Here is a 72,089-nt window from a genome sequence, read left to right on the forward strand (position 1 = left end):
TTTCTACATACAGACTAACTCCACAACAGTTATATAAATTTTCATCAACTACTTTGCTCTTAGCCACAATACATTAATTTTTATAACAGTAAAAAATCTGTCACAGAGTTATGTTGAGCCAAACATTGCCATTACTTTCACAGACTCATGATGAAGACAAGGAGGCTAATGCTGTGGAAAGTAGATCTATTAATTTCATTTGCAAATTGTGAGGAATGTCATCTACAGAAGTAGAAAAAGATCTCAAAGCAATTCGAAACTTGGGATAGATTTAGTATCTCCATAAACCACTTAAGTTCCTCTTTTATTGTACTAATTAGAGAAACATAGTCCTTGTCATTTTTTCATGGTCAGAAGATGGAATAGGTAGATGTGCTGCAGCCTTTGATGAAGGCTGTCTTTGCCACACTGCAGGCTTTCTTGTGACAGTATCAATTACTCCTCACCAATCTCTAAATATGGTCCAGGGATTAATTTTTGACAGGGACGTCATCCTGTAAACTGATGAGGAACTCCCAGCTAATCTGGAGTGGTGTGGTGTTCATTTTATTCGACTTGTGGAGGAGGCTTGCAAAGACAACTGCACCAGTGTTGGCTCCCTTATTCTGCCTTCTGAGAGGGATACCCTCCCAGAGAAGATGTGACATGAAGCCATATGTCCCTCCATGTATGCGGTGCTTTCAGTGCTTGCATTTTGGGCATATGTCTTCTTCCTGCCATACAGGGGACCCTTTGTGTGGTGACTATGGCCATCCAGTCCATGAAGGAATCTCTTGTATTCCAACACCTGTGTGTGTCAGTTGAGCTGACCACCACTCCCCTAGCTTGCCGGATTGCCAGTTTACAAAAGAGAAAAGAAGATCCAAGAATACTTGTCCCTGAATCACCTGTCATATGCTGAGGCCCGCCGAAAGTATGAGAGACTCCACCCATTGCCACTATCTTCAACTTTTGCCTCTGTTACTTCCTTTCCTCCTCCTCCCTTGTCCTTACCCCTTCTCCTTCCCGGTTTCCCCAAACCCCCCACCCCTTGCAGTTCCCACAGCCTCCCATCAGGGAGTGGCTCCCCCTGCCCAGTCAAAGAAGTGCCCAGTGCTCCATTCTTCAGCATCAGCTGATGATTGGGCTCCCTTCTGGGATTCCTCTCCCCAGTGTCTCTCAGGCCAGAAGACTCTGACCACCACTCAGCCACGAAGTGCACCATTTGTGCACCCCAAGGTCACCCATTCTCTTTCAGTTCCAGATCTTGCAGAAACCATTACACCCCCTGTGTCCTGCCCTTCTCCACCTCAGAAAAAGAAGAAGAAGAAACATAAATCCCAAGACAAGGCACCAACAGTGCCCCTGGAGGTGCCATCTTGCCTCTCGCAACATGAGTCTGACATCTTATTCATGGTTATCACCCCATCCTTGCAGGTGATGACTAGTGACTGACCTCCTCCCCAGCTTCTGCATGTCTACCTTGATAGTATCCCTTGCAATTCCACTGGATGATCATGTGGGAATAGTACATCACCTACCAGAAATGCAACATCTTGTCTCCTCCTATTCTGCATTCTGTCTTGTTCTTCAAGAAACACATTTCTGTGAGGGAGTGTGATCAACATTTCGTGGTTACCTGGTGTTCTGTTGGAACCATGCTGGCTCTGGGGTAGCATGTGGTGGGTTCTGCACATTGGTTCTCTCCGATCTCATTAGTGACTGCCAGATTTGTTTGCACTCAAACCACTATCGCTTCCAAGTTGGTACATAGGGGATCCAATCACCATTTTCAATGTCTACCTCCATCCAGGTAGGCCAATTCCTTATGTCTACCTTAATCCAGCAACTCCAACCACCATTTCTCCTCCTTGGGGACTTCAGTGCCCACCATCCACTGTGGGGGAGTGTTACTTCAATGGGTAGGGGTATCCTAATTGACCAACTTATCACGGACCTCGATTTGTGTCTCCTCAATGATGGTTCCTCTACTGACTTCAATGCCACCCATGGCACCTTCTCTGCTATCAATCTCACGATCTCCTCCCTTGCCCTGGTGGCTTCCCTACATTGGTCATCCCATGGTGACCTTTGTGATAGTGACCACTTTCTGGTGATTCTATGGTTCCTCTGCTGATACCAGGCAGACAGGCCCCCATGTTGTGCATTCCACTGGGCCAATTAGCCTTTATTTATGTTTGCTGTGAACCCCCCTCTCAAATACCTTTGATGCAGTCGTGCAAGGCGTCCCTGCCACTGTTTTCTGCTGACACTGCTGTTAAACCACATTTGGCTCACTTGTGCTTTTCTGTCACAATGGCAAGACAGTATAGTTAGCCCTGTCCTTAAGCCCAGGAAAAACCTAGTGTCTCTAGTCAGACTAATTGGGTGGTAGCTGTCCAATGTACTTTGTAAACTGATCAAAAGAATGATCAGCTTCAGATTATGTTGGGTACTTGAATCTCAGGACCTTTTGTCCTTGTATCAGTGTGGCTTTTGGACAGAGCGACCTCCGAATGGTCATTTATCCAGATTGGAATCAGCCATTTCACAGACTTTTACTCACCGCTGGCACCTTACTGCCATCTTCTTTGAACTATATAAGGCATATGACATGGCTTGGCGCCATCACATTTTAGTTACCCTCCATAACTGGGGCTACCGTAGTCCCCTTCCAATTTTTATCCATAAGTTTTTATTTTACCAGCTCTTCTGGCTTTTGGTTGGCATTTCACTTAGTGCCCCCCAGATTCAGTAGAATGGTATCCCACAGGGTTCTGTGCTAAGTGTCACACTGTTCCTCATTGCCATCAATGTGCTTGTGACCTCTGTTGGGCTTCTGGTTACACCGGCATTGTACATCGACAATTTTTGTATCTGGTGCAGCTTCCACTTGGCACCTTGGAGCTGGCGCTTAGCAGATGCTTCCATCCGATGGGCCTCTGCATGGGCCACCACCCGTGGCTTCCAGTTTTCTTCCTCCAAAATGTGCATTGTGCATTTTAGTCATAGACCCACATTACACCCCGATCCAGAACTTTATTAATGTAACCAGTTCCTTGATGTTACAGCACAGTCCCATTTCTTGGACCTTATTTCTGATAACAAGCTGGCATGGCTGCCCCACACTCACCACCTAAAGACTACATGTATGTGGAAGCTTAATGTTCTCCACCTCCTGGCCCACACATGTTGGGGTGCTGACCATTCCACTCTTCTCCATCTTTACCATAATCTAGTCTGGACATGAGCAGAGCATGGTAGTCAGGCTTATGGCTCAGCAGCTGCTTCCACTTTAACTCCTTGACCCTGTCAATCATTGTGTGGTGCATATGGCTATTGGTGCCTTTTGCACTAATCCTGTTGATAGTCTCCTCACAGAAGTGGGGAGTTCCCTTCTACACATCCAAAGGTGCCAAACCCTTTTTCTTACACAATCACAGTTTGCCAATTCCCTGACCATCCTCTGTAACCTGGGCTCTTCGTCAATGAGGGATGTCTCCCTCCTGTCTTCTACTGGCTTCAAACACCATCTATTTCTGAGATCATGTAGTGTGTTCACAGCAGGGCATCTAGCTATTCAGAGAGCCCTCCCTTCTTTCTCAGGCCTCTTTTCACAGTGTTTTAATTTGTTCAGACTCCATGAGCAGCCTGCAGGCTATTGATCAATGTTACTCTTGTCAGCATTTGGTCTCTACTATTCATGACCTTCTCTCTGACCTTGAGTGTGCTGCCTCTTAAGTTTTCTTTCTCTGGATCCTAAGTCATGTGGGCATCCCAGGTAGTGAACTGGCTGACTGATTAGAGAAGCAGATACTTACCCCCATTTCATTTCCCGATTCCAGCTGTGGATATGTGGATCTACATTAAATCTCTCTTTCCTCAAAAGAGGAATGCCCTCTGGAGTGCTACTGCTATGAGTAAAAAGCTCTGTACGATCAAGGAGTCTACTGCAGTACGGCTCTCTTCCTTCCACTCCTCTCAGAAGGAGTCCACTGTTTTATGCCCTTTACACATTGGTTGTACAAGGCTCACCCATTGTTTCCTCCTACATAATGACCCTTCCCCCACAATGTGGTTGTCGAACCAGACTGACTGTACTTAACACGAAGGGCCAAGAGATGGGGGGGACATTCCAACAATATGTGAGATACTGTCTTCCAGATTCCTTAAATGTAATATTAGCAGACGATCCATGGATGGTTGAACTGGTCCTCAGTTTCTTCCATGGAAGTGGTTTTTATTTCCAGATTTAAGGTTCTACTTTAGTCTTGGTGCTGGGGCAGGTTGGTTGTGGTTGGGACTTCTTTTACAGTCTTCTCGGTCTGTGACCCCACACAGTGCCCCCCCCCCCCCTCCTTCCCCTCCTTCCCCTTTTCCAAGTTTTTTGGTTTGATCTTACCTTTTATGTTTTAATGTATGTGTTTGATAATCATTATTTTATAATTTGATTCCCCTAACTGGATCCGTCCACTTTTAGCAGGCCCTCTTTCTTCTGTGACTCACTTTGGAATCACAGACTGATGACCTTGCCGTTTGATTGATTGATAAACTGAGAGGGGTTATGGGACCAATGTATTAATCTGGTGGAGATGCCACAATAGAAAAGTACTAAGGAGTGGGTCACACTAGTTTTATGTACTCAGTTTACCCATGAAGAAGACTATTTTTTGAAAATTCTCCCAATAAAAAACTGACCCTTCATCTCAACACACTATACAACTCTGACACTATAAAGTTAAAATTTTTTATTTTTTGACAACTTTTATTTTAGTCATCAGTTTCTTCCGCCATTGGCTATCTCCTTATCTCCAAATGCCAAAATAAAGAAAAGAACAACTTACATTGAGACCTGAACAAGTGCAAATATTTTCACTAGGTCTACTGTAGAGTTCCTAAAATGGTACCAACATACACATGATTCATAATAATGGGAGGCATTTGGTGAATGGGTGCATTGTCAACTAAGCAGCTTTATGTATGAAATTCCCTGATTTCCAATATTCTGAGTGTGCTTTTGCTTCCCTACATTTTGCACTAGATGTGCAGGTGCTTTATTACTTTCACTGTTAGTGAATAACTGCTTGAAATGTTGTTACAATATTTGTCTATTATAGAATTTTTACAGTCGAATATTGCTTTATACTGGACATGCATATCTTGTGCAATGAGTCATAAAAGCAGAAAACACCTGTTCACCAAACGCCACCCATAAATATAACCATATGCATTTAATACCAATTCACTAAGATTGAAAGTAGACCTAGGGAAAATATTTATACTTGTTTCTAGTTTTAATTTTGACTGGTTTCAGCCTGGAATGGCGATCTTAAGATGCTACATTAGAGGAGAGGAAAGTTGATATTATTTCATAAAGTGATTCTTTGAAACAAAAAAACAAATGTTAACAGTAAGTCGCGCCTCAAACAGATGTTTTGTTCAGAAACTCACAGTATTTTGACAAGTGCAGTGGGTAAACCTTCGTAAGACACAAACTAGAAGCGGTTTTGCATTGCAGGTGTCAGCAGGGGCCGTACTTTGCACCTGTGATGGTTTCCTGAGATGACTGAGACAGCAAGGTAGCACATCTGGAAGTGGTCAATGTCATCCCATACATTCTGTTGACATGGTGCACAGCAGTAGTCCCAGTTCAATCTCTGCATATCTTTGGCATCCTACCAGCATGGTGTGTCGATGGCTGTTTGGCTATTCCTTTGCAAGGGTGGCCCATAATGGCTCTTCTGAGCACCCCCACCCTTTGCAAGCAGAGCATTGACCAAGGTGTATTGTCAGATTGTCATGTGGCCAAACATAGTGAGAAACCCCACTTATGTGTAGTGGATTTGGTGCATCAGTTGAAACCTATCTTGGGCTGCCAATCCCCCAACTGGGTTGACTTCAAATGCCTCCAAGAACTGACAGATGTGCATCTTCATCTTGTTAAAAGCACAGGTGGCAGTTGCGCTCCTGCACCACCTATAATGGTTTGAAGTCGTACCGCTGGCTTATCGCCCATCAGCCCACCTACCTAAGCGTGCTCCTCGGGGATTTCTCCGAACTGCAGTGTTGCCTCCATTGTGTGCACTGTGCCAGTGACTGGTGGGTGCATTTGTGTGGCTAACAGTTCACCACTGGAATGGAGGAACCTCTGCACCGTCCTACTGACAGCTTTGCTCACAGCTGGCAGTCGAGCAGGTAGATTCTGCATACCTGGGTGTAATCTTCAGCCCCTTGAACTGTAGACAGACAATCTCTCTTGAGCATCAGCTGAACTCGTAGAAATTCTCCACATAACTGTACAGTTATAATGCGCACTACACAATATTCCTTACTGTTTTATAAAAAAGGAGAGGACAACATGTCTAATCTTGACATAGTTCGCACAACAATGGATCGCCCAGTGTTTATTCAGTGTGGGATTTAGAAATAAGAAAGTAATTCTCAAGTAAGAGTACATCAAACAACAAAGTATCAAATAAACTCACTTCACCAGTGTCATGTGGCTCAAAATGAAACAAAGTATCCTGTAGTAATTTGAAATTTATATACATGCAATTGGTGATAAGTGTTTAATATCTGACATAAGAATGATTATTTCTCTCACAAGAAGGGATAAGGACAGCACAGGGCTAGTATTCATGTCATTTACATGTGTGTGTTTCACCACTAACCTATGCTTTTAACAAGATAAAGACTTAACAAGATCAAGTTTTCACTCTGCAATGGAGATTAATTTTGGTAATGGTTTCCCCATGATACTCTTTTTCTCAGGAGTGCTCGTTCAGAAATTAATGCATGAGAATGTCTGAAGTTGTGGAAGGTACATTGAGGTGCTGGAAAAAGAAAAGCTGTGAGGACAGGCTGTGAGTCATAACCAGAAAACACAGTTGCTATGATCTGTTCTCAAAAAAAAAAAAAAAAAAAGAGGAAAAGAAAAGGCGCAGTTCTAGGTTAGAGTTCCATTATAACAAACAGTCTGAATCTGCCACCAAGTTCAGAAATAGCATGCACATTGCACTGTAGTGAAAATTTCATTCTGTAAATGTATGTAAATTAATCTATACATGTATTGACATCTCTGCTTAGAAATTACACAATCACCATTTGCCAGTTCCCTGACCATCCTGTGAATGGTGTCCTCTTTGCAAGTGAGGGCTGTCTCCCTGGTGGCAACCTCCCACAGGTGGGATTGCTGGTTGGCATGTGTCTCACTTCCCTTTGTCGTTCGTTGGGATCTCCATATCCACTCACTGGAATGGACCTTGTGCATTTCACTTATCTCCCCTCCCCCTTCCCTTTCAGCCCCCCCCCCCCCCTTCCTATGATCCTTAGATGGTACCTAGACCACATATTAGGAGCAACCTGTTTCAGGGTCCTAAGGTCTCTGCTGCACCTATGGTTTCCTAGAATCTTTTAGGTGCCATCCATGCAGTTACAGGGTGCCTTAACCTTTTACACTGATGGTTCTAAGACAGTTGACAAGGTGGGATACACTTCCACATCTTGTACTGCCATTGAACAATATTTATTGCCAGGATCATGTGGTGTGTTCACAGCAGAGCTTTTAGCTATTCACAGGGCCCTCCTTTCCATTTCTCAGGCTTCCCTCCACAGTGTTTTAATTTGTTCAGACACAATGAGCAGCCTGCAGCCTATCAACTGTTGCTACTTTTGTCACCCTTTGATCTCTGCTATCCATGACCTTCTCACTGTCCTTGGCCATGCCACATGCTCAGTTTGCTTTTCTAACCAGACACTCAGCCAGTTAATTCCCTGGGATGCCCACATGACTTGGGACCCAGAGAAAGATGATACTTAACCCCATTCCTTTTCATGATTTCAGCTGCAGATATTTGGATCTAGATCAAAGCTCTTTGCCCGGAGCCGGCCGAAGTGGCCGTGCGGTTAAAGGCGCTGCAGTCTGGAACCGCAAGACCGCTACGGTCACAGGTTCGAATCCTGCCTCGGGCATGGATGTTTGTGATGTCCTTAGGTTAGTTAGGTTTAACTAGTTTCAAGTTCTAGGGGACTAATGACTTCAGCAGTTGTGTCCCATAGTGCTCAGAGCCATTTGAACCATCTTTGCCCGGAAGTGGAATGACATCCGGTGTGCTACTGCTCCTGGTAATAAACTCCGCAAGGGCAAGGAATCTGCTGCAGTTTGGCTCTTTTCCTTGCACTCCTCTAGAAAGGAATCAACTGTTTTATACCCTCTATTCAATGGTCATAGTAGGATTACCCATTGTGGGGGTGATTCATTACTTAGGAAGAAACAATGTTGTTGGGGAGTCAGACTGAATGTCCCCCCTGCGGGTCCGGGGATTAGAATAGGCCCGAGGTATTCCTGCCTGTCGTAAGAGGTGACTAAAAGGAGTCCATCCCCCTCACGGGGGTAGTTAGCGCCTGCGTCCGGAGACGGACGGTTCCACGACCTATAATTGTGGTCTTTTTGGTTTTTCACTTCCCGTTTCTTCCTTCCTTTGGTTGGTTCCTTTCTTTGCTCTTCTCCACCTCACTGTCTTCCTTACTCTTTCCCTTGACTTCTTGTCCTTGCCTCCTCATTGCCTTCTTCTCCTTGCCTCCTCATTGCCTTCTTCTCCTTGCCTTCTCATTGCCTTCTTCTCCTTGCCTTCTCTGGTCTAGGCCTCGGCGTTTGAGACAGTCTGTCCTCTTTCTCCCTCTCTCTCTTCTTTTTCCTCTTCTTCCTTCCTACCTGTGCGTGCCCGAAGGCTGACCCACGCGTTCGCACGCGTAGCCGGTGACGGGGTAACGCGTAATTCCCCGCCCTGGGTAGACATGTAAGGCACGCACGTACCCCCTGGTAAAGGCCAGGCCCAGGGAGGGGTGATTGCCTGAGCTGATACCTTCTGACCATGCCGATTGGTCCCTCCATCTGTTTCTCGGGAGGTGTGACCTGAGGTGTAAACATTCACCTAAGGCGGGAGAGCCCTCTGAGAGGGTCCCCACAAGGAAGGAGCGCGCCATCGGAGACGCTGGCAATCATGGGGGATTTCTCCGCAATGGATTCTACTCCATCTCTTTCGACTTCTGCCCAAAAACGGAAACGTGACCAGCCACCAGTGACAAAAGTACTACAGCCTGCCCCACAGTTCCTCGTCGTTTCTCGATCTGAGGATGGAAAGGATTTTTCTGCTGTCAACCCTTTCATTATCCAGAAGGGCGTAGATGCCATAGCCGGATCTGTCAAATCTTGTACCAGGTTGCGTAACGGTACCTTATTACTAGAAACTGAGAGCGCCTTTCAGGCACAAAAACTGCTTCGGGCCACACTCCTGTACACGTTCCCTGTCCAGGTGGAGGCTCACCGAACTTTGAATTCGTCTCGTAGTGTGGTCTATACTAGATCCCTCGACGGATTGACTGACGAGGAGATTCAATCTTTCCTCGCTGAGCAGGGCATGACGGCTGTCCATAGGGTCATGAAAAAGGTCAACAATGACCTTGTACCGACCCGGACACTTTTCTTGACTTTTGATAGTGTTAAGCTGCCATCGCGCATCAAGGCGGGCTACGAGGTTATTTCTGTTCGCCCCTATGTCCCGACACCTACGCGCTGCTACCAGTGTCAGCGTTTCAATAACACTCGACAGTCTTGTTCCAATGCGGCTAAATGTGTCACTTGTGGCAGGGATGCCCATGAGGGTGACTGTCCACCTCCGTCTCCTCGTTGTGTGAACTGTCAGGGTGACCATGCCGCATCCTCCCGCGACTGTCTTGTCTATAAGGAAGAACGCTGTATCCAAGAAATTCGGGTCAAAGAAAAAGTGTCCACCTCGGCTGCTCGCAAGCTATTGGCTAGTAGGAAGCCCACGCTGCTCCCAGTGGGGAAATACAGTACTGTCCTCACCTCTCCTCGGACTACCAGGGAGGTGGCAACCCAGACATGCGATCTGACCTTCAGCACCACGGTCGTCCATTCGGCCAGTGCTAAGATCGCGCGGTCGACGTCACTTCTTCCTCCCATCACCCCTCAGACACCAGCCCCTTCATCAGCTTCTGCTAAGACGAAGACCCCGAAGTCAGATGCACGGGCCTTCAAGAAGGAACCATCCCGTGCAGACTTCCTACGTCCCTAGACCTCCCAGCCTTCGACCGGTACCTCCACCAAACGACCTTCCAAGAAGGCTCATAGGAAGCACAGTTCTCCTTCTCCGCCACGTCGCATTTCTTCTCCTGCGCCACCCAGCCGTTGCCGCCCCAGGCCGTCATCCGTTTCGCCTGCCCGCACCACTGGTAGCTGAACATCTGGCCGTTCACTGGCGGCGGAAGCTTCCCCTCCCGGCCATGTTGCCGAGATGGCGGATGAACTTATGGACCCAATGGACGATGACTGTCCGCCTACTGATAGCGGTGGCAGTGCTCGCTCGAAGTCAGGCCCTCAGCGACCTTCGAGGTGACCCCTTCTTTCCTCTTCCTTTTCTTCTTACGATGGCACTTATTCACTGGAATATTCGCAGCATTCGCTCCAATCGAGAGGACTTGAAGTTGCTGCTCCGCTTGCACCGTCCGCTCGACGTAGCCCTCCAGGAAACGAAGCTACACCCATGCGATCAAATTGCCTTGGCACACTACACCTCTGTGCGTTTTGACCTACCCCCTGTGGTAGGTATCCCGGCTCATGGAGGGGTTATTTTGCTGGTCCAGGATGATATTTACTACGATCCCATCCCGTTGCACACCGGCCTGCAGGCAGTTGCCATCCGCATTACTCTCCCCACTTTTACATTTTCCATTTGTTCTGTTTACACTCCATCGTCGTCTGCCGTTACCAGGGCAGACATGATGCAACTTATTGCTCAGCTACCTGCACCATTTTTGTTAACTGGAGACTTCAATGCCCACCATCCCCTTTGGGGCTCTCCAGCATCCTGCCCGAGGGGCTCTCTGTTAGCAGACCTTTTCAACCAGCTCAATCTTGTCTGCCTCAATACTGGCGCCCCTACTTTTCTTTCGGACACATCTCACACCTATTCCCATTTAGACCTCTCTATATGTACTCCCCAACTTGCACGCCGGTTTGAGTGGTATGCACTTTCTGATACATATTCTAGCGACCACTTCCCGTGTGTTATCCATCTCCTGCAGCATACCCCCTCTCTGTGCTCATCTAGTTGGACCATCTCCGAAGCAGACTGGGGGCTCTTCTCTTCCAGGGCGACCTTCCAGAATCACACCTTCACAAGCTGCGATAGTCAGGTCACACACCTCACGGAAGTCATTCTCACTGCTGCTGAATATTCCATCCCTCACACTACTTCTTCTCCACGTCGCGTACCGGTCCCCTGGTGGACCGCAGCATGTAGAGGCACTTTACGTGCTCATCGACGTGCTTTACGCACCTTTAAACGCCACCCTACAATGGCGAATTGTATCAGTTATAAACGATTACATGCACAGTGTCGTAGTATTATTAAAGAAAGCAAGAAAGCCAGCTTGGCTGCATTTACAAGCACCTTCAACAGTTTTACTCCTTCTTCTGTTGTCTGAGATAGCCTGTGCTGGCTATCTGGCACTAAGGTCCACTCACCAGTTTCTGGCTTGACGGTCACGAATGATGTCCTTGTGGCCCCTGAGGATGTCTCCAATGCCTTCAGCCGCTTTTTCACAGAGGTTTTGAGCTCCACTCATTACCACCCTGCCTTCCTCCCCCTAAAACAGGCAGAGGAGGCTAGGCCACCTAACTTCTGCTCCTCGAATCGTGAAAGTTATAATGCCCCATTCACCATGCCAGGAGAATAGGGTGCCACAGGGCTCAGTTTTGAGCGTCACTCTCTTCGCCATAGCGATCAATCCAATAATGGATTGCCTCCCAGCTGATGTATCAGGCTCCCTTTTCGTGGACGATTTTACCATCTATTGCAGCACGCAGCGTACATGTTTCCTGGAGCGCTGTCTTCAGCGTTCTCTTGACCGTCTTTACTCCTGGAGTGTCGCCAGTGGCTTCCGTTTTTCTGCCGAAAAGACTGTCTGTATTAACTACTGGCGCTACAAAGAGTTTCCCCCACCCTCCCTATGACTCGGTCCCGTTGCTCTCCCATTCGTGGAGACAACAAAATTTTTAGGTCTTACATTTGACAGGAAACTTAGCTGGTCTCCACATGTGTCATATTTGGCTGCCCGTTGTACCCGTTCTCTAAATGTCCTCCGTGTTCCTAGTGGTATGCCGTGGGGAGCGGATTGAACCATCCTACTTCGTCTATATCGGTCGATCGTCTGCTCCAAACTGGATTATGGGGGCTTCGTATACTTCTCGGCACGGCCGTCCATCTTACGCCGCCTCAACTCCATACAACATCGGGGTTTACGTCTTGCGATCGGAGCATTTTATACTACTCCCATTGAGAGTCTTCATGCTGAAGCCAGTGAATTGCCACTCACCTACCAGCGCGATACACTGCTTTGTCGTATGCCTGTCGGCTACTGTCAATGCCCGACCACCCGTCTTATCGTACCTTTTTTGACGACTCTCTCGACCATCAATATGGGTTGTATGTCTCTGCCCTGCTACCCCCTGGCGTCCGCTTTCGTCGCCTCCTTCACCACCTTGATTTTTCACTCCCTGCAACCTTTAGAGTCGGCGACAGCCACACGCCACCATGGCTCCAGGCTCGGGTTCACGTTCACCTTGACCTCAGCTCGCTCCCAAAGGAGGCTACCCCCGGTTCGGTACACCACACCCGTTTTCTCGAACTTCATTCGAAGTTCATTAATATGACCTTCATTTACACAGATGGCTCTAAGACCAATGACGGAGTCGGGTGTTCTTTTATTGTCGGGGCACTAAGTTTCAAATACCAGCTCCATGGCCATTGTTTGGTCTTCACAGCTGAACTCATTGCCCTCTACCAAGCTGTTCTTTACATCTGCTGCCACCGACATTCTGCTTATGTCATCTGCTCCAATTCCCTGAGGGCCATCCAGAGCCTCAGTGATCCGTATCCGGTTCACCCTTTCGTGTACCGGATACAATGCTCTCTTCAGCAGCTGGTGGACGACGGTTCTCCGGTTAGCTTTATGTGGGTTCCTGGCCATGTCGGTATCCCTGGGATGGAAGCTGCAGATGCCGCGGCCAAGGCTGCAGTCCTCCAGCCTCGGACAGCTTCTTGTTGTGTCCCTTCATCAGATTGCAGCAGGGTCATTTGTCGGCGCATTTTATCGCTGTGGCATGCCGATTGGGCTGCACTTACGGACAACAAGCTTCGGGCCTTGAAACCTCTTCCCGCGGCTTGGACGTCCTCCTCCCACCCTTCTCGGTGGGAGGAGGTCGTTTTGGCTCAGTTACGAATTGGACACTGCTGATTCAGCCATCGCCATCTGCTGACGGCTGCGCCGGCACCGTTCTGCCCATGTGGGCAGTTACTTTGCGTCTTGATCTTGGCCTGCCATGTACTCTGGATGCCATTTTAGCAGATGACCCAGGAGCAGCTGCTCGCATTCTTTGTTTTATCAACTTGACAAACCTGTCCAAGGACATTTGATTATGCTGTTTCTTTTAATCCTATGGCTGTTACTACGTCCTATATAGTGTTGTCCCTTTTAGTTGCTGTTTTAACCTTGTGCCTCGCGGAGCATTCCTAACTTAGTATTGGCGCTAATGACCATTGTAGTTGTGTGCCCTAAAACGACAAAAAAACAGAAGAGGTGCAGTTCATATAATAGCCCGTCCATAGTAACTCTGAAGTAGGTCTATTCCAGTTTCTGTTGATCTGCCTCAGCCAGACAGAGATCATCCATCTGATAACAACTTTCCTGTCATTTCTCTTTGTAGCTTCCTCAATCTAGCACCCATCCTCTTTTGTACATGTCTACAACACTCAAGTTTCTTTACCAAGGTATCACCATAAACATTGAACTCATTAATTTTATTGAAAGCTTTAGAGTCCCCATTGCCTAGGTACTTCATCTATATAACATTATAAATGGGAATCGACCTCAGAAATATTTTAAGAGCTCCACCACACTCCTCCATACCTCCTGTGTAATCATCATAATTCTTAGAACACTGATGGTCAATATGTCCTCCAGTGTTACCATGGCAGGTATGGCAGTACTTAGATAAGCACTCAACATCAACAACTTTTCCATTCTCTAGAGAAGTACCACTTGTCCTCTATGTTTTCATGTTCTGTCAAATGCAACAATAATGTCCCTGGTTCCAATAATATTTGCAGTTTCTTCCACTGCACATTTCATAGATGCTTTTGACACAACAGTCAAGGCACCTAAAAGTGTTTTATGTACTTGTTGTTCCTAGTGCGAGGAGGGGGAAGGTCCATCAAACTACAAAACACTTGATAGCCTTTTTCCCTTTTCGTATTGCACACATGCATACACCAACTTCAAAATCACATTGAATTACACACAATGTTTGAAGTCATTTTCGAGATTTATTGCAGGATCTACACAGAAAAACTACTTTTGATGCTAAACCCTTCCTGCTAGTTTGTTGTTCAGTTATTTCCAGACAGCCTATACCATCACATTGCTTACATTTCACCACTTCCTTTATCAAAGCAGATAAGGTGCCCACATCAACAACAACAAATCCACTACAAACAGTGTCACTGTTAACACAAAAATTTGAATCAGCAGTAGGATTGGCAGGAGATGATACGTGCGTTACTTTCAATAGTGTGGCTTCCTTTGCTTGTGAACTGGTTACCATGGAATTTCCTTTTATTGAATTTCTTGATGCATGGCATAGTTTGCATTTATTGCACACTAAATGATATATACTTCCACAAATATATGTAGTACTTGGGCAACAAACATTCAGTAACACATGAACAAATTGCTTCAGCAAAACAAAAGTAAATACTAGCAAAGATAATCATTTATGGACACTAGAAACCTGCACTGTTACAACATATACAATGTATCATCACTGGAAACAGAAAGTTATCAGTTCTTTTCGAAATAATACTGGTTTCTGCAACAGAAATAAAGTAGGCATGACTTCATACATTATTGTAACTTTGAAATTTGCTATATATCGGTAATTTTTCATTTTAAACCCTATATATATATTGTATATATTGTGGAAAAATCGAAATTTTTTAAGTACCCTTTATCCTTAATGTGTTCACTTCAATTTTTTTAAAGCAGTGGCAATACGCAAATTGTTAACAGGAAATACTGAAAATGCATGGAGGTAGATTTCTGTAAAAGCTCCCGTCCTCCTCACCAAAATAGATGTTGCGACCATAATCCAGCATACTTGGACTTCCATGAAAGGCATTAAAATGTATTTATCAATCTATTTTTACCTCCCTCTATAAATCTTCTTTCACTTCAGTGACAGGTTTGCACTTGGTAGTGTTCGTTGGGACTTGTGACCCATTTCCAACAACTTCAGTTTCGGAGCAGCCCGTTTCCAAAACTTCATTTAGTTTACTGAATCACAACTTCTCATGTGATGCCTTGTTCTTAAAGTTTAGTTTTGTGCAAAACAACGGGATTAAAAATCAAAAATTCCAACATATGCCAGAGACAGAGTGCAAAAACAATGGCCAGAATTTCCACAGGCACATGGTTTAAAATTCTTCACCTTTGGAGTAATTTTTGATTACACAAATGACCCATATATGTGCTTAACATTTCATGTGTCTAACACATGTGTATATTTTGCCCTATTTGTTTAATGTCTCTGAAATAGATGTTTGAACTGTTTGAACCCAACCAAGGCATACATCCTGTGCCCTCTTTTGATTGTCATGAAAGTTCCATTATCTACAATTATTTGAGGTGCATTATCAATGTTAGTCTGTACTTCAGTTAATGCTGCATTAATCTCATGCAGTAGAAACTCTTTATTTATTCCATTTGATGCTTCATCGCAGTGAGTGAATTGCCGGTGGATTTCAGTTCACACTAACACTCACCCACAACCTCTACTGACCTTTGCCACGTGCTCTTGCACATTGATGCTGTAAGGGATATTAGATTTGAAGATGTATAGGTACTTTTCCCTTCATTAGGTACAGTGGTACTTTGTAACGACGACAGCACTTCCTAGCTACTTTACCCTTGCACGTAGCTGAAGTCATACAAATAACGGAGATCATTTTTGGACAACCATGTTGATAATGTGCTTAAACAGTATCTTTCCTAGAATTTGGCCTTTGGTGCAACTAATGCTTCAATGTTCAGTTGACGTGTTTTATTACTTGGTCCCACTTCTGTAGATCTTTGGCCCTGGTAAAGAGCTCTTGATGTGATGATGAGTCATTCGTTCCCTGACTGGTATGTACTTCTCATGTAGTTGGGAGATTAGCCACTTGTGTTTCTTTTTTAGTGCCACTCAGGGATCACATGTAGGGTCCTTTGAGGTTGACATGTGTGCTTGTGAAGCTGCATTGACCCCTGAAATAGTAACAAGTAACTGAAAAAAGGTTAATAAAAATATATTTTACGTTGGATAACTTGTTTATAAACATATTGTACAACATATTGATTCAAGGTAAAGTCAGGACATTTAGTTTTTAAAAGAGATTTACTATTCCATAAGAGTTTGAGCTCAGTGGCAAGGAGATCAAAAATGTTTACAGCAGCATACATAGCATCTCTCTGCAGCAGAGACAGTGTATGTAATTCTTTTTTCTAGTGGCACACCTGTGAATTTTTGAGTTCTGTCACCAAGGATCCAGTCTCCAGGAACACGATACATTAGAGAAAATCAGTGTTGAGAAGCAGTAGTCAGTTATCTCAGCTGGCTAAATTACTTGCAATGGGAGGTTGATGGACTCATTCTATATATGATTATTTTCACTGCTCAGTAGGGAGATGATAGGTGATAGAAATATGTCCTGGGGGAACTCTTCCTTAATCAAACTGATTATGTGCTGGTTATTCAGTGTCACTGAGTGTTTGTCTGGCTTTTCATGACTTTATGTAAATTACATAAAATTTATTGTGTTTAGCTTGGCAGGAAGGGAGTTAACAAACCTGCTACAGAATTTTGGTGAAATGTCATTGGAGATTGTGTTAGACAGATATTCTGTTACAATGGTGGTGTCATCTGTAAACATGGTATATTTCCACTGGGCACCATTGACTACTGCAGGCAGATCTTAGCATAAACCAGAGACACTGAAGGACTCAGAAGGACAGAAGGTGTTACTTTACCCAAACACTGTTCTGGGTATATTACTAAGTGACTAATCGGGTTCATGACAAACAGTGCCCGTTGCATGTAGCCTATATAAGTGCTTTCTTTAATTTTCAATATTTCGTACAGATGTGGGGTGAATTTAAATTCCTGCCATGATTTAGTACATGTAAAATGTTCCAATGTGTTTGAAATCTTGTAGGACTTAACTGCTAAGTCATCAGTCCCTAAGCTTACACACTACTTAACCTAAATTATCCTAAGGACAAACACACACCCATGCCCGAGGGAGGACTCGAACCTCCGCCGGGACCAGCCGCACAGTGCATGACTGCAGCGCCTTAGACCGCTCGGCTAATCCCACGGGGCTTAGCACTTATAACAAAAGCTTAACCCTGTAGGATGAGTATTACAGTCAGAAACAGTGCATATATGTCTTGCAGCAGTGTAGCTCAAGTTGCACAAATTATACCCACTGCATATATCCCATGTTTCATAATGAGAGCACTATGTGATTTCCAAAAAACTTCAAACATAATTTCAAACCTCTCGTAAATGCTTAATGTCATAACATAGTTGTGCATTTCTAAAGCAGTCAGAAGTATGAAGTTGTTTTATACCTTGTAGTTTGAGTCTTTAAACATACTGAATATGATTTGTACGGAAGATATTTATTATGCATCATAATTTGAGCGTATTTTTATAATAATGTGGCTCATCACTCACGCTAGAAATTCTCTTATGCAGATGTAACAATAATATACACACTAAATGATTACAAAGTATTATTAAAAATTTCAGTTATAGGTTACTCTTCTAAATGTACTTCACAGATAAGTAATGGATACATGTGTTTGCTGAAATGTATTCTGCCATTGTCCTAATAATCTGAATATTAGTTGTCTGTTACACTGTTACATGCATTAGAACTTGAAGAAGCAGTTCATGGACAGTATTTTCTTTTACAAAATGATTATCATATATGGAGGCTGTGGATCTGCATATAATCAAATGTGGCTACAATAACTGCTGGTCAAGAAGGAATAACTGCAGATGTGAATTTGTTAATGACATTGTAAATATGTGATTGTCATTACTTTTTAAATCTTATGCTAAAGTATGTTTTTTATGAATAAATAATTTACAAACACACAGAGGAATTTATGGCAAGTTATATTCACTTTGTGTTAGGTAACCTGTGTGTACAGGGAATTACGATATTTTGCCATGGTTAAATTGTTACCTGCGCACATTTATATCATTACCACAATAGCAATATGTTTACCCAAAATTGTAGTATCTCTCAACTTTGATATTTCTATATGATGATTTTCTACATAATGACAGTCTGCATTTGTAACACAATGTAGGAGGGGCATTCAGTAAGTAATGCAACATATTTCTATTCTCGGCCAATGTCACTTCGAAAAATTCTGCATTTAACATCTTCGGATATGATAAAGCTATAGGGGCTGAAGAAGGAATATTCCACAAAGTTGCAATAAGTGGCAGCACTATTTGTGCCTTAAAAATGGCGTCTATAACAGAGGTGTATTGCAAGCAGGGACCTGTTGAGTTTTCAGTGCAAAAGCAGACCATCACAGATATTCATAGGCACTTGCAGAATATCTAGAGAGACCTGGTTGTGGAAAAAAGAAGTATGCCATTTGCACACAGTTGTGATTCTGCAATGTTGGAACATGCGAACACTCTGATTGTGATCTGGCAATCGTGAAGGATGGAACACCTTGCTGCTCAGCTGGACGTCTCTGTTGTTAGTGCAGACACACTCATCCACCAGTTAGGGTACTCAAAGGTGTGCCCCGCCAAACTGGAGACTGTAAAGACCAACAAATGACCACCTGTGCCAAACTGTCTGCACATTACAAGGGTTAAAGTGATAATTTTTGTCAAACATTGTCAGACGGTGAAACACTCTGAACTGAGAAACAAGACAGCAATCCACAGTGTGGCACCACATCACCTGCTCTGAAGAAAAAGTTCAAAGCTGCATCCTCAACCAGTGAAGTCATGGTGGTGGTCTTCTGGAATTTTGAAGTTGTTATTCTGTGTGATTACCTCCATCATGGTGTAGTGTTTTGCACTACCATCATGAAGTTGAAGAAACAACTTCAGCATGTACGTCACCACAAAAATGGAAATGAACTCTTCTTCTCCGTGACATTGCAAGACCTCACCAAATCTGCACACCTGAGAGGAGCACACATACTTCATTGGGACAAAGAGACAAAATCCAGATGGTGTGATGTCCAGACTGTTGGGTAGACAAGGAAGAACTGTCCATTCTGCACTCTGCAGAAAGCAGTGTGTGGATGATGGGGGCAGTTGTTGATGCAACAAGATGGTGCTGTCATCAATTAGTAGAATGGTGTCATGAGGCATACAAGCCCTCCCAGTAAGGTGGCGTAAGGCCATCAAATTGAACAGAAATTGTGCTGAAAACTCAGGTTTTGTATCAAAGATCATAGGAAATAATATGGTGTAATGGGATCCTGAATAAAGCCAACCTGCTTTCAGAAAAATTATTGCGTTACTTACTGAACACCCCTCATATAATTAAGTCAGCATTTTAGACAATCGAATGTTCCAGATTAGTAATATGGAATGTACTAACTTGTGTATTATGATTAGCTCAAACAATCTGAATAGCTACTTCAAGTGTAATAGATGTCAAGAAATTTCTTTTAACACTTAGTATTTAATATTATATCTCTCTGTAGTGACTACAGAGGCTTGTTAGATGTTACATTTCATTAATGTTTCTATGTTGCAAGTATTACAGTTTAAAAAATTTAATATCAGCAAGGTACCAGGTACTTGGAAGGAATATCTAACAGCATATATCAGTGCATAAAGTGCTGTTACATTTTTGAATCATTTAATGTTTCACTTTTGTATATTTACCCATTGTTAATTGTGTTATATCCAAAGAATATACTTGTGATGTTAGAATACATGGTATTGTGTCAACTTGTTAGCTCAGCATAAACATGTGAATCTCACATATTAAATTTGACATTACTTTGGTTTTAAATATGTTCAGGTACCACTTGCCATAAACAGAACAGTCATATGTGTCTCACTATCTTCTTTTTAGAAACGTCTGACATTGCTTCCACTTACGTGTGTCAGACGTATTCTGTTTTCTTTTCTGTCGGTCTCTCTTGACCAACTCTTGATCTTTTCGACCCCGATGGTATTAGGTTACGAGGCCAGAGGGTGTCTTTCATTTTCCTTATTTAATCTTCTCTCTGATGGGGGAGGACCTGTTCGGGTATTGAAGAACAAGAACAAGAACAAGAGGAAGAGGAAGTAGTTGTGATACTACTTAGTATCTCCACAATGTGGCTGGAGAAACCTTTAGCCATGCTTGTATCAGAACAGTGATGACCATGCTGTGGATTAGCATTATTAAATTTCTGTGAAGTTGTGCAAAAGGCTGGACATTCCTGATGCACACAAAAATAATTTGGAGGTGCCAGGTGTTTGGAGAAGACTGAAATGAAAATGAGGACAGGACTTTATAGTTGAGCATTGTTGAAAGTATATGAGGTACTGCTGTACTTCCTCACAAGAGTACCTCCTCAGTAAACAGTTTCCCAGATACTACCATAACTTCAGAATTACATGGATAAAAGAAATGATAAAGTCACTATTTTGGTCATTTATTTATGTAGTCATAAATACCATATGCTCTTGGGATATTTTCATTGGTGTTACATGCACTTAATGTAAACTATGGAATCTGTTGTAAAATTGCTACAGGGTTTTCTTGCTGTACCCAGGGCATGTCAGAATTCCTGTTACAGGTGTGTAAGAGTTGAAGAAGGGACTTTGTACATTTCCAGACATGGGTTCAGTAATGAAACCTGGTGGATAGAGTTTGCTCTGGAACCTCTCTGTAATAGGAATTGTGAAACACTCTGGATTTTTAGTGAGCAGATGGATGGCATGTGTCGAGTGTAGACTTACTGATGCTCAGTAGTCAGTTTCCTTTATATCTATTATGGACATCATTCCACTTGATACAAGTGTTATAAATATTACTACACAGATCGAAATTTTATATTAATTTTGTGTGTGAGTTCGTTTCTTGTCATGATGCCAACTGGTCAATTGGATTCCTTGGAAGCTTGTTGTTTGCAGTAAAGCTTATTTTGTTGCCAATGTAGTGAAGAAAGTTTTTGTAAGGGTTTTGTAAATTCTTGAAACTTTGTTTTGCAAGTAGTTCATTACCTGGCAGTGAAAAAAAAATGCTTGCACTTAGGAAGCTTTGCTTTAGTCTTACCTAATGGATATAAATCTGCAATAATACAAATACATCATTATTCTGTGATGTCCATACGATTATCAGTTTAGATATTTTTGTGGAAATGTTACCCCAGTTTGGAGTTGTCAGTTATCGACTTCCATGTTTCCCTTATAAATTCAGTATTACAGTGATGAAGAATGTTATTGAAACACAATAGGTAATAGTACAATGGTTTGTTCATAAATATGTTCAGAGTGCATGTGCTGTTAATAAGAAAGTATACATGTCACCTTTATTCTATTACAACAAACTTTTTTGTTGTTCACAAGTTACTGCAATAATTTCTTTGTATTCACAATATCAACACCATTGTGACATTGGTATGTACACCAGTTATAGTGATATCTCCATGTTCCTGTCATTCATATGTGAAAATTTAGTACCTTACCATCCAGATATTGTACAGGTACCAGTAAATTGCTAATTGTTTAGACTCTGATGCCCTGTTGTACACAAGAGTTAAACTTCTGACTGGTTTGCAAATAAGTTAATGAGCTAAATGTTCCACTTAAAGCATAAGTGCAATCATTTGCTAAACTTTTTCTTCCTTACATGCTTGAAGTTCATCAGAAGTCTGTAAGTGCACTCATCCTGAAATACTCAATAAATAAAGTGTGGGTATTTGCACACATGATCAGTTACACTGCCTTGGCAAGCACACTGTTTCCCACTGTACTACTTGCCAATACCTATTCGCTAAGATGTGTAGTCTTATGTTAAAAATGTCTTGTTGTGTTCAAGTCCATCAATAATTATCCAAAATATTTTTTGTAGTTCCTGGAAGGCATTAATTAGGCAACTTGCAACTGGTACCAGGTTCCTGGACATACAGCTGAATCTCCAGTAGCCCAGTGTAAGAGTTAACTTGAAGGTCAGTTACTCGAACAGCATTAGTTTAATAAGTGATGATGTCATTCATTGTTATGTAAGCAACTTCTGTGCCTAAAGTTAGTTTCGCAATACTGTCTGATTGTAAAGTGACTTTTTTAACATAATAAGCCTTGAGTTATTAATATTAGTGCATCTTCATTGGGGCTCTTGTCTATTTTCATTACACTAGCCATTGGCTACAGATTTTTCTCCATCAGATGCATGTATCCATGCACGTCCACTCTATGCACATTTCTTACTTAATGTGTCAGAATTTTGGGTACATGAACATTGATTAGTGTAGATCTTGTTTGCATACATGGTTGTTAGGTGATCATAAATCATTAACTCAATCCATTAATTTATGGTTAATGATAGAAGCAGTTCCTAGTTGTGGAAGGTTCTTCATTCTCCTATATCTTTCCGTACGAGCTCTGATTTCCCTTATTTTATCTTGGTGATCAATCCTCCCTATGTAAGTCGGTGTCAACAAAATATTTTCACATTCGGAGAAGGAAGTTGGTTACTGGAATTTCGTGAGAAGATTCTATCGCAACGAAAAACACCTATCTTTTAATGATGTCCATCCCAAATCTCATATCATTTCTGTGACACTCTCTCCCATATTTCACTATAATACAAAACCTGCTGCTTTTCTTTAAAGTTTTTCGATGTACTCAGTCAGTGCTATCTGGTGAGGATCCCACACTGTGCAACAGTATTCTAAAAGTGGGCGGACAAGCATAGTGTCGGCAGTCTTGTTAGTAGGTCTGTTACATTTTCTAAGTGTCTTGCCAATAAAACACAGTCTTTGGTTAGCCTTCCCTACATAATTTTCTGTGTGTTACAGGTGTTGGAGCAGCACCTTTTTTAGGATAGGTAAGACAGAAAGATGGCAAGTTCTACGAGAGGTCAGGATTGAAACAAATCTTCAGTTTAGGAAAGAAATTAAACAGCACAATTCTAGCACATTGGATCACCAATCACAGCTATCAATTATAAATTTTCACCAATCACCAGAAATTTTATCTCCACCAAGTTGTATCTCAGTCCTAGGTAATTCCATTGATGAATTAAAGTCACCCAACCCAGTTGACATAATCTGCCTCTCTGAACACCATGTGACCACTGGTATAGGAACTAGGCCTAAGCACAATGAGAAACTCAGACAGGAGAGTACTGCAAATGTTAGAATAAGGAAAGGTTCTCACAAAAGTATAATTAAAAATAATGTAAGCATATTTCATCAAAATATTGGGAGTTTAAAGAATAAAGTAGATGAGCTTCTGGTTTGTTTAGAAGATTTAGAAGCTGAGAATGAAATAGATATACTATGCCTGTCTGAGCATCACATTGTTACTGATATGGATAAGGTAAATGTAAGTGGTTATAAGCTCTCTGCACATGTAATGAGAGAAAATATGGAGAAAGGAGGAGTTGCCATATATGTCAAAAGTTATCATTGTGCAAAAAGTATAGAAACAAAAAAGTTTTGTGTAGAGAAACATATAGAAGCATGTGCCTGTGAGCTTAAATTAAATAAAGGCACATTTATAATTGTAACTGTATATAGGTCCCCATCAGGAAATTTTCATCTATTTCTGAAAAATTTGGACTCCTTGTTGTGCTATCTGTCAGACAGGGGGAAGCAAATTTTTATTTGTGGGGACTTCAATGTAGATTCTCTGAAAGAGGCTAATAGGAAAAATGACCTTGAAGTATTACTCGGTTCTTTCAATTTGACACCCGTTATTGATTTTCCTACTCGGGTGGTAAAGGATAGCAGCTCACTGATAGATAACTTCTTTATAGACCAAGATAAGTTTAACCAGATAAATGCTCAGCCTGTTGAGAATGGTCTTTCTGATCATGGTGCACAGCTAGTTACAATATATGACATAGCTCCATTCAGCAATACTAAACAGTCCTCCAAAGTAGTACGTTCAGTCAACGATTTAACAATTGCATATTTCAGGGAAAGCCTACAGCAGTTAGACTGGGATGAGGTGTACCGTGAACCTGATGCCAATTTAAAATATAATTTATTTCATGACATTTTTGTAAATGCATTTGAAAACTGCTTCCCCAAGAAAATAGTTAAATATACTCGTAAGAAACCTTGTAACAAACCATGGCTTACTAAGGGTATAAAAATATCTTGTAACCGGAAAAGGGAAATGTATCTGACAGCAAGAAAGAGTAGTGACCCAGAAACTATCAAAAATTATAAAAACTACTGTGTTATACTAAGAAAAGTTATTAAAAAATCCAGGAGTATGTGTATCATGTCTGAAATCAGCAACTCTGATAATAAAATTAAAACAATTTGGAATATTATTAAAAGAGAAACAGGTCAACCAAGAGCAGAGGAAGACAGTATTACTATCAAATTGAATGAAAACTTTACGAACAAAAAGTCAGAAGTTGAAAATATTTTTAATAATCATTTTCTAAATGTTGTGGATATAGTAGGATCCAGGTGTTCATTAGAAGATGCTAGGCTGTTAATGGAAGAGGCCATACCTATGCAATTTCATACAATTGAAATCTCACCCACTTCTCCCTCTGAAATTAGGAAAATAATAAACTTGCTTAAAAGCAAAAACTCACATGGAATTGATGGCATTTCCAGCAAAATACTAAAAGCTTGTTCTCAACAGATAAGTAAGATTCTCAGCCACCTGTGTAATAGCTCTCTGGAACAGTGCATTTTCCCTGATAGACTGAAATATGCTATTGTTATACCTTTGCATAAAAAGGGGGATAGATCTGATGTCAACAATTACCGTCCAATCTCCCTTCTAACAGCTTTCTCCAAAATTTTTGAGAAAGTAATGTATTCAAGAGTAGCTTCACATATCTGTAAAAATGAAGTACTAACAAAATGTCAGTTTGGTTTCCAGAAAGGTTTTTCAACAGAAAATGCCATATATGCTTTCACCAGTCAAATTTTGAATGATCTGAATAACTGAACACCTCCCATTGGGATTTTTTGTGATCTCTCAAAGGCTTTTGATTGTGTAAATCATGAAATTCTGCTAGACAAGCTCAAGTATTGTGGCATGAGTGGGACAGTGCACAAATGGTTTAATTCGTACCTAATTGGAAGAGTGCAGAAAGTTGAAATAAGTAGTTCTCGTAACATGCAAAGATCAGCACATTCCTCAAACTGGGGAACTATCAAGAATGGGGTTCCACAAGGGTCAGTCTTGGGTCCTTTGTTGTTCTTATTACATGTTAATGACTTGCCATTCTATATTCATGAAGAGGCAAAGTTAGTTCTCTTTGCTGATGATACAAGTATAGTAATCACACCTGAGAAACAAGAATTAACTGATGAAATTGTCAATACTGTCTTTCAGAAAATTACTAAGTGGTTCCTTGTAAACGGACTCTCACTGAATTTTGATAAGACACAGTACATACAGTTCCGTACAGTGAATGGTATGACGCCATTAATAAATATAGACCTTAATCAGAAGCATATAGCTAAGGTAGAATATTCCAAATTTTTAGGTATGTCCATTGATGAGAGATTAAATTGGAAGAAACACATTGATGATCTGCTGAAACGTTTGAGTTCAGCTACTTATGCAATAAGGGTCATTGCAAATTTTGGTGATAAACATCTTAGTAAATTAGCTTACTACGGCTATTTTCACTCATTGCTTTCGTATGGCATCATATTTTGGGGTAATTCATCACTGAGGAATAAAGTATTTATTGCACAGAAGCGTGTAATCAGAATAATAGCTGGAGTCCACCCAAGATCATCCTGCAGACATTTATTTAAGGATCTAGGGATATTCACAGTAGCTTCTCAGTATATATACTCTCTTATGAAATTTGTTATTAACAACCAAACCCAATTCAAAAGTAATAGCAGTGTGCATAGCTACAATACTAGGAGAAAGGACGATCTTCACTATTCAAGATTAAATCTAACTTTGGCACAGAAAGGGGTGAATTATACTGGCACTAAAGTCTTTGGTCACTTACCAAATAGTATCAAAAGTCTGACAGATAACCAACAAGTATTTAAGAAGAAATTAAAAGAATTTCAGAATGACAACTCCTTCTACTCCATAGAGGAATTTTTAGATATAAATTAAGAAAAAAAATATTAAAAAAATAAAAAAAATAAAAATAAAAAAACACAAAAATAAATGAAGTTGTTATATTAACTTAAGTATGTTGTTAAATTAACCTAATTATGTCATGTATTGAAAAATTCGACTCGTTCCACATCATTACGAAATATCGTATTCATGATCCATGGAACTAGTATTAATCTAATCTAATCTAATCTAATCTGTGTTCCTTCCAATTTAAATTGTTCATAATTGTAATACCTAGGTATTTAGTTGAATTTACAGCTTTTAGATTACACTGATTTATCGTGTAACTGAAGTTTAATGAGTTCCTTCTAGCACTCGTGTGGATAACCTCACACTTTTCATTATTCAGAGCCAACTGCCACTTTTCCAACCATTCTGATCCTCTTTTTCTAAATCGTTTTGCAGTTTGTTTTGATCTTCTGATGACTTTATTAGTCGATAAATGACAGCATCATCTGCAAACAACTGAAGACGGCCGCTCAGATTGTCTCCCAAATTGTTTGAACAGATAAGGAACAGCAAAGGGCCTACAACACTACCTTGGGGAATGCCAGAAATCACTTCTGTTTTACTCTATGACTTTCCTACAATTACAATGAACTGTGACCTCTCTGGCGAAAATCACAGATCCAGTCACATAACTGAGATGATATTCCATAATCACACAATTTCACTACAAGCTGCTTGTGTAGTACCTACAGTGTCAAAAGCCTTATGGAAATCCAGAAATATGGAATCAATCTGAAATCCCTTGTCAATAGCACTCAGCACTTCATGTGAATAGAGAGCTAGTTGTGTTTCACAAGAATGATGATTTGGGGATTACAATATTCAGTCTTGCTACAACAGTCCTGTGTTCACTAATCCCTGAATCAGTTTTTATGCTCGTTATTAACTCAGGATTATTTCTTGCTAAGAGGTCAAGCGTGTTTTCACAACCGTTTACTATTCATGTGGGCTCATGGACTAATTGCTCGAGATCATTTTCAGAGAATGTGTTTAGCACAATTTCAGATGATATTTTATGCGTACCTCCAGAATTAAACATGTATTTTCACCAACATATCGAGGGTAAATTAAAGTCACCACCAACTATTATCATATGATTCGGGTATGTGTTTAAAATCAAACTCAAGTTTTCTTTGATCCTTTCAGAAACTGTGCCATCTGAATTGGGAGGTCAGTAAAAGGATACAATTATTATTTTATTCCATTTGCCAACAATGACTTCTGCCCATACTAATTCACAGGATGTATCTACTTCAATTTCGTGACAAGTTAAACTACTTCTGACAGCAATAAACACGCCTCCGCCAACCATGTTTAGCCTATCCTTTTGGAACACCATTAGGTTCTTCACAAAAATTTTGGCTGAGCTTATATCCAGCTTTAGCCAGCTTTCAGGGCCTATAACAATTTAAGCATCAATGCTTTCTATTAGCGCTTGGAGCTCTGGTACTTTCCAAACACAGCTACGACAATTTACAACTGTTATACCAGTGGTTCCTGTATCTACATTTTTGCTGTGTTCAGCCTCCACCCTTTGTAACTGAAGTGCTTTTTGTGTTTTTTTCCCGAGACCCTCTAACGTAAAGAACTGCCCAGTCGACACCACACAGACCCTGCTACTTGTGTATCTGCCACCTGTACGTGGTGGGCACCTGACCTATTCAGCGGAACCCGAAACCCAACCACCCTTTGGCGCAAGTCGAGGAATCAGCAGCCTAGCCGTCTGAGCCTCTGACTCTGACCCATCACTCAGCTCTGTACCAGAGGTCTGGAATTGCCCCTGACGGCTATGCTGCAAATGGTCAGCTCTGCTTTAATCTTGCAAGCAAGAATGGCAGCCTTTAACACTTCTGTTAGCTGCTCGAAACCAAAGAGAATCTCTTTTGATCGAAAGTGACACGCGTAATTGATACCAACTTGAGCAACCACCTGCAGTTGGCTGCATGCCGTGCTCTTCATGGCATCCGGGAGTACCCTTTCCACATCTGGAGTGACTCCACCCGGTATGCACACGGAATGCACACTGGATTTCTTACCATTCTTGTCATCCAAGTCCCTAAGGGGGCCCTATAATGCACCTAACCTTGGAGCTCCAAACTACCAATAATCTCAGCCTCTGTGATTGCCCAGATCTTGGAGGCTGAATGGTTTCCTCTGAAACAGGACAGGTGACAGCATCTGGCTCAGTGACAGTGTCAGCCACAGACAGAACCTGGAACCTGTTTGTCAGACAAACCGGAGAGGCATTATGTGTGGCCACCTGGGAAGTCTTTCACCATGTGCTTCGCCCCGGGGCAACCTCCCACTCGACAACAGGTGAGGGGTCAGCCTCAGTGCGAGCAGTAACTGGGTTGGCCACTGGTGAGGACTGATCAGAAGACTCTGACGTGCTGGACGTCCGTTGTGTCCCCACGGCCGGCCCACAACAGTGGTGCCCATCCACTGCAGCCTCAAGCTCTGTAACGGAATCCATCACAGCCTGAAGCTGAGAGCGAAGTGTCACCAACTCGGCTCACATCCGCATACAACAATCACAGTCCCTGTCCATACAAAAGACCATGGAAGACTAAACTATGCAGATAAACAAACTGTCAGCACATGCTGTGCAATTCTACTATAGAACCTGCCAAAAACACTAACTGAAGCTGAGAGCGAAGTGTCACCAACTTGACTCACATTCACACACAACAATCACAGTCCCTGTCCATACAAAAGACCATGGAAGACTAAACTATGCAGATAAACAAACTGTCAGCACATGCTGTGCAATTCTACTATAGAACCTGCCAAAAACACAAACTGTGTCTAGTAATACGCGTATGTTCAGAAACCTAACTACTGAAGCACTCAGGTCAAACTAAATAATTTGACCCTGATCTGGAACTTGTAATATGTCACAAAATCAGTTTACTTTCTGACGCAAATGAAAACACGAGAACTGTGGCTATTAGATGTTAAATTTACACGCAGAAAGTCAAGAAATTGAACTATTCAAGTAGACAGATGATATAATAAAATTCGCTCCTGGTTAGGAACTCGTAAATGACAAATGTGGTTACTTATCTGTTGCTGCATCTGTCGCAGTTAGCTACTGCTTCCTGAGTACTGCTATGACATGTTTGCGCACTTCTTTCATTGTTCCCCTCTATTACTGTGATTTAGTACATTTACAATTGAAAAGAAGGCAAAGTGCTGGAGTGTTTCTCTAGAATGTTTCTAAATACTTGTAATGTGGCTATTTAGAGAGACTGCTATACTCATTCATTTTCCGTGGTGGATTAAATGTACTAAGCTAGCAGTAGGAATAAATTGAATCGGTTCCAGTGTAGAAATTTTTGCTTCAGTCAGGATGGTGAAGTATCGGTGCCTCATGCAATTGGTTTTTAATTAACTCAAATGCTTCTTGATATTCCTTATTCCATTTCCAGTGGAGATGTACTTGTGAAGATAAAAAAATCGAGGATAAATACTGTGATAGAAATTGCACAAACTGAGAGATTTTCAGTTGATTACATCATTTTTGTGCAGGACAATTTCTCACTGGTTCCATTTTCATTGGATCAGGTTTGATTCCATGCAAAGAAATTACATGCCCAAGAAAACAAGCGATTTGGCAAATTCTTATTTACCCATCCACTAAACGCTTACATTACACGACATAGAATGTATAAATGTTCTCCCTAAAGGTAGTACTAATTAGAATAACATTATGTAGGTGATAAGTGTATCAATAATTCTTCTCTTAGAACTTCTGTGAGTGCTGTCATAAAGGCCACTGATGATACTGACAGCCCGAAGGCCATCCTTTTAAACTGCTAACACCTTCCATTCCACAGAAAGGCTGTGTTCTTCCTGCTATACCTTCATCCTCCAGTTGGTCACATTGTACAGTAAACTGCATCATTTCTCAATGGGCATCAGTTAGTAAATGCACACAGCCATCCCTTTTTGTTACAGTGTGGATTGCATTAGAACTTTCACTATCTGAGTGTTAAATAATCTGATTCTTCTACACACCCTTAATTGCTTTATTAACTATGGCTTTCTAGGGCAAGGGTACTGGGTACAATTTACTATGGAATGGCTCATGATTCTTAACTTGAGTTTTACAAGCACATCATCTGATTGGACAAGATGTTCTTAAAATAGATCGACATAACACCCTTATATTTTTACCTGTTCCTTCTGTTTAGCTTCAGGCATGTCCCCTAATGTTTGAGTCATACTTTGAGTGCTGGTCAGAGCATTTTAATCATCATTATTCTCCTGGAGCCCAGCATCTTCCCCCGACTTACTTAAAGATGCAGTTCCCAAACTCATATTTACGAATGGACTAACCTAATCATCTCCCTTGACGAATCCTGAAACACTCTCCTCTTCATTTCTGTCTGACTAGTGGAAGGAACAGAAGTGTGAAAGAATGCAGGGATGTAGATTTTCTGTAATAGCTCCCATCTTCCTCACACGAAAGACATTAAAATGTATTCATGATTCTATTTTTCCTCCCTCTATAAAGCCTCTTTCACTTCAGTGACAGGTTTGCACTAGGTAGTGTTCATTGTAACTTCTGACCCATTTCTGACAATTTCAATTTCTGAGCGGCCTCCTTTGATAACTTCATTTAGTTTACTGAATAAAGACTTCACATATTAGGACTTTGACTTGTGGAATTTCTGGCCATTTGTTTTGCACTCTGTCTCTGGCATATGTTGGAAATTTTTATTTTTAATCCTGCTCTTTTTCACACAACCAAATTTTTTTTAAGAATGTGGTTAAAATTCTTCACAGTTGCAATAAATTTTGATTACACAAATGACCCATACATTTGCTTAACATTACATGTGGCTACCGCACGTGTCTACTTTGCCCTGTTTGGTTTAATGTTTGTGAAATAAATGTTTGAAAAGTTTGAACTGTTGGAACCCAAGCAAGGTGAACACCCTGTGCCCTTTTTTGATTCTCCTGAAAGTTCCATTATCTACATTTATTTGAGGTGCATTGTCAATGTTAGTCTCTATTTCATTCAATGCTGCATTAATCTTGTGCAGAAGAAGCTCTTTATTTATTCCTTTTGACCCTTTGTCACAGACTGTGGATTGCCAGTGGATTTCATATTCTCCAGTACACTCTAGCACTTGCCCACAACCTCTACTGACCTTTCTTGCCACACACGCTACTGCACATTGATGCTTGCTAGCCACTTTCCTCTTGCCCATAGCTGATCTCCATTACTTGTATGACTTTGTTGTTGGACAACCATGTTGATAACATGCTTAGACAGCATCTTCCCTAGAATTTGGCATTAGGTTCAACTAATGCCTTAGGTGTTTAGTTGACATGTTTTAATACTTGGTCTCACTTCTGCAGATGTTTGGACCTGGTAAAGGGCTTTTGATGTGTTGGTTTTGTAGTACCACCCAGGGATCATGTGAAGAGTCGTCTAAGATTGCTATGTGTGCATGTGAAGCTGCATTGTCAGCTGAAATACTTTTATTAATCTTTTGTCAGTTATGCAACTTGTTAGGTATATCTTCTGTTGGATAAGTTGTTTCTAAACATATTGTACAACATAGTGATTAAAGGGACAATTATGGAATAGTAAATAACTATTCAAAGCTGAACTAAATAAGAAAACAACATAAGGTTTTCAGCTCAGTGGGAAGGAGGTTGAAAATTTTTTACAGCAGCATACAAAGCATCTCTCTGCAGCAGAGACACTGCACATAATTGTTTTGTTTACTGCCACACTTGTGAATTGTTGAGTTCTGTCACCAAGTATCCAGTCTCTAGGAACAAGATTTTCTGTGGTGGATTAAACGTAATAAGTGGACCAGTAGGAAGCTGTTTCATAGCCTCTCACAGCCAAACACCACTGACTTTTGTAACAGGGCTACTCACCACTTTATCACCCTTAGGGAAAACACAGTTGCAGTGAATGTTTGCAGATTATGTGGGTTGTTCTATTGTTGTATACAATCTTATTGGTGGATGTGGTCTGCCAGACTGCTGATTCAATTTGTAGATCAGTTAACAGCCCGTTGCAGCTTCTCGCTGTTTTCAACTTTTAGTAGACCTGTAGAACCATTAGCAAATAAGATATCTTTATATTCTTCTATACTTACATGCATTATGTTCAGCTGCTTCGCCTTTTGGTCACTTTACCTAGAGTACCATCTGCTGATGACACTGCAATACACAGAAAAGTAACATTGTTTAGGGATTCTAGGAGGAAATATGTTGACGTGGACTGAATTTCTGTTTATTGTGATGAATGGCAGCTTGTTTTACATGTACAAAAATAAAAGTGAATGTGGATGAATAGGAGAAACAAGCCATTAATGTTCAAATACAGTACTGTGATGCTTGACACAATCTACATCCACATGACTGATCTGGAGTTCACAATAAACTGCGTGGCAGATTGTTTGTCTACCCATCTTCAAGCTATCTTTTCCATTCCACTCACGGACAGCATGAGCGAAAAATGAACACTTCAGTCACACCCTGTGAGCTCTAATTTATTTGGTGTTGGTGAAGATGATGATCATTTCTCGCTATGTAGGTGGGTGGCAACAAAATATTTTCACACTCTAGGAGAAAGCTGGTGATTGAAGTTGTAGTGGACTGACCAGACAGCCAATCCACTATGACTTGTAGCCGAATAGCATGCGTTTAACTCACGCAGGCTGGCGTGAGGTCTGGAACAGATTAAAGTAGTTGATTCTAATAAATAAAGTACGGAGTTGATGTAATACTTAACTTTAATCCATAATTGGAGAACATCGCTCTTGTTGATACATTATATAATCTCAATATAAACTGGTCATGGCGCCTTGCTAGGTCGTAGCAAATGATGTAGCTGAAGGCTATGCTAACTATCATCTCGGCAAATGAGAGCGTATTTGTCAGTGTAGCTTTGCTAGCAAAGTCGGCTGTACAACTGGGGACGAGTGCTAGGATGTCTCTCCAGACCTGCCGTGTGGCGGCGCTCGGTCTGCAATCACTGACAGTGGCGACACACAGGTCCGACGTATACTATCGGACCGCGGCCGATTTAAAGGCTACCACCTAGCAAGTGTGGTGTCTGGCGGTGACACCACAGAAGTTTCATCAGAAGATCTGACTGCAATGAAAAAGGGCTTGGTTTTAATGATTGACACCCCAATTCGCGTATTATATCCATGACCCTGTCTCCCCTAATTTCACTATAATACTAATCGAACGGCCCTTGTTTGAACTGATTGTTGTCCTATGTCAATAATATCTTGCACAGATCTCACAAAGCACAGCAATACTTCAGAAGATGGTGGATGTGCTTGATTATATGCAGTCTCTCTTGTAGACCTTTGGCACTCTCCAAGTGTTCTGCCAATAAATTGCAGTCATTGGTTTGGTTTCCTCACAGCATAGTCTATATGATCATTCTGATTTAATTCATCTGTAATTCTAATTTTAGGTATTAAGCTTAATTAGCAGCCTTTATTTTGATGTATTGTGAAACCAAAATTTGGCTGGTATCCCCTCATACTCGTGTGGATTATCTCATTTCTCCTTATTGAGAGACAAATGCCACTCTTTGCACCATACAAATATCTTATCTAAAACATTTTGCAATTTGTATTGATCATCTGACAACTTTACACGATGGTAAATGACGGCATCAACTGCTAACAATCTAAGAGGACTGCTCAGATTGTTTCCTAATTCATTTGTGTAGATCAGGAACAGCAGAGGGCCTATAACGCTCTGGTGGAGATCACCAGATATTACTTCCATTTTACTTGATGGCTTTCCATAAATTATTATAGTCTATGACCTTTCTCACAGGAAATCATGAATCCAGTGCACAACTAAGATGTGATACAATTTTATTAGAAGTCACGTCTGAGGAATAGTGTTGAAAGCCTTCTGAAAATCTAAAATTATGGCATCATTTTGAGATCCCCCTGTCGATAGCACTCATTACTATATGGAACTAAAGTGCTAGTTGTATTGCGGTGCTCCATGAGAAAAATATTTTCCAAATCCATGCTGACTGTGTGCAACAGATTGTTTTCCTGGAGGAAATTCATGATGAACACACACAGTTTATGTTCAAAAATCCTGCACCAAATCTGCATAATTGATATAGGTCTGTAATTGAGCAAGTTACTCCCATTCCTTTTCTTTGTATTGGTGCAAATTTTTCAGCTTATTCTTCAGGTGTGGATCTTACGAAGAGCAAACGGCTGTGTATGATTGCTAATCATGGAGTTATTGTATCAGCATGCTCTGAAACGAACCTGAGTGGTATACAACCTGGACTGGAGGCCTTGCTTTTATTGAGTGATGTAAGCTGCTTCTCAACATGGAGGACACATATAACTAAGTTAGTAATGTTGGCAGTCATTCTTGTTTTGAATACTGGAATATTTACTTGGTTTTTGAAATTGTGTCAGCAAAGAAAACTATGCATCGTAACTCAGCTTTTGTGGCACTTCATCAGTAACATCACCGTTGTTATCATGCAGTGAAGGTATTGATTGCATGCTGGCACTGTTGTACTTTACATACAACCAGAATCACTTTCAATTCTGCCAGATTTAAGGACAGTTTCATTGTGGTAACTATTAAAAGCCTCTCTCACTGCAGTTTGCACTAAATTTCCAGTTTTTGTAAAACCTTTTTTGCCAGTTTTGGGATTTTACATTAGGCATGCATTTCCTCATAGCTCCTGTAATAGTGTTCTGACCTGTTTTGTGTACTATGAAGGTTCTCTTATCATTTTATTTGATATATAGCCCACAACTGCCACCGATTCTATTTATTCAAATCCATAACATCTTGTCTAGGTCTACATAGTCAGATTAGAAGAAGTTGAGGCTGTCTCTTAAAAAGGGGTCAACCACAATTTTTATCTGCTTTTATATATGTATATAGCGTTTATATAGTGTTTATTTTTGTGTGCTTGGATCTTATGATATCTAGATTCACTACAATATATGTCTGGACGCTAACCCGTGTATCAGTCATAATGCTCCCTATTTGCTCAGGATTATTTGTTGGTAATTGGTCTATTATGCTTTTGAAACAATTTATGCTTAAAGTGGGACCCTGAGCTAATAATTATTGTTGAAATACTTATCTGAGAAAGCCTTTGTTACGATCTGAGATGACATCTTATACTTACAATCAATTTGTGATGTCTATTTTAGCCAACATATGGAGGGTAGATTGAAGTCATCACCATCTGTAATTCTATGACTGGGGTACCAATTTGAAATGACTGAGCATGTCTTTGAGCTGTTCAGCAACTCTTCCAGGTGGTTGGTAAAATGAGCTAGTCATTAATTTGTTCAAGTTGTCAAATATAACCTATCCATACTAACTCACAGGGACTATCTACATAAATAAGTAAAAGGGAATGGTGATGAATTCAGATGACTGAAACAGAGGGGAAACATGATTAATTAAGGCTGTAATTGTATTGTGTCATAAGAAGGTAATGACAGAAGGTTGACGACATTTGAGAGGAGGAGCCATAATTCAGTTGGGTCGAGGTATTTTGTGGTTGACCGATGCTCAGAGCGCATTGAATGTCCCACCTTCACTGTGTCGAGTGTCTATCTTGTCTTTATGTCCTCAGTTGACTTACTCTTCTGATAATTCATAATGTAATTGGATACATAGAGAGTCTAATATATAGAAGGTCTTAAAGTTTACAAGCTCATGGAGCCAGTGGACCTTCCTTGTGGCAGAAATGTTGAAGGGGAAGGAAGAGTGGTCAAGGAAAAGAACTGGTGAGGTTTAGAAAAAAGGAGTAGAGATGGGAAAATTTGGAAGGCTTCATGCAGCCATAGCCCCTTGTTTTGGTTGACTTTTCCAAATTTACTACTTTTACTAAATTCATCAGGCCATCTCCGTCACCCCTCTTCCTTCCCCTTCAACTCTTCTGCCAGGAGAGGGGCCACTGGCTCCCAAAACTTACAAACTGTAATACCCTCTATATGATTGTTCTCCTGCCAAAGGTTGCTGAGTAGACTTTTTATTTATTCAGTTGCATTATATTTTCAAAAACTGATTATTTTCTTCTAATAACTGCTGTGTTTTACTTCTTGTCGTCATTTACTAGGTGAATTTGAAATTAAAACTACATTGATTAGGCCATAATTTGAGGACTACTTTCTCTGAACAGGCTAAACTCTTCGAGCATAGTTTTTTCACTGCATTCTGAGGAATTTTGCCAGCTTCAGCCAATATTGGCTTTTTGTCCTGAAAGTGGATTCTTTGCTCATAATAGACAGCTGACTGCTCCTCTAGTTTGTTAATCATATGCGGTAAGGCCTCCACGTATTTCCCTACCAGGTTTTTACAATTATCAGAGTTTGCAATGTAAGCTAATTTAACCATCTTCCCAGCATCATCTTCAACACTGATATGATGTGGACATCTGAATTATTTGCATAATGTCCCCGTTAACAAGATGCTGTTAATGTTTTGAGAGAAAATGTGTTTGTCGCTACACGTAGCTATATATATGTCCAATGTGTATTATGTATTTTGCTGCTGTGAGAGCAACTGTGTTGGTTTCTTCCATGCATTTGACATTATCCACATATTTACTTCAGGTTTATACAGATTTTGTCATAATTAAAAGTGAATAGTGACTTGTGTGAAAATACACTCCTGGAAAAAGAATTAGGTAAACCCTTTCAGAGGTTTCCAATTCACTCAAGATTTGTTGAAACATTCACACTCAAGATTTATTGTTGCAACAGTGTGTATGGAGTACATGAAATGACTAAATTTACAGGTTGGTAGCCGAAGTGGTACTGAGGTCTCAGATATCGGTCCGTGCTGAAATTTCCATTTTAGTATGTGGTGCAGCCTCCAAATGTGTCAATGCGGATACTGACTCTGGCATCCAGTCCATCATACAGATGGTGAATATTGTACAGGAATACACTATGCTACACCTGCCAGACCTGTTCTTGTAGTTTTGTAAGAGCTGTTGGAACAAGAAATGACTTGTGCCATTCGTCAACCATCATCTCCAGCTCGGGCTCCATTGGGGACAGGTGTGGAGAAAGTGCTGTCCCAAGAATTTTCTTCAGGTCTTGCAGAGCATGTTGAGTTCCATGGGCACTGTTTGGGCTAGCGTTATCCTGTTTGAACAACACATCATTTTCATGGTGCAAGAATGGCAAAAAAACTGGGCTAACAACATTCTGCCCATACAGATCAATGGTTCACATCCCTTTCATAAATGCAAAGATAAACGAGAATTGTAGCTTATCGCAACCCCAAATGTAAGGACTGTGGTGGGACCAGTGTGCCTCGAATGAAATAAGTTTATGAGACATCGCTCACCAGGTCTGTCATACATGCAAATGAGCATCACTTGCTTGCAGGCAGAATCTGCTTTCATCATTGAAGTCTATCACACACCATGCTGTCTTCCAAATGATCCTCTGATAGCACGAACAGTGCAAGTCGATGCTGTGCCATGGGTGGAAGATAGGCTAGCCTGACTGCTAATAACCAATTTTCAACAGTTCGTGTTGGCACATATGGGCTCACAAGACCTCTTATCTGTGTGTGGTAGCTGTACGAACTGCCACTGTAGCCCTCACCATATGTCTGTCTATACAGCTGTCTGTGCGGGGTGTAGGTCCAGGATCTCTTTCATGTGAGTGACACACTGAGGGAGGTGGTGCAGTGGTTAGCATACTGGACTTACATTTGGGAGATAATGGTTCAAACCTGCGTCCAGCTATCCTGATTTAGGTTTTCCATGATTCACTTCAGGCAAATGCTGCGATGGTTCCTTTGAAAGGGTATGGCTAATTTTCTTCCCCATTCTTGCATAATCCAGTGGGACCAATGACCTCATTGTTTTGTCCCTTCCCCCAAATCAACCAACCGAGCAATGGGTGTGACAATACTCACATGACCACTGATAAGAGTGTCATTAGACAGCTGACACAACACATCTAGTCAGTCTCCTCTCTATGACATGCAACACACAAAGGCTCTGTAGTCAGATGTGCTTGACAAGTAAACGTGCTGCACTTCATACAAACTTTTATCATGGAGTTGCCTTTTTTTTCCTTCCACACACATGTAACACCCATTCTTCTTCATCTCTGATGGCTCTGGTGTGTCAATGACAGCTTCTGAAGGGAATTTCTTTCTTAGGTTGGAAATCATCTCAATGAGGACTGATACCTGAATTTCTATTCTTCAAGTGTTCATTTGCCAATGGAAATTCTTCAGATAAATACATTGAATTATGACATTTCCTTTTGGTTGCAAAAGTGAATACAAAATTTGGCAATTTGGCCCAGTTATGTTCAGCATAAGTGCAAAATGGCTAAGCAGGGATGGCTAGAGGACAAATGTAAGGATGTAGAGGTTTATCTCACTTGGAGTAAGATAGATACTGGCTACAGGAAAATTAAAGAGACCGTTGGAGGAAAAAGAACCACTTGTATGAATATCAAGAGCTCAGATGGAAACCCAGTTCTAAGCAAAGTAGGGAAAGCAGAAGGCTGGATGGAGTATATAGAGGGTCTATACAAGGACAATGTACTTGAGGACAATATTATTGAAATGCAATAGCATGTAGATGAAGATGAAATGGGAGATAAGATACTGCGTGAGGAGTTTGACACAGCACTGAAAGACCTGAGTTGAAACAAGGCCCTGGGAGTAGATAACATTCCATTAGAACTACTGACAGCCTTGGGAGAGCCAGTCCTGACAAAACTCTACTATCTGGTGAGCAAGATGTATAAGACAGCCGAAATACCCTCAGACTTCAAGAAGAATAAATAAATTCCAGTCCCAAAGAAAGCATGTGCTGGCAGATGTGAAAATTACCAAACAATCAGTTTAAAAGGTCATGGATGCAAAATACTAATGCAAATTCTTTACAGACTAATGGAAAAACTGGTAGAAGCCAACGTCAGGGAAGATCAGATTGGATTCCACAGAAATATTGGAACACGTGAGGCAATACTGTCCCTACGACTTATCTTAGAAGAAAGATTAAGAAAAGGCAGACCTACCTTTCTAGCATTTGTAGACTTAGAGAAAGCTTTTGACAATGTTAATTGTAATACTCTCTTTCAAATTCTGAAGGTGGCAGGGGTAAAATACAGGGAGCGAAAGGCTACTTACAATTTGTACAGAAACCAGATGGCAGTTATAAGAGTCGAGGGACTTAAAAGGGAAGCAGTGGTTGGGAATGGATTGAGACAGGGTTGTTGCCTCTTCCCGATGTTATTCATTCTGTATATTGAGCAAGCAGTGAAGGAAACAAAAGAAAAATTCGGAGTAGGTATTAAAATCCAAGGAGAAAAAATAAAAACTTTGAGGTTCACCGATGATGTTGTAATTCTGTCAGGGACAGCAAAGGACTTGGAAGAGCAGTTGAACGGAATGGACAGTGGTTTGAAAGGAGGATATAAGATGAACATCAACAAAAGCAAAATGAGGATAATGGAATGTAGTGGAATCGGGTGATGCTGAGCAAATTAGGTTAGGAAATTAGGTTAGGAAATGAGACACTTTAAGTAGTAAAGGAATTTTGCTATTTGGGGAGCAAAATAACTGATGATGGTCAAAGTAGAGAGGATATAATATGTAGACTGGCAATGGCAAGGAAAGTGTTTCTGAAGAAGAGAAATTTGTTAACATTGAGTGTCAGGAAGTCGTTTCTGAAAGTATTTGTATGGAGTGTAGCCATGTATGGAAGTGAAACATGGACGATAAATAGTTTGGACAAGAAGAGAATAGAAGCTTTCGAAATGTGGTGCTACAGAAGAATGCTGAAGATTAGATGGGTAGATCACATAACTAATGAGGAGGTACGGAGTAGAATAGGGGAGAAGAGGAGTTTGTGGCACAACTTGACAAGAAAAAGGGACTGGTTGGTAGGACATGTTCCGAGGAATCAAGTGATCACAAATTTAGTATTGGAGGGCAATGTAGAGGCTAAAAATCGTAGAGGGAGACCAAGAGATGAATACACTAAACAGATACTGAAGGATGTAGGTTGCAGTAGGTACTGGGAGATGAAGAAGCTTGCACAGGACAGAGTAGCACGGAGAGCTGCATCAAACCAGTCTCTGTACTGAAGACCACAACACAACACACATGTTCAGCATACTATAAACTAACACCATAGGCCAACTCCTAAATTTGGAAACAGCATAACCTATAATCATTTTATCCACAGTATCCATTCCTCCTTCAGTGTGATTGTAATTTAATAGTGATACCTGGATTTCCTGTTTCAGGGTTGATATCATGCATTGTGGACACGAGTATCTGTGAACAATTACTTTTTGTTGGGTACAAGACAAGAGATTTATTAGCTTGGAAGCCAAGTTTTGAAACTCCACAGGTTGATCTCTTAGATATGAAATTCAGGAGGGATCTCTCTTTCCTTCTTGTGAAGAGTGCCTAGGATGGTCAATTTTTTTCTCTAACATGTCTTCCACTACTGGCAGCTTGTGTACATTTCATCGATTGTCACATAATCAGCAGGATTATATGATCACTTCAGGTTGATTGCAAAGGAATGTGGACACTTTCTGACAGCGGTTATGCTGTCAAGTTTTTCCTTTCATTTTGAGTGGAAATATTAGCAAACCTCATACAATGCATTACAAGCAGAAATCTGTTGTAGCTCATTAAGGCCGCATATTCAGTGGCTCAGTCTTAGAGTTAAAAATGACAGAGCAAGTGCTTGAGTGTCAGTCACCTCTGATCTCTCTGAAGATGGCTGGATGGTATTCAGCCAAAATATTACAAGAAGAAGAAGAAGAAGAACAAAAAGCAGAATTTATGTGGGTGAATGCCAAAAATTTAATGGAACAGTCTTTACACCATGACAATTTGAAGAACCGTGGACACCAGCTTGTCACAGATTGGGTATTTAGTTCTGCTTTGAATGGTGTTACTTCTTGCCCCTGGGTTATGCTTACTAGTGTTAGTGACTAGAGCATTCTTCCTTGCAAATGCTAAAAATGCAACAGTAGCTACACAAATGTCTTCACATGGTATTAGTAGGATCTACATAGAATAAATATTAGCAGAAATGAATGTACTGAGATCATCCTTCACTCCAATGAAACTTTTGAAGCAAATAAAACTGTCTAGTTCATTAAAAATATGGTCTTTGTTCATTGTCTTCATGAGATATCTGCAATAACGATTAAAGGAACATAAAGAGTGATAGATGCTTGTTAACGACATTGAGCTCAAAAAATTTAAAAAGTAAAAATTATTTTAAAGGTTCACTCACAAAGAAACTTCGAACTTGTAAAGCAAAATTCAGTGTCAATATTGAAATCTATGTCTAATCAGCACGTCACTGAATAACTGGTTGAAAGTTAATACAAAGATTTGAGTTCCAGCTTACAGGCAGCACTGATGTGGGAAACATTGCCTTCAAGTTTCACTTTTTTATTATTGTATTTTTCCTTCTTCTAGTTATAATTATTAAAAAGCAGAAATAAGTTAAATTACAAATATACACATTCAAATTATAAAACAGGATTAAATTCAGTAAAATTTCTTACTAATGGGACGACTTTTTAGATATGACATGTAGTCCATGTGCAGTGGACCCAAACTTACCAAGTAATCACTGAATCTGTTAATATTATCTACACATCAGGCACATGAAATGGCAGTATTTAATAATAATAATAATAAATAGAAGTAGTATTGTTACAATTAGGCTTGTATAATGGATAGAAAAACTGTGTCTTATGAACTAAAGCTTACCAAAGAATACACTAGAAGATGTAGACTTGTAAAATATATTATTTTCTTAATAGAAAAAAGAACCTCACTATTAAATTCAAATATTTTGAAGGCCACTCTATCTTGTGGATGAACCAGCAACTCACTTCCAAGTGTTGGTCATTTACTGTGCAACCAGCAGTGAATCCGCCAGACCAGCAGATCTGAGGTGAGGTGTGGCCCAGTCAGCAGCAGGAGAGCATGCCACAGTTGGCATACATTACACCAGCAATTCTGGATAAATGTCAAAAAACCATTTAGGGCTAAATTTATTTTGTTTCGTTAAGATTGTGGACCTGTGTTTTTTTGTGGTTCAAAATTTCTAGGTTCTCCCTTTGGGGCTCTACACCACACTTCCATGCTTTCATTTAGGTGACATAACTTATGCTTCTCCATTAGAAGTGCATTGTATATGCACTTCCTTTTCTATCATAGGATTACTCCCTAAAACTTGTCATGGGTCTGCTCCTCATTTGTCCTATATAAAACTTGTCTCAGCCATTTCAGTTTATTTTGTATACTCCTGAATTGCAGTATTTGTCTGGCTTTATTTCCATTTTTGTGGAATAACCTATTTCCCAGGGTAATATCATCTACCAAATGCTTTGGGGACATTTTTGTGTAGATATTACAGTGCGGGATTGCACACAATCTACAGAATTCTAGCCTTAATCAAATTTATGCTGCTGTGATGTTTGACATTCCTAACAGAGAATCATCCCACCCCAGAAACATATCGATCATTATAAGCAAGTATCCTGGTTACAATATGGTGTGTGATTTAAATATTATGTAATCACAGGAGATGGGGTCAAAAGTTCTCTCTGTTTCCGGAACACTAATGTAGTGCTTTATCGCTGATACTTTGCCATGAGGATGCCATCTGCTGAGTGCAGGAATTAGTGGATCGTGGAATGCTCGGTGCAGAATCCACAGAATCCAGACTGTTCTGGGACTAGGGTATTGTAGTCTGTAATGAATTACTGGATCAACTGTATTTCAGTATGTTCAAGAATTCTGAATGAGAAAATAAGGAATGAGATTGGACTAGAACTTATGGGAAGAAGCAGATTGGGGTTTATGGATGGTGATGGCCTCAGGTGACTTAACCTCAGAGGAAACAGGATATGGTGGCCGAGCAATTCTAGGCGCTTCAGTCTGGAACTGCGCACCTGCTACAGTCACAGGTTGGAATCCTGCCTCGAGCATGGATGTGTCTGATGTCCTTAGATTAGTTAGGTTTAGGTAGTTCTATGTTCTAGGGGACTGATGACCTCAGATGTTGAGTCCCATAGTGCACAGAGCCATTTAAATTTGAATTTGAAACAGGACAAGTGAAAGTAGTGGTTGTATACTCCGGTAAGTAGTAACAACAGAATATGCTTTGCTCATGTAAATCATTTCTGATGCAAACCTCAAGTTGCTTAGCATTATCTGGTCGCCGGTGTTGCAGAAGTGCTTCCACTCCATCCTGTTCCTACGAGATCCCTAATCTGTGGGTGCAGGTCCCTGGCACCAGTTTCAGAAGAGCAAGCATACATGTGAGAGATGAACATATAAAACTCGATAGCAGAGTTGGTCATTGCAGTATTTTCTCCATGTATTGCCTTACCATGTTATTACATTTCTCTGAGTTCATAATGCAAGTTCATTTAAGCACACTCCCAGCATCATCTTCAACACTGGTTAGGTCTGGATAGTTAGATTAGGTACATAATGCATCTGTTGAGTTAATGTTTGTGTGTTTCTGTTAATATTTTGAGAGAAACTGTCTTCCTCCCTAAACATGGCTAGGTGTACATCTGACATGTATTTAGAATTTTCCTGCTGGAGCAATTGTATTTGGTCTCTCTATGTATTTAGCATTATCCTCCTGTTCAGTTAAGTTTTGTACAGGATAAGGAGAAGTGAATGGTGAGCAAGAGTGAAAATATATGGTCTTGCCACTGCCTCATATGGAATACTGTCTGGCTTAGTGAAAATTTCCATTAAATGCAAACTTTCCTCATTTAATTGTGCTAAGATTTCATCCATGGGGTATTTGAACAGGAAGTTCAATACTACTTCATGACATTACTTGGCAATATCTGTTTCACACAATTACCTGTTAAAGGAAATGTACATGTGTTGGTCATGGATAATATTTGAGCCTAATTAGGTAATTTAAAAGTTTATCTTCAGAAATTTTATACTACTTAGTACAAATATATTTGACTTAAATCAGTGGCCATTCACAGCTACTTCTACAGTTACATCACTAAAGACTAACTTACTAGCTCGTGTTTGCAGGAATGTTTTCCTTTTTATTGCCACACACATTTGTTATGTATGAGGCGGAACTATGGGCCTCGTGGGAAAAGGGTGACCCGGTTGAGTCACGCAGTTTGACTCTTAGTCTGATTATGCGGTGTGGCCATTAATTGCAGCGTTGATCACATGGGCTTACATGAGGATCAATGAACTATACTTGATGGGATGTATCTGTAACTTAGGTGGTTAGAAAGTTAGTAGACAGGAATACAATTAAATACTTAGCTTTAATTCAGCATCAGCAGTGAATGTTGATCTTGACTTTGTACAATAATATTTAGAAGTGTAGTTATAGACTGAATAATTCTTTACAACTCCGATTGCTTCACGCATATAGATCAATTTTCAATGTGTAAACTGTAAGTGGCACCCGGCTAGGTCATAGCTACTGACTTAGCTGAAGGCTGTGCTAACTAGCGTATCTCTGCAAATGAGATCTCTAATAGGAATGGTTCACTTGTTACGGCTTCAAAGTTGGCTGTAGAACTGGCCAGTGAGCTAGCGTGTCTCTTAAGACCAGCTGAGTGGCGGCACTTTTTCTGCTAGCATTGAGAGTGGCAACTCGCGGGTCCAATGTGTTACTTTTCCATTCGCTGCTACATACCATTCTAGGCATATCTCTTCTTAAACTAATAGGTCGAGATCAACTCTCCAGTTTTTACTCATTGTGGTTTTTTCACTTCTTCTCCCTTATTTACAGTTACAAATTTTCTTCATTGGATATTTAGGCAGAATCCAATTCCTTGAAATAGTTCTTTTGTCTTGTTATGCTTGGTTGCTATTGAAACACTTGATAGATTTTCTCTTGTTTTTGTATCGAAATTCCTTTTTTCCTTTGGTCGTTTCACACTGGTCACTACATTCTAATGTTTTTGACCACAAGAATGTGTGAAGTTGGATTGCAACCTTCTCACTTCTTTTACATGCATGGACTTACTTGGCATGCTTAGCTGATCTTCTTGTCTGGATAGCTGGCTCTATGTCAGTCTCCAAAAACTTCTTCTCCAAAGAATGATGGTAGTTAAAGGAATATATACAGGGTGATCCAACTGAAGTTTTGGATGAGATTATCTTGAAAACTATACATTGAGTAAAAGTAGTGGGTAAGAAGAGTTCATACGCTCAAAGGGGGACATCAAATGATACTAGACTTAACCTCCATCCCCTGCCCCATTGAGTGGGGCAGGGGGCAACTTTTAAATATTAAACAGAAGCATCCATTTTTTATTCCAGATTTGAATTCTTCATAAAAAAGTAATCAAGTTTTGTCTGAATCAGTTTTTTAAACCATTGACAGATGGTACTGAAATAGAGAAAAAAGTAAAATTGGGGAAGAACTCTGATTTATCTAGAATCATCCAAGAAAGATGCGTAAAATCACTAAAGAATGTGTGCCAAATGTTTTGTTATGCCAAATTAACCTATTTTTGTACAAAACGTACTGTATCCTACTTTTAGCATTACCCAGGAACGACAACATGGATGTAGTGGAATGATGTTCCCATGGGTTGCTTCATTAGTGAGAGTCCCCTTGCCTCTCACATTTTGGGGTGCTTCATTAGTGTGAATCCCCTTACCTCTCACAATTTGGGGTGCTTAATTAATGAAATTAGCCACAAAGAAATTGTTGAAAATTATCCCCATTTGCTTCAATGCATAAAGTCAATTGTCTGCAAAAGTTGTACACAGTTTTGAGCAGCACATCCTGTGGTATGGCTGCACATGCTCTTTGAATGCGTTGCTCCATATCGTTTCAGGTTGTGGGCTGTCTTTCACAGACAATAATTTTTAAATAACCCCACAAGAAAAAATCAGGAGATGTTAGGTCTGGTGAACATGGAGGTCACTGAATTGGTCCGCTGCGTCCTATCCACTTACCAGGGTACTGTAAATTTAAAATGTTACACACATTTTTAGCATAATGGGGAGCTGCTTTGTCCTGTTGGAACCACATTCACTGCCTAGTTTCTAAATCAACATCTTCCATTAGCTCCAACAAATCATTGTAGAGAAGTTGTAAATAAGATTCCCTAGTGACATTTCACCCAAAAAATATGGTCCTATCAAGTAAACCATTTAAAGTTTCACACCAGACCATTAACCACCATCTGTGTTGATTGTCAATATTGGTCCTCTGTCAAACCACACTGGCACAGACCCATTGACAATCATGATGATTTAATTTTCCATTATCTAAAAAAATCATTGTCACCTCTTGTGATTTCCAAGGCCCATTGGCAGAAATGCACGTGTATTTGCATATATTTCAGCATTAATGCCTGTGTCAGTGTGATATGATAAGCATGATATTTATGTGCCTTCAAAATCCTCAAAACAGTCGATTTCGGTATTCCAGTTTGTCTCTGAATCGCATGACTACTAATTTCAGGATCCAGTTCAACACAGGCGAGAATGGTATGGGCAACAGCGTAATTTTCATTGTATTCACAATGACAAGTTGGATGGTGCACATATTCATTATTCGAAACTGCTCTCGACAAGCTTGAAATGTTTTTGCTTGGATGTCGTTTGTTTGGGAAACGATCGGCATACAATTGTGCAGCTGCATCATAATTGTTATGACATTCATCTAAAATTAACATCACATCAACAGTCTCTGAAGGAGGATAGTGAGCCATGTTTTGCTAAAGAATAATTTACTTTAGTCAGTTGATGTTTACGGTTCACAATCGGAAAGTGAAGTGACGTCAGATCACAATGAACCGACCTTTATACTGAGCAATAGTTCGCAGTTTGGCGATGGTAGCACCACAGTCGGGTGAGTAATGGTGTTGTGAAGAGTTCCCTAACGAAACTTTAATACCATTCCCCTTCCTCTATCAAAAATTTTTTTTGTAAAAAAAAAAAAGAAAAAAAAAGAAAGAAAAAATCTTAATTTGGTGTAATGAAAGAATTGGTGCACATTTTGCATCAATTTGATGCATCTTTATCTAATCATTCTAAATAAATTGGAGTTCTTTCCCAATTTTAAAGTTTCTTGATTCCAGTGCCATCTGTCAGTGGTTTAAAAAAATGTATCAGATGAAACTTGATTACTTTTTTATTGAGAATACGAATCTGCAATAAAAAATGGTGTTTCCATTTAAGATTTAAAAGTTGCCCCTCACGCAAGGGGGTGGGGGATGGGGGTCACATGTAGTATTATTTGATGGCCCCCTTTGAGCTTATGAACTCATCTTACCCACTATTTTTACTCAATGTATAGTTTTCGAGATAATCTCATCCCAAACTTCAGACGGACAGTTCAACTTTCATAAAGAAAAAAATAATCAGTTCACACATAAACATTAGACTTCTTGTAAGTCATCCATATCATCTCACATTAGACACAAATTAAGATACATTTACCACATAGTTGATTCAACAGCCACTGAAACAGTGAACAAGTCTTGCCTCTAGTACATCTGTGTTAAAAGTTGCTAAAAATCTTTTTTCAACTCATCTGTTTATTTCATCACTACAATAAAGTTACGAAACAGCTCAGAACAACACATAAGTTTCTTGGGGCTGGTGTGTTCTTTCATTACAATTTCCTTGACATGACCGACAAGTGCTGTTGGTTCCATTTGACTGCCATGTCTACGCTCTTCTCACTACACACTTTAGACCTGCACACACAGACAGGTGACACACAGTAGATAGGCTCTCTCACACTTATATTTAAAATATCATGTATTCGAGAAGGTAGAAGGCCGAGTGGTTCTAGAAATTATGCGGAAATTCTCTAAACACTATTGGTGATATTAATGTAAAGTGCCTCATTCCACATCATTAAGAAACTAAGTAATTGCAGTTGATGTTGCTCTGCACTTGACAATTTAGAATTCAGCATTTTTCACTCTGTTACTGACTCCCCACTGCTCAATTTTGTGGCAAGATTTTGAAATTCTGTCCATTTTCACTTTCTCACTGTGCTCCTTTGTTTTTGCATGTTAAATTAAATCTTTCTTGTGCACATTGAGACCAGTATGAAGTACCCACAGAACAGTGACCCCCCCCCCTCCCCCCTCCCACCATCCCCGCTTGCAAATCTTATGGGTACCCCCACGTTGGCAACATTGATGAAAAGTGGTGGTAGAAAATAACCAGTGACTTTAATTGAGTTAGTGTTATATTTCAACCACTTTGTGCGGATGTTAGTTTGCCCAGTTTTTCACCCTTTTATTTAAGGGACTTCATCATTTTTATGCGCATTTGATGCACCTGTTTGAGTGGTGTTACAAATGTGAGAGAGAAGAAATTTAATTACCTTCAAAAGAAATATAGTGTTCCCATAGAAATTGTCAACTTGTGGTTTATGGAACACAAGAGCCCACACAATACTTGTCAATTTTGGAGTTCTTAAAAAATTTCAGGATAATATTTTCTAAAACTGTAAAAAAAAATGTTTTCCTGTAATTCTCTTCACTTCATTAAATCTCTGAGCAATTTTGAGACTTGCTGCTAGATCAAATTCTGATTTCAGAAACTTGTTCATATCGATTAGCACTGGATGACTGTCAAGGTGTTTAATGTGTTAACAAATTATTTAGCAAAGTTTCTGGAAAATGTGGGTTCAAATCCCCCCCAGCTTTAATTGGAAACTAATCTGCCACTTTTCAAAGCTTTCAGGTGCTCATGAGGTGGGCTGCTTAATACATCATACATGTCTGCACCTCATCTCAGAATGAAAATTAAATGGAAGACAATTTATCACTATTTTCCTCTATGATCCCTTCTTCCCTTGAATTTTGTAATTCATGTCTTCCGACAACAATAAAAACACCATTGTAAAATTGTTTCCATAAATCAGCAAACTGACAATACAATTTTAGCTTGTTACAACAATATTACATAATTCAAGACATAAAGACTCTACAGTAGTACCTGTTGGCTGTAATACAACATTTTTAGAGACAGCTCTCAAATCATACTAAAAATGTTCTGAAAGCTAATACAAATTTTTGAGTTTTTGGATATTTGCTATATTTAAATAAAAAATAAGCATGCAGATTTAAATACTATACGTGGTGATCTCCAATGTCATCTGACATGAGCAATGAAAATTTTTCGCTGCCAGCAAAACTCAATCAGTGGCTACACTGCAACTAAGTTGTATGTTTTTACTCCAGGGGGCAAGCATTTAAAATATAAAGTTTAACCTATGCACTGTGGTTGGTTTCTTAGAAATTTAAATGTCACTGTGACCTACCCTTTGGGATTACCTCATCTTCCCCTATATGAATAAAAGAATGCTTGCGCTGGGGAGGAAAAGTACCGTTAGTCACAAGGAGTGAGAAATTATGTAAACTGTAGTGCAGGAGTGGGCAAGAAACCTGCTTGTGTGAGGTACACTTGCACTTGAGCAGGCACCTGAGTGTGGCGTGCATACAGGGGTGCCAGGCAGCTGCTTTCTTCCTCCCCTCCCCTCCCCCCCCCCCCCCATATTCTTCCCTGCCTTCTCCATGGTGTCTTTTATTTCCTAGCTGCATATCACTTGAGATCCAGCTTATTTAAGTACTGCAAGTCGACTTTGCAATGAAATTAATGTCGGAAACAAAATTTCTACATACAGACTAACTCCACAACAGTTATATAAATTTTCATCAACTACTTTGCTCTTAGCCACAATACATTAATTTTTATAACAGTAAAAAATCTGTCACAGAGTTATGTTGAGCCAAACATTGCCATTACTTTCACAGACTCATGATGAAGACAAGGAGGCTAATGCTGTGGAAAGTAGATCTATTAATTTCATTTGCAAATTGTGAGGAATGTCATCTACAGAAGTAGAAAAAGATCTCAAAGCAATTCGAAAGCTTGGGATAGATTTAGTATCTCCATAAACCACTTAAGTTCCTCTTTTATTGTACTAATTAGAGAAACATAGTCCTTGTCATTTTTTCATGGTCAGAAGATGGAATAGGTAGATGTGCTGCAGCCTTTGATGAAGGCTGTCTTTGCCACACTGCAGGCTTTCTTGTGACAGTGTCAATTACTCCTCACCAATCTCTAAATATGGTCCAGGGATTAATTTTTGACAGGGACGTCATCCTGTAAACTGATGAGGAACTCCCAGCTAATCTGGAGTGGTGTGGTGTTCATTTTATTCGACTTGTGGAGGAGGCTTGCAAAGACAACTGCACCAGTGTTGGCTCCCTTATTCTGCCTTCTGAGAGGGATACCCTCCCAGAGAAGATGTGACATGAAGCCATATGTCCCTCCATGTATGCGGTGCTTTCAGTGCTTGCATTTTGGGCATATGTCTTCTTCCTGCCATACAGGGGACCCTTTGTGTGGTGACTATGGCCATCCAGTCCATGAAGGAATCTCTTGTATTCCAACACCTGTGTGTGTCAGTTGAGCTGACCACCACTCCCCTAGCTTGCCGGATTGCCAGTTTACAAAAGAGAAAAGAAGATCCAAGAATACTTGTCCCTGAATCACCTGTCATATGCTGAGGCTCGCCGAAAGTATGAGAGACTCCACCCATTGCCACTATCTTCAACTTTTGCCTCTGTTACTTCCTTTCCTCCTCCTCCCTTGTCCTTACCCCTTCTCCTTCCCGGTTTCCCCAAACCCCCCACCCCTTGCAGTTCCCACAGCCTCCCATCAGGGAGTGGCTCCCCCTGCCCAGTCAAAGAAGTGCCCAGTGCTCCATTCTTCAGCATCAGCTGATGATTGGGCTCCCTTCTGGGATTCCTCTCCCCAGTGTCTCTCAGGCCAGAAGACTCTGACCACCACTCAGCCACGAAGTGCACCATTTGTGCACCCCAAGGTCACCCATTCTCTTTCAGTTCCAGATCTTGCAGAAACCATTACACCCCCTGTGTCCTGCCCTTCTCCACCTCAGAAAAAGAAGAAGAAGAAACATAAATCCCAAGACAAGGCACCAACAGTGCCCCTGGAGGTGCCATCTTGCCTCTCGCAACATGAGTCTGACATCTTATTCATGGTTATCACCCCATCCTTGCAGGTGATGACTAGTGACTGACCTCCTCCCCAGCTTCTGCATGTCTACCTTGATAGTATCCCTTGCAATTCCACTGGATGATCATGTGGGAATAGTACATCACCTACCAGAAATGCAACATCTTGTCTCCTCCTATTCTGCATTCTGTCTTGTTCTTCAAGAAACACATTTCTGTGAGGGAGTGTGATCAACATTTCGTGGTTACCTGGTGTTCTGTTGGAACCATGCTGGCTCTGGGGTAGCATGTGGTGGGTTCTGCACAATGGTTCTCTCCGATCTCATTAGTGACTGCCAGATTTGTTTGCACTCAAACCACTATCGCTTCCAAGTTGGTACATAGGGGATCCAATCACCATTTTCAATGTCTACCTCCATCCAGGTAGGCCAATTCCTTATGTCTACCTTAATCCAGCAACTCCAACCACCATTTCTCCTCCTTGGGGACTTCAGTGCCCACCATCCACTGTGGGGGAGTGTTACTTCAATGGGTAGGGGTATCCTAATTGACCAACTTATCACGGACCTCGATTTGTGTCTCCTCAATGATGGTTCCTCTACTGACTTCAATGCCACCCATGGCACCTTCTCTGCTATCAATCTCACGATCTCCTCCCTTGCCCTGGTGGCTTCCCTACATTGGTCATCCCATGGTGACCTTTGTGATAGTGACCACTTTCTGGTGATTCTATGGTTCCTCTGCTGATACCAGGCAGACAGGCCCCCATGTTGTGCATTCCACTGGGCCAATTAGCTTTTATTTATGTTTGCTGTGAACCCCCCTCTCAAATACCTTTGATGCAGTCGTGCAAGGCGTCCCTGCCACTGTTTTCTGCTGACACTGCTGTTAAACCACATTTGGCTCACTTGTGCTTTTCTGTCACAATGGCAAGACAGTATAGTTAGCCCTGTCCTTAAGCCCAGGAAAAACCTAGTGTCTCTAGTCAGACTAATTGGGTGGTAGCTGTCCAATGTACTTTGTAAACTGATCAAAAGGATGATCAGCTTCAGATTATGTTGGGTACTTGAATCTCAGGACCTTTTGTCCTTGTATCAGTGTGGCTTTTGGACAGAGCGACCTCCGAATGGTCATTTATCCAGATTGGAATCAGCCATTTCACAGACTTTTACTCACCGCTGGCACCTTACTGCCATCTTCTTTGAACTATATAAGGCATATGACATGGCTTGGCGCCATCACATTTTAGTTACCCTCCATAACTGGGGCTACCGTAGTCCCCTTCCAATTTTTATCCATAAGTTTTTATTTTACCAGCTCTTCTGGCTTTTGGTTGGCATTTCACTTAGTGCCCCCCAGATTCAGTAGAATGGTATCCCACAGGGTTCTGTGCTAAGTGTCACACTGTTCCTCATTGCCATCAATGTGCTTGTGACCTCTGTTGGGCTTCTGGTTACACCGGCATTGTACATCGACAATTTTTGTATCTGGTGCAGCTTCCACTTGGCACCTTGGAGCTGGCGCTTAGCAGATGCTTCCATCCGATGGGCCTCTGCATGGGCCACCACCCGTGGCTTCCAGTTTTCTTCCTCCAAAATGTGCATTGTGCATTTTAGTCATAGACCCACATTACACCCCGATCCAGAACTTTATTAATGTAACCAGTTCCTTGATGTTACAGCACAGTCCCATTTCTTGGACCTTATTTCTGATAACAAGCTGGCATGGCTGCCCCACACTCACCACCTAAAGACTACATGTATGTGGAAGCTTAATGTTCTCCACCTCCTGGCCCACACATGTTGGGGTGCTGACCATTCCACTCTTCTCCATCTTTACCATAATCTAGTCTGGACATGAGCAGAGCATGGTAGTCAGGCTTATGGCTCAGCAGCTGCTTCCACTTTAACTCCTTGACCCTGTCAATCATTGTGTGGTGCATATGGCTATTGGTGCCTTTTGCACTAATCCTGTTGATAGTCTCCTCACAGAAGTGGGGAGTTCCCTTCTACACATCCAAAGGTGCCAAACCCTTTTTCTTACACAATCACAGTTTGCCAATTCCCTGACCATCCTCTGTAACCTGGGCTCTTCGTCAATGAGGGATGTCTCCCTCCTGTCTTCTACTGGCTTCAAACACCATCTATTTCTGAGATCATGTAGTGTGTTCACAGCAGGGCATCTAGCTATTCAGAGAGCCCTCCTTTCTTTCTCAGGCCTCTTTTCACAGTGTTTTAATTTGTTCAGACTCCATGAGCAGCCTGCAGGCTATTGATCAATGTTACTCTTGTCAGCATTTGGTCTCTACTATTCATGACCTTCTCTCTGACCTTGAGTGTGCTGCCTCTTAAGTTTTCTTTCTCTGGATCCTAAGTCATGTGGGCATCCCAGGTAGTGAACTGGCTGACTGATTAGAGAAGCAGATACTTACCCCCATTTCATTTCCCGATTCCAGCTGTGGATATGTGGATCTACATTAAATCTCTCTTTCCTCAAAAGAGGAATGCCCTCTGGAGTGCTACTGCTATGAGTAAAAAGCTCTGTACGATCAAGGAGTCTACTGCAGTACGGCTCTCTTCCTTCCACTCCTCTCAGAAGGAGTCCACTGTTTTATGCCCTTTACACATTGGTTGTACAAGGCTCACCCATTGTTTCCTCCTACATAATGACCCTTCCCCCACAATGTGGTTGTCGAACCAGACTGACTGTACTTAACACGAAGGGCCAAGAGATGGGGGGGACATTCCAACAATATGTGAGATACTGTCTTCCAGATTCCTTAAATGTAATATTAGCAGACGATCCATGGATGGTTGAACTGGTCCTCAGTTTCTTCCATGGAAGTGGTTTTTATTTCCAGATTTAAGGTTCTACTTTAGTCTTGGTGCTGGGGCAGGTTGGTTGTGGTTGGGACTTCTTTTACAGTCTTCTCGGTCTGTGACCCCACACAGTGCCCCCCCCCCCCCCTCCTTCCCCTCCTTCCCCTTTTCCAAGTTTTTTGGTTTGATCTTACCTTTTATGTTTTAATGTATGTGTTTGATAATCATTATTTTATAATTTGATTCCCCTAACTGGATCCGTCCACTTTTAGCAGGCCCTCTTTCTTCTGTGACTCACTTTGGAATCACAGACTGATGACCTTGCCGTTTGATTGATTGATAAACTGAGAGGGGTTATGGGACCAATGTATTAATCTGGTGGAGATGCCACAATAGAAAAGTACTAAGGAGTGGGTCACACTAGTTTTATGTACTCAGTTTACCCATGAAGAAGACTATTTTTTGAAAATTCTCCCAATAAAAAACTGACCCTTCATCTCAACACACTATACAACTCTGACACTATAAAGTTAAAATTTTTTATTTTTTGACAACTTTTATTTTAGTCATCAGTTTCTTCCGCCATTGGCTATCTCCTTATCTCCAAATGCCAAAATAAAGAAAAGAACAACTTACATTGAGACCTGAACAAGTGCAAATATTTTCACTAGGTCTACTGTAGAGTTCCTAAAATGGTACCAACATACACATGATTCATAATAATGGGAGGCATTTGGTGAATGGGTGCATTGTCAACTAAGCAGCTTTATGTATGAAATTCCCTGATTTCCAATATTCTGAGTGTGCTTTTGCTTCCCTACATTTTGCACTAGATGTGCAGGTGCTTTATTACTTTCACTGTTAGTGAATAACTGCTTGAAATGTTGTTACAATATTTGTCTATTATAGAATTTTTACAGTCGAATATTGCTTTATACTGGACATGCATATCTTGTGCAATGAGTCATAAAAGCAGAAAACACCTGTTCACCAAACGCCACCCATAAATATAACCATATGCATTTAATACCAATTCACTAAGATTGAAAGTAGACCTAGGGAAAATATTTATACTTGTTTCTAGTTTTAATTTTGACTGGTTTCAGCCTGGAATGGCGATCTTAAGATGCTACATTAGAGGAGAGGAAAGTTGATATTATTTCATAAAGTGATTCTTTGAAACAAAAAAACAAATGTTAACAGTAAGTCGCGCCTCAAACAGATGTTTTGTTCAGAAACTCACAGTATTTTGACAAGTGCAGTGGGTAAACCTTCGTAAGACACAAACTAGAAGCGGTTTTGCATTGCAGGTGTCAGCAGGGGCCGTACTTTGCACCTGTGATGGTTTCCTGAGATGACTGAGACAGCAAGGTAGCACATCTGGAAGTGGTCAATGTCATCCCATACATTCTGTTGACATGGTGCACAGCAGTAGTCCCAGTTCAATCTCTGCATATCTTTGGCATCCTACCAGCATGGTGTGTCGATGGCTGTTTGGCTATTCCTTTGCAAGGGTGGCCCATAATGGCTCTTCTGAGCACCCCCACCCTTTGCAAGCAGAGCATTGACCAAGGTGTATTGTCAGATTGTCATGTGGCCAAACATAGTGAGAAACCCCACTTATGTGTAGTGGATTTGGTGCATCAGTTGAAACCTATCTTGGGCTGCCAATCCCCCAACTGGGTTGACTTCAAATGCCTCCAAGAACTGACAGATGTGCATCTTCATCTTGTTAAAAGCACAGGTGGCAGTTGCGCTCCTGCACCACCTATAATGGTTTGAAGTCGTACCGCTGGCTTATCGCCCATCAGCCCACCTACCTAAGCGTGCTCCTCGGGGATTTCTCCGAACTGCAGTGTTGCCTCCATTGTGTGCACTGTGCCAGTGACTGGTGGGTGCATTTGTGTGGCTAACAGTTCACCACTGGAATGGAGGAACCTCTGCACCGTCCTACTGACAGCTTTGCTCACAGCTGGCAGTCGAGCAGGTAGATTCTGCATACCTGGGTGTAATCTTCAGCCCCTTGAACTGTAGACAGACAATCTCTCTTGAGCATCAGCTGAACTCGTAGAAATTCTCCACATAACTGTACAGTTATAATGCGCACTACACAATATTCCTTTCTGTTTTATAAAAAAGGAGAGGACAACATGTCTAATCTTGACATAGTTCGCACAACAATGGATCGCCCAGTGTTTATTCAGTGTGGGATTTAGAAATAAGAAAGTAATTCTCAAGTAAGAGTACATCAAACAACAAAGTATCAAATAAACTCACTTCACCAGTGTCATGTGGCTCAAAATGAAACAAAGTATCCTGTAGTAATTTGAAATTTATATACATGCAATTGGTGATAAGTGTTTAATATCTGACATAAGAATGATTATTTCTCTCACAAGAAGGGATAAGGACAGCACAGGGCTAGTATTCATGTCATTTACATGTGTGTGTTTCACCACTAACCTATGCTTTTAACAAGATAAAGACTTAACAAGATCAAGTTTTCACTCTGCAATGGAGATTAATTTTGGTAATGGTTTCCCCATGATACTCTTTTTCTCAGGAGTGCTCGTTCAGAAATTAATGCATGAGAATGTCTGAAGTTGTGGAAGGTACATTGAGTTGCTGGAAAAAGAAAAGCTGTGAGGACAGGCTGTGAGTCATAACCAGAAAACACAGTTGCTATGATCTGTTCTCAAAAAAAAAAAAAAAGAGGAAAAGAAAAGGCGCAGTTCTAGGTTAGAGTTCCATTATAACAAACAGTCTGAATCTGCCACCAAGTTCAGAAATAGCATGCACATTGCACTGTAGTGAAAATTTCATTCTGTAAATGTATGTAAATTAATCTATACATGTATTGACATCTCTGCTTAGAAATTACACAATCACCATTTGCCAGTTCCCTGACCATCCTGTGAATGGTGTCCTCTTTGCAAGTGAGGGCTGTCTCCCTGGTGGCAACTTCCCACAGGTGGGATTGCTGGTTGGCATGTGTCTCACTTCCCTTTGTCGTTCGTTGGGATCTCCATATCCACTCACTGGAATGGACCTTGTGCATTTCACTTATCTCCCCTCCCCCTTCCCTTTCAGCCCCCCCCCCCTTCCTATGATCCTTAGATGGTACCTAGACCACATATTAGGAGCAACCTGTTTCAGGGTCCTAAGGTCTCTGCTGCACCTATGGTTTTCTAGAATCTTTTAGGTGCCATCCATGCAGTTACAGGGTGCCTTCATCTTTTACACTGATGGTTCTAAGACAGTTGACAAGGTGGGATACACTTCCACATCTTGTACTGCCATTGAACAATATTTATTGCCAGGATCATGTGGTGTGTTCACAGCAGAGCTTTTAGCTATTCACAGGGCCCTCCTTTCCATTTCTCAGGCTTCCCTCCACAGTGTTTTAATTTGTTCAGACACAATGAGCAGCCTGCAGCCTATCAACTGTTGCTACTTTTGTCACCCTTTGATCTCTGCTATCCATGACCTTCTCACTGTCCTTGGCCATGCCACATGCTCAGTTTGCTTTTCTAACCAGACACTCAGCCAGTTAATTCCCTGGGATGCCCACATGACTTGGGACCCAGAGAAAGATGATACTTAACCCCATTCCTTTTCATGATTTCAGCTGCAGATATTTGGATCTAGATCAAAGCTCTTTGCCCGGAGCCGGCCGAAGTGGCCGTGCGGTTAAAGGCGCTGCAGTCTGGAACCGCAAGACCGCTACGGTCGCAGGTTCGAATCCTGCCTCGGGCATGGATGTTTGTGATGTCCTTAGGTTAGTTAGGTTTAACTAGTTCTAAGTTCTAGGGGACTAATGACCTCAGCAGTTGAGTCCCATAGTGCTCAGAGCCATTTGAACCATCTTTGCCCGGAAGTGGAATGACATCCGGTGTGCTACTGCTCCTGGTAATAAACTCCGCAAGGGCAAGGAATCTGCTGCAGTTTGGCTCTTTTCCTTGCACTCCTCTAGAAAGGAATCAACTGTTTATACCCTCTATTCAATGGTCATAGTAGGATTACCCATTGTGGGCGTGATTCATTACTTAGGAAGAAACAATGTTGTTGGGGAGTCAGACTGAATGTCCCCCCTGTGGGTCCGGGGATTAGAATAGGCCCGAGGTATTCCTGCCTGTCGTAAGAGGTGACTAAAAGGAGTCCATCCCCCTCACGGGGGTAGTTAACGCCTGCGTCCGGAGACGGACGGTTCCACGACCTATAATTGTGGTCTTTTTGGTTTTTCACTTCCCGTTTCTTCCTTCCTTTGGTTGGTTCCTTTCTTTGCTCTTCTCCACCTCACTGTCTTCCTTCCTCTTTCCCTTGACTTCTTCTCCTTGCCTTCTCATTGCCTTCTTCTCCTTGCCTTCTCATTGCCTTCTTCTCCTTGCCTTCTCATTGCCTTCTTCTCCTTGCCTTCTCTGGTCTAGGCCTCGGCGTTTGAGACAGTCTGTCCTCTTTCTCCCTCTCTCTCTTCTTTTTCCTCTTCTTCCTTCCTCCCTGTGCGTGCCTGAAGGCTGACCCACGCGTTCGCACGCGTAGCCGGTGACGGGGTAATGCGTAATTCCCCGCCCTGGGTAGACATGTAAGGCACGCACGTACCCCCTGGTAAAGGCCAGGCCCAGGGAGGGGTGATTGCCTGAGCTGATACCTTCTGACCATGCCGATTGGTCCCTCCGTCTGTTTCTCGGGAGGTGTGACCTGAGGTGTAAACATTCACCTAAGGCGAGAGAGCCCTCTGAGAGGGTCCCCACAAGGAAGGAGCGCGCCATCGGAGACGCTGGCAATCATGGGGGATTTCTCCGCAATGGATTCTACTCCATCTCTTTCGACTTCTGCCCAAAAACGGAAACGCGACCAGCCACCAGTGACAAAAGTACTACCGCCTGCCCCACAGTTCCTCGTCGTTTCTCGATCTGAGGACGGAAAGGATTTTTCTGCTGTCAACCCTTTCATTATCCAGAAGGGCGTAGATGCCATAGCCGGATCTGTCAAATCTTGTACCAGGTTGCGTAACGGTACCTTAATACTAGAAACTGAGAGCGCCTTTCAGGCACAAAAACTGTTTCGGGCCACACTCCTGTACATGTTCCCTGTCCGGGTGGAGGCTCACCGAACTTTGAATTCGTCTCGTAGTGTGGTCTATACTAGATCCCTCGACGGATTGACTGATGAGGAGATTCAATCTTTCCTCGCTGAGCAGCGCATGACGGCTGTGCATAGGGTCATGAAAAAGGTCAACAATGACCTTGTACCGACCCGGACACTTTTCTTGACTTTTGATAGTGTTAAGCTGCCATCGCGCATCAAGGCGGGCTACGAGGTTATTTCTGTTCGCCCCTATGTCCCGACACCTACGCGCTGCTACCAGTGTCAGCGTTTCAATAACACTCGACAGTCTTGTTCCAATGCGGCTAAATGTGTCACTTGTGGCAGGGATGCCCATGAGGGTGACTGTCCACCTCCGTCTCCTCGTTGTGTGAACTGTCAGGGTGACCATGCCGCATCCTCCCGCGACTGTCTTGTCTATAAGGAAGGACGCTGTATCCAAGAAATTCGGGTCAAAGAAAAAGTGTCCACCTCGGCTGCTCGCAAGCTATTGGCTAGTAGGAAGCCCACGCTGCTCCCAGTGGGGAAATACAGTACTGTCCTCGCCTCTCCTCGGACTACCAGGGAGGTGGCAACCCAGACATGCGATCTGACCTTCAGCACCACGGTCGTCCATTCGGCCAGTGCTAAGATCGCGCGGTCGACGTCACTTCTTCCTCCCATCACCCCTCAGACACCAGCCCCTTCATCAGCTTCTGCTAAGACGAAGACCCCGAAGTCAGATGCACGGGCCTTCAAGAAGGAACCATCCCGTGCAGACTCCCTACGTCCCTCGACCTCCCAGCCTTCGACTGGTACCTCCACCAAACGACCTTCCAAGAAGGCTCATAGGAAGCACAGTTCTCCTTCTCCGCCACGGCGCATTTCTTCTCCTGTGCCACCCAGCCGTTGCCGCCCCAGGCCGTCATCCGTTTCGCCTGCCCGCACCACTGGTAGCTGAACATCTGGCCGTTCACTGGCGGCGGAAGCTTCCCCTCCCGGCCATGTTGCCGAGATGGCGGATGAACTTATGGACCCAATGGACGATGACTGTCCGCCTACTGATAGCGGTGGCAGTGCTCGCTCGAAGTCAGGCCCTCAGCGACCTTCGAGGTGACCCCTTCTTTCCTCTTCCTTTTCTTCTTACGATGGCACTTATTCACTGGAATATTCGCAGCATTCGCTCCAATCGAGAGGACTTGAAGTTGCTGCTCCGCTTGCACCGTCCGCTCGACGTAGCCCTCCAGGAAACGAAGCTACGCCCATGCGATCAAATTGCCTTGGCACACTACACCTCTGTGCGTTTTGACCTACCCCCTGTGGTAGGTATCCCGGCTCATGGAGGGGTTATTTTGCTGTTCCAGGATGATATTTACTACGATCCCATCCCGTTGCACACCGGCCTGCAGGCAGTTGCCATCCGCATTACTCTCCCCACTTTTACATTTTCCATTTGTTCTGTTTACACTCCATCGTCGTCTGCCGTTACCAGGGCAGACATGATGCAACTTATTGCTCAGCTACCTGCACCATTTTTGTTAACTGGAGACTTCAATGCCCACCATCCCCTTTGGGGCTCTCCAGCATCCTGCCCGAGGGGCTCTCTGTTAGCAGACCTTTTCAACCAGCTCAATCTTGTCTGCCTCAATACTGGCGCCCCTACTTTTCTTTCGGACACATCTCACACCTATTCCCATTTAGACCTCTCTATATGTACTCCCCAACTTGCACGCCGGTTTGAGTGGTATGCACTTTCTGATACATATTCTAGCGACCACTTCCCGTGTGTTATCCATCTCCTGCAGCATACCCCTCTCTGTGCTCATCTAGTTGGACCATCTCCGAAGCAGACTGGGGGCTCTTCTCTTCAAGGGCGACCTTTCAGGATCAAACCTTCACAAGCTGCGATAGTCAGGTCGCACACCTCACGGAAGTCATTCTCACTGCTGCTGAATATTCCATCCCTCACACTACTTCTTCTCCACGTCGCGTACCGGTCCCCTGGTGGACTGCAGCATGCAGAGGCGCTTTACGTGCTCATCGACGTGCTTTACGCACCTTTAAACGCCACCCTACAATGGCGAATTGTATCAATTATAAACGATTACATGCACAGTGTCGTAGTATTATTAAAGAAAGCAAGAAAGCCAGCTGGGCTGCTTTTACAAGCACCTTCAACAGTTTTACTCCTTCTTCTGTTGTCTGGGATAGCCTGTGCCGGCTATCTGGCACTAAGGTCCACTCACCAGTTTCTGGCTTGACGGTCGCGAATGATGTCCTTGTGGCCCCTGAGGATGTCTCCAATGCCTTCGGCCACTTTTTCACAGAGGTTTTGAGATCCACTCATTACCACCCTGCCTTCCTCCCCCTAAAACAGGCAGAGGAGGCTAGGCCACCTAACTTCTGCTCCTCGAATCGTGAAAGTTATAATGCCCCATTCACCATGCGGGAACTCGAAAATGCTCTTGCCCGGTCATGGTCCTCCGCTCCAGGGCCAGATTCTATTCATATGCAGATGCTGAAGAACCTTTCTCCTGAGGGTAAAGGTTTCCTTCTTCGTACTTATAATCGCATCTGGATTGAGGGACATGTTCCCGCATGCTGGGGCGAGTCTATTGTTGTACCGATTCCTAAGCCGGGGAAGGACAAGCACTTGCCTTCTAGTTATCGACCCATTTCGCTTACCAGCTGTGTCTGTAAGGTGATGGAGCGAATAGTTAACTCTTGTTTGGTTTGGCTCCTCGAATCTCGATGCCTACTTACCAATGTACAATGTGGATTTTTTAGGCGCTGCTATGCTGTTAACCATCTGGTTACCTTGTCGACCTTCATTATGAATAACTTCTTGCGGAAGTGCCCGACCACGGCTGTGTTCTTTGATTTGGAGAAGGCTTACGACACCTGTTGGAGGGCGGACATTCTCCGCACCATGCATACATGGGGCCTTCGCGGTCGCCTCCCTCTTTTTATTCGTTCCTTTTTAATGGATCGACAGTTCAGGGTACGTGTGGGTTCTGTCCTGTCAGACACCTTTTGCCAGGAGAATAGGGTGCCACAGGGCTCAGTTTTGAGCGTCACTCTCTTCGCCATAGCGATCAATCCAATAATGGATTGCCTCCCAGCTGATGTATCAGGCTCCCTTTTCGTGGACGATTTTACCATCTATTGCAGCACGCAGCGTACATGTTTCCTGGAGCGCTGTCTTCAGCGTTCTCTTGACCGTCTTTACTCCTGGAGTGTCGCCAGTGGCTTCCGTTTTTCTGCCGAAAAGACTGTCTGTATTAACTACTGGCGCTACAAAGAGTTTCCCCCACCCTCCCTATGACTCGGTCCCGTTGCTCTCCCATTCGTGGAGACAACAAAATTTTTAGGTCTTACATTTGACAGGAAACTTAGCTGGTCTCCACAAGTGTCATATTTGGCTGCCCGTTGTACCCGTTCTCTAAATGTCCTCCGTGTTCCTAGTGGTATGCCGTGGGGAGCGGATTGAACCATCCTACTTCGTCTATATCGGTCGATCGTCTGCTCCAAACTGGATTATGGGGGCTTCGTATACTTCTCGGCACGGCCATCCATCTTACGCCGCCTCAACTCCATACAACATCGGGGTTTACGTCTTGCGATCGGAGCATTTTATACTACTCCCGTTGAGAGTCTTCATGCTGAAGCCAGTGAATTGCCACTCACCTACCAGCGCAATACACTGCTTTGTCGTATGCCTGTCGGCTACTGTCAATGCCCGACCACCCGTCTTTCGTACCTTTTTTGACGACTCTCTTGACCATCAATATGGGTTGTATGTCTCTGCCCTGCTACCCCCTGGAGTCCGCTTTCGTCACCTCCTTCACCACCTTGATTTTTCACTCCCTGCAACCTTTAGAGTCGGCGAACCCCCCTGCGGGTCCGGGGATTAGAATAGGCCCGCGGTATTCCTGCCTGTCGTAAGAGGCGACTAAAAGGAGTCCATCCCCCTCACGGGGGTAGTTCGCGCCTGCGTCCGGAGACGGACGGTTCCACGACCTATCATCGTGGTCCTTTTGGTTTTTTCACTTCTCGTTTCTTCCTTCCTTTTGTTGGTTCCTTTCTTTGCTCTTCTCCACCTCACTGTCTTCCTTACTCTTTCCCTTGCCTTCTCCTTGCCTTCTCATTGCCTTTTTCTCCTTGCCTTCTCATTGCCTTTTTCTCCTTGCCTTCTCATTGCCTTCTTCTCCTTGCCTTCTTATTGCCTTCTTCCCCTTGCTTTCTCATTGCCTTCTTCTCCTTGCCTTCTCTGGTCTCCGCCTCGGCGTTTGAGACAGTCTGTCCTCTTTCTCCCTCTCTCTCTTCTTTTTCCTCTTCTTCCTTCCTCCCTGTGCGTGTCTGAAGGCCGACCCACGCGTTCGCACGCGTAGCCGGTGACGGGGTAACGCGTAATTCCCCGCCCTGGGTAGACATGTAAGGCACGCGCGTACCCCCTGGTAAAAGCCAGGCCCGGGGAGGGGTGATTGCCTGAGCTGATACCTTCTGACCATGCCGATTGGTCCCTCCGTCTGTTTCTCGGGAGGTGTGACCTGAGGTGTAAACATTCACCTAAGGCGGGAGTGCCCTCTGAGAGGGTCCCCACAAGGAAGGAGCGCGCCATCGGAGACGCTGGCAATCATGGGGGATTCCTCCGCAATGGATTCTACTCCATCTCTTTCGACTTCGACCCAAAAACGGAAACGTGACCAGCCAACAGTGACAAAAGTACTACCGCCTGCCCCACAGTTCCTCGTAGTTTCTCGAACTGAGGACGGAAAGGATTTTTCCTCTGTCAACCCTTTCGTTATTCAGAAGGGCGTAGATGCCATAGCCGGATCTGTCAAATCCTGTACCAGGTTGCGTAACGGCACCTTATTACTGGAAACTGAGAATGCCTTTCAGGCACAAAAACTGCTTCGGGCCACCCTCCTGTACACGTTCCCTGTCCGGGTGGAGGCCCACCGAACTTTGAATTCGTCTCGTGGTGTGGTCTATACTGACTCCCTCGACGGATTGACTGACGAGGAGCTTCAATCATTCCTCGCTGAGCAGGGCGTGACGGCTGTCCATAGGGTCATGAAAAAGGTCAACAATGACCTTGTACCGACCCGGACAATTTTCTTGACCATCGATAGTGTTAAGCTGCCATCGCGCATCAAGGCGGGCTACGAGGTTATTTCTGTTCGCCCCTATATCCCGACACCTACGCGCTGCTACCAGTGTCAGCGTTTCAATCACACTCGACAGTCTTGTTCCAATGCGGCTAAATGTGTCACCTGTGGCAGGGATGCCCATGAGGGTGACTGTCCACCTCCGTCTCCTCGTTGTGTGAACTGTCAGGGTGACCATGCAGCATCCTCCCGCGACTGTCCTGTCTATAAGGAAGAACGCTGTATCCAGGAAATTCGGGTAAAAGAGAAAGTGTCCACCTCGGCTGCTCGCAAGCTATTGGCTAGTAGGAAGCCCACGCTGCTCCCAGTGGGGAAATACAGTACTGTCCTCGCCTCTCCTCGGACTACCCGGGAGGTAGCAACCCAGACATGCGATCTGACCTTCAGCACCACGGTCGTCCGTTCGGCCAGTGCTAAGATCGCGCGGTCGACGTCTCCTCTTCCTCCCATCACCCCACAGACACGAGCACCTTCTTCAGCTTCTGCTAAAACGAAGACACCGAAGTCAGATGCACGGGCCTTCAAGAAGGAACCATCCCGTGCAGACTTCCTCCGTACCTCGACCTCACAGCCTTCGACCGGTACTTCCACTACACGTCCTTCCAAAAAGGCGCATAGGAAGCACAGTTCTCCTTCCCCGCCACGGCGCATTTCTTCTCTTGCGCCACCCAGTGGTTGCCGCCCCAGGCCGTCATCCATTTCGCCTGGCCGCACCGCTGGTAGCCGTACATCTGGCCGTTCACCGGCGGAGGAAGGTCCCCGTCCCGGCAATCCTCCCGAGATGGCCGATGAACCTATAGACCCAATGGACTATGACTGTCCGCCTACTGATAGCGGCGGCAGTGCTCGCTCGAAGCCATGTCCTCAGCGGCCTTCGAGGTGACCCCTTCTTTCATCTTCCTTTTCTTACGATGGCACTTATTCACTGGAATATTCGCAGCATTCGCTCCAACCGAGAGGACTTGAAGTTGCTGCTCCGCTTGCACCGTCCGCTCGACGTAGCCCTCCAGGAAACGAAGCTACGCCCATGCGATCAAATTGCCTTAGCACACTACACCTCTGTGCGTTTTGACCTACCCCCTGTGGTAGGTATCCCAGCTCATGGAGGGGTTATGTTGCTGGTCCGGGATGATATTTACTACGATCCCATCACGTTGCATACCGGCCTGCAGGCAGTTGCCATCCGCATTACTCTCCCCACTTTTACGTTTTCCTTTTGTACCGTTTACACTCCATCGTCATCTGCCGTTACCAGGGCAGACGTGATGCAACTTATTGCTCAGCTACCTGCACCATTTTTGTTAACTGGAGACTTCAATGCCCACCATCCCCTTTGGGGCTCTCCAGCATCCTGCCCGAGGGGCTCCTTGTTAGCAGACCTTTTCAACCAGCTCAATCTTGTCTGCCTCAATACTGGCGCCCCTACTTTTCTTTCGGACACATCTCACACCTATTCCCATTTAGACCTCTCTATATGTACTCCCCAACTTGCACGCCGGTTTGAGTGGTATGCACTTTCTGATACATATTCGAGCGACCATTTCCCGTGTGTTATCCATCTCCTGCAGCATACTCCCTCTCCGTGCTCCTCTCGTTGGACCATCTCCAAGGCAGACTGGGAGCTCTTCTCTTCCAGGGCTACCTTTCAGGATCAAACCTTCACAAGCTGCGATCGTCAGGTCGCACACCTCACGGAAGTCATTCTCGCTGCTGCTGAATATTCCATCCCTCACCCTACTTCTTCTCCACGTCGCGTACCGGTCCCCTGGTGGACTGCAGCATGTAGAGATGCTTTACGTGCTCGTCGACGTGCTTTACGCACCTTTAAGCGCCACCCTACAGTGGCGAATTGTATTAATTATAAACGATTACGTGCTCAGTGTCGTCGTATTATTAAAGAAAGCAAGAAAGCCAGCTGGGCTGCTTTCACAAGCACCTTCAACAGTTCTACCCCTTCTTCTGTTGTCTGGGGTAGCCTGCGCCGGCTATCTTGCACTAAGGTCCACTCCCCAGTTTCTGGCTTGAAGGTCGCGAATGAAGTCCTTGTGGCCCCTGAGGCTGTCTCCAATGCCTTCGGCCGCTTTTTCGCCGAGGTTTCGAGCTCCGCTCATTACCACCCTGCCTTCCTCCCCCGCAAACAGGCAGAGGAGGCTAGGCCACCTGACTTCCGCTCCTCGAATTGTGAAAGCTATAATGCCCCATTCACCATGCGGGAACTCGAAACCGCACTTGGCCGATCACGGTCCTCCGCTCCAGGGCCTGATTCTATTCATATTCAGATGCTGAAGAACCTTTCTCCTGCGGGTAAAGGTTTTCTTCTTCGTACATACAATCGCATCTGGATTGAGGGACATGTTCCCGCATGCTGGCGCGAGTCTTTTGTTGTCCCGATTCCTAAGCCGGGGAAGGACAAGCACTTGCCTTCCAGTTATCGACCTATCTCGCTTACCAGCTGTGTCTGTAAAGTGATGGAGCGAATGGTTAACTCTCGATTGGTTTGGCTGCTCGAGTCTCGACGCCTACTTACCAATGTACAATGTGGATTTCGAAGGCGCCGCTCTGCTGTTGACCATCTGGTTACCTTGTCGACCTTCATTATGAATAACTTCTTGCGGAAGCGCCCGACCGCGGCTGTGTTCTTTGATTTGGAGAAGGCTTACGACACCTGTTGGAGGGCGGGCATTCTCCGCACCATGCATACATGGGGCTTTCGCGGTCGCCTCCCTCTTTTTATTCATTCCTTTTTAATGGATCGACAGTTTCGGGTACGTGTGGGTTCTGTCCTGTCCGACACCTTTCGCCAGGAGAATGGGGTGCCACAGGGCTCAGTTTTGAGCGTCGCTCTCTTCGCCATCGCGATCAATCCAATAATGGATTGCCTCCCAGCTGATGTATCAGGCTCCCTTTTCGTGGACGATTTTACCATCTATTGCAGCGCGCAGTGTGCACGTGTCCTGGAGCGCTGTCTTCAGCGTTCTCTTGACCGTCTTTACTCCTGGAGTGTCGCCAATGGCTTCCGTTTTTCTGCCGAGAAGACGGTCTGTATTATTTTCTGGCGCTACAAAGAGTTTCTCCCACCGTCCTTACGACTCGGTCCCGTTGCTCTCCCACTCGTGGAGACAATCAAATTTTTAGGCCTTACCTTTGACAGGAAACTTAGCTGGTCTCCACATGTGTCATATTTGGCCGCCCGTTGTACCCGTTCTTTAAATGTCCTCCGTGTTCTCAGTGGTATGTCGTGGGGAGCGGATCGAACCGTCCTACTTCGTCTATATCGGTCGATCGTCCGCTCCAAGCTGGATTATGGGAGCTTCGTATACTCCTCTGCACGGCCATCCATCTTACGCCGCCTCAACTCCATACAACATCGGGGTTTACGACTTGCGATCGGAGCATTTTATACCAGTCCCGTAGAGAGTCTTCATGCTGACGCTGGCGAATTGCCACTCACCTACCGGCGCGATATACTGCTTTGTCGGTATGCCTGTCGGCTACTGTCAATGCCCGACCATCCGTCTTATCGTTCCTTTTTTGACGACTCTCTTGACCTTCAATACGGGTTGTATGTCTCTGCCTTGCTACCCCCTGGAGTTCGCTTTCGTCGCCTCCTTCAACACCTTCATTTTTCACTCCCTGCAACCTTTCGAGTGGGCGAGAGCCGCACGCCACCTTGGCTCCAGGCTCAGGTCCGCGTTCACCTCGACCTCAGCTCGCTCCCAAAAGAGGTCACCCCCGGTTCGGTCTACCACTCCCGTTTTTTGGAACTTCGTTCGAAGTTCAACAACATGACTTTCATTTATACAGATGGCTCTAAGACCAATGACGGGGTCGGGTGTTCCTTTATTGTCGGGGCACAAAGTTTCCAATACCTTCTCCATGGCCATTGTTCGGTCTTCACAGCTGAGCTCTTTGCCGTCTACCAGGCTGTTCTTTACATCTGCCGCCACCGACATTCTGCTTATGTCATCTGCTCAGATTCCCTGAGCGCCATCCAGAGCCTCAGTGATCCGTACCCGGTTCACCCTTTCGTACACCGGATCCAACGCTCTCTTCAGCAGCTGGTGGACGTCGGTACGCCGGTTTGCTTTATGTGGGTTCCTGGCCATGTCGGTATCCCTGGGAACGAAGCTGCAGATGCCGCGGCCAAGGCTGCGGTCCTCCAGCCTCGGACAGCTTCTTGTTGTGTCCCTTCGTCCGATTTTAGCAGGGTCATTTGTCGGCGCGTTGTGTCGCTGTGGCATGCCGATTGGGCTGCACTTACGGACAACAAGCTTCGGGCCTTGAAACCTCTTCCCGCGGCTTGGACGTCCTCCTCCCACCCTTCTCGGTGGGAGGAGGTCGTTTTGGCTCAGTTACGAATTGGACACTGCTGATTCAGCCATCGCCATCTGCTGACGGCTGCGCCGGCACCGTTCTGCCCATGTGGGCAGTTGGTGACGGTCCACCACATTTTAACGTCCTGTCCCGATTTTAATACTTTGCGTCTTGATCTTGGCCTGCCATGTACTCTGGATGCCATTTTAGCAGATGACCCAGGAGCAGCTGCTCGCATTCTTTGTTTTATCAACTTGACAAACCTGTCCAAGGACATTTGATTATGCTGTTTCTTTTAATCCTATGGCTGTTACTACGTCCTATATAGTGTTGTCCCTTTTAGTTGCTGTTTTAACCTTGTGCCTCGCGGTGCATTCCTAACTTAGTATGGGCGCTAATGACCATTGTAGTTGTGTGCCCTAAAACGACAAAAAAAAAAAAAAGAAGAGGTGCAGTTCATATAATAGCCCGTCCATTGTAACTCTGAAGTAGGTCTATTCCAGTTTCTGTTGATCTGCCTCAGCCAGACAGAGATCATCCATCTGAAAACAACTTTCCTGTCATTTCTCTTTGTAGCTTCCTCAATCTAGCACCCATCCTCTTTTGTACATGTCTACAACACTCAAGTTTCTTTACCAAGGTATCACCATAAACATTGAACTCATTAATTTTATTGAAAGCTTTAGAGTCCCCATTGCCTAGGTACTTCATGTATATAACATTATAAATGGGAATCGACCTCAGAAATATTTTAAGAGCTCCACCACACTCCTCCATACCTCCTGTGTAACCATCATAATTCTTAGAACACTGATGTTCAATATGTCCTCCAGTGTTACCATGGCAGGTATGGCAGTACTTAGATAAGCACTCAACATCAACAACTTTTCCATTCTCTAGAGAAGTACCACTTGTCCTCTATGTTTTCATGTTCTGTCAAATGCAGCAACAATGTCCCTGGTTCCAATAATATTTACAGTTTCTTCCACTGCACATTTCATAGATGCTTTTGACACAACAGTCAAGGCACCTAAAAGTGTTTTATGTACTTGTTGTTCCTAGTGCGAGGAGGGGGAAGGTCCATCAAACTACAAAACACTTGATAGCCTTTTTCCCTTTTCGTATTGCACACATGCATACACCAACTTCAAAATCACATTGAATTACACACAATGTTTGAAGTCATTTTCGAGATTTATTGCAGGATCTACACAGAAAAACTACTTTTGATGCTAAACCCTTCCTGCTAGTTTGTTGTTCAGTTATTTCCAGACAGCCTATACCATCACATTGCTTACATTTCACCACTTCCTTTATCAAAGCAGATAAGGTGCCCACATCAACAACAACAAATCCACTACAAACAGTGTCACTGTTAACACACAAATTTGAATCAGCAGTAGGATTGGCGGGAGATGATACGTACATTACTTTCAATAGTGTGGCTTCCTTTGCTTGTGAACTGGTTACCATGGAATTTCCTTTTATTGAATTTCTTGATGCATGGCATAGTTTGCATTTATTGCACACTAAATGATATATACTTCCACAAATATATGTAGTACTTGGGCAACAAACATTCAGTAACACATGAACAAATTGCTTCAGCAAAACAAAAGTAAATACTAGCAAAGATAATCATTTATGGACACTAGAAACCTGCACTGTTACAACATATACAATGTATCATCACTGGAAACAGAAAGTTATCAGTTCTTTTCGAAATAATACTGGTTTCTGCAACAGAAATAAAGTAGGCATGACTTCATACATTATTGTAACTTTGAAATTTGCTATATATTGGTAATTTTTCATTTTAAACCCTATATATATATTGTATATATTGTGGAAAAATCGAAATTTTTTAAGTACCCTTTATCCTTAATGTGTTCACTTCAATTTTTTTAAAGCAGTGGCAATACGCAAATTGTTAACAGGAAATACTGAAAATGCATGGAGGTAGATTTCTGTAAAAGCTCCCGTCCTCCTCACCAAAATAGATGTTGCGACCATAATCCAGCATACTTGGACTTCCATGAAAGGCATTAAAATGTATTTATCAATCTATTTTTACCTCCCTCTATAAATCTTCTTTCACTTCAGTGACAGGTTTGCACTTGGTAGTGTTCGTTGTGACTTGTGACCCATTTCCAACAACTTCAGTTTCGGAGCAGCCCGTTTCCAAAACTTCAATTAGTTTACTGAATCACAACTTCTCATGTTATGCCTTGTGCCTGTGGAAATTCTGGCCATTGTTTTTGCACTCTGTCTCAGGCATATGTTGGAATTTTTGATTTTTAATCCCGTTGTTTTGCACAAAACCAAACTTTAAGAAAATGGTTTAAAATTCTTCACCTTTAGAGTAATTTTTGATTACACAAATGACACATATATGTGCTTAACATTTCATGTGTCTAACACATGTGTATATTTTGCCCTATTTGGTTTAATGTCTCTGAAATAGATGTTTGAACTGTTTGAACCCAACCAAGGCATACATCCAGTGCCCTCTTTTGATTGTCATGAAAGTTCCATTATCTACAATTATTTGAGGTGCATTATCAATGTTAGTCTGTACTTCAGTTAATGCTGCATTAATCTCATGCAGTAGAAACTCTTTATTTATTCCATTTGATGCTTCATCGCAGTGAGTGAATTGCCGGTGGATTTCAGTTCACACTAACACTCACCCACAACCTCTACTGACCTTTGCCACGTGCTCTTGCACATTGATGCTGTAAGGGATATTAGATTTGAAGATGTATAGGTACTTTTCCCTTCATTAGGTACAGTGGTACTTTGTAGCGACGACACCACTTCCTAGCCACTTTACCCTTGCACGTAGCTGAAGTCATACAAATAACGGAGATCATTTTTGGACAACCATGTTGATAACGTGGTTAAACAGTATCTTTCCTAGAATTTGGCCTTTGGTGCAACTAATGCTTCAATGTTCAGTTGACATGTTTTATTACTTGGTCCCACTTCTGTAGATCTTTGGCCCTGGTAAGGAGCTCTTGATGTGATGATGAGTCATTCGTTCCCTGACTGGTATGTACTTCTCATGTAGTTGGGAGATTAGCCACTTGTGTTTCTTTTTTAGTGCCACTCAGGGATCACATGTAGGGTCCTTTGAGGTTGACATGTGTGCTTGTGAAGCTGCATTGACCCCTGAAATAGTAACAAGTAACTGAAAAAAGGTTAATAAAAATATATTTTACGTTGG

The sequence above is a fragment of the Schistocerca americana genome, unplaced genomic scaffold (assembly GCF_021461395.2).
Source record: "Schistocerca americana isolate TAMUIC-IGC-003095 unplaced genomic scaffold, iqSchAmer2.1 HiC_scaffold_18, whole genome shotgun sequence".
Lineage (NCBI taxonomy): Eukaryota > Metazoa > Arthropoda > Insecta > Orthoptera > Acrididae > Schistocerca > Schistocerca americana.